This window comes from Nanorana parkeri, unplaced genomic scaffold (genome assembly GCF_000935625.1).
Source record: "Nanorana parkeri isolate BGI_ZX_2015 unplaced genomic scaffold, ASM93562v1 scaffold849, whole genome shotgun sequence".
NCBI classification, from domain to species: domain Eukaryota; kingdom Metazoa; phylum Chordata; class Amphibia; order Anura; family Dicroglossidae; genus Nanorana; species Nanorana parkeri.
Genome location: NW_017307117.1, coordinates 452,259 through 513,574, shown reverse-complemented (window position 1 = coordinate 513,574; position 61,316 = coordinate 452,259). Strand labels below are relative to the sequence as shown.

At 43.6% G+C, this 61,316-nt stretch overlaps 2 protein-coding genes across 3 annotated transcripts in view; both read left to right on the top strand.

The window, feature by feature from the left end:
- Positions 1-6,397: 6,397 nt before the first annotated feature.
- ACADL (acyl-CoA dehydrogenase, long chain) lies at positions 6,398-31,085 on the top strand. 2 transcript variants are annotated; one of them, XM_018565455.1, is made up of 11 exons: positions 6,398-6,507; positions 12,410-12,580; positions 15,191-15,328; positions 15,411-15,575; positions 15,655-15,721; positions 18,888-19,052; positions 21,146-21,247; positions 22,499-22,612; positions 25,045-25,172; positions 27,349-27,435; positions 30,907-31,085. In XM_018565455.1, exons 1-11 carry the CDS (start codon positions 6,416-6,418, stop codon positions 30,998-31,000), a joined length of 1,323 nt encoding a protein of 440 aa, XP_018420957.1. In that variant the 5' UTR covers positions 6,398-6,415; the 3' UTR covers positions 31,001-31,085. The 2 variants fall into 2 exon arrangements, with proteins under 2 accessions (XP_018420957.1, XP_018420958.1); XM_018565456.1 differs by having other exon boundaries at positions 6,398-6,510; positions 12,413-12,580.
- A 17,916-nt stretch (positions 31,086-49,001) lies between these two features.
- The window catches only part of KANSL1L (KAT8 regulatory NSL complex subunit 1 like), a 51,939-nt gene continuing 39,624 nt past the window's right edge, over positions 49,002-61,316 (top strand). Inside the window, exon 1 of the mRNA XM_018565451.1 lies at positions 49,002-50,038. Within this exon, the coding sequence (XP_018420953.1) occupies positions 49,002-50,038 (1,037 nt within the window). The remainder of the gene's footprint in view (positions 50,039-61,316) is intronic.

The following is a 61,316-nucleotide window of genomic DNA, read 5'->3' as shown; positions in this document are numbered from 1 at the left end:
GGGGGGTGTGGGGGGGGGGGGGGTGGGGTGGAGGGCGGAGGAGGGAGTCCTGTCACTTCAGGATAGCCAAGTGGTGAGGAGAGAGAGAGTCGCCGGCTCTCATCAGATCCCCACTGCCTCTGCCCATACAGGCGGGGAGAGCAGCGGGGATCCAAGGAGAAGCTGGAGCCTGTGTCGCCCCTCTTCTCCCTGCCGAGCTGCAGCGGTGCCCGCCTGGTGCCCCTGTTGCCATGGCGCCCTGTGCTCGATGTGATAGACAGTTATTAAATAGAGAGATAGATTCATATCAGTTAGATAGAAACTGTAGATAGATTGATTGATTGATTGATTGATTGATTGATATTAGATAAAGGGTTTGAAAAATTACTCTTGTCACAGATGTAATTAATAGATAGATAGCTCTATTAGATAGATAAAAAGATTATATCAAGGATTAGATACAGTTACATTCCATTATGAAGTCATTTTGCGCCCTCTTGTGGTCAATGGTTACATAAAGCCTCATCTGTTTGATCCATTTTCTATCTCTCATTCTCATCACTCTAAATCTAGTGCAGCAATTACTATGCATTATATTACATATAAAGAGTTTGAAGCCTTTAGCCTCCTTTTTTATGTCCTATGATCCTCAGCTCCATCTAAATGCTGTATTGCGGTATTTTCCAGATTTACTACTGTCCAAAGAATTTTAAGAACATATAAATAAACCTCATAGTATTATTTTAGACTGATATTTGAATATGCTCATGTATTTTTGTTTTTTACAGAGGGATAATAGTTTATTGAATGGCCTACTGTGCATTAAGAAATATATGGGCTCTCCACTTAATAAAAAAAAAAAATAGCTTGAAATGTGGGAACCTAAAAGAAAAGTAATACAATTAGTATTCTAAAGGTTTTCTACTATTATCTTTATATAATATTGATCTTCTTTAACAAACATTAAACACCTAATTCTTATCAGCTAATATTACATAGCTGGCTTTCCAAGGTTACATTTCCTCAAGTATTTACGTTTATTGACAGCACAGTATTGTGGTTATTCTTCTGTCACCTACCAATCTTTTTTGTTGCTGATTTCCAAAATAGATCTTGGTGTACAGAGACTATAGTTAACACTGATAAACAGAATGTGCAGAACTTGGGGGAACTGGTTGCAAAGTAGACATCTGAGCTTTAATTAAAAAAAGTCACATTGTATTACTTTTGCGCTAATATTCAGCCTCTACAGCAGCAATGCTACATTTTTAATACAGGGCTCTATAGGGTCTCACCAGGGCTTTGTAGGGTCCCAATAGGGCTCTGTGGGGTTTAACTAGGGCTGGTGAGACCCTACAGAGCCCTGGTTAGACCTCACAGAGGCTTGGTTAAACCAGGGCTCTGTAGGGTCTCACCAGCACCAGGGTTCTGTAGGATCTCACCAGGGCTATGTGGGGTCTCAACGGCCTGGTTAGACTCCTCAGAGCCGTAGTGAGACCCCACAGGGCCCTGGTTAAACCAGCGCTCTCCACAGCGCTGTCCTCAGGGCTCTCCAGGCCGCCACTCACCAGTACTGTGCTGGCCGTGTCTCGGGGGCGGGAGCTGTCAGGAGCGTGCCGACATAGTCTCCATCTGCTGCTGAAGATATCCACCAGCTACATGCTGCTACTGTGCTGGTGCAGAATCAGCACAGTAGCAGCAAGCAGGTGGTGCCAAAGGCTGAATAGGGGTCCGACGCTGGGGTGGGGGCGAGGGAGGCCTTTGCAGAGAACAGCTGCTGTCCTCTGCAAAGGCTTGCTCTACCCTCACCCCAGGGTCGGGCCCCTATTCAATCTTGGACACCAGGCCAGCTGCTTGCTTTTACTGTGGTGATCTCTGCAGAAAGCCCCTCCCCCACGTCGACCATATAAACCAAGCTGCTGTGCTGTCCCCACCAGCCCCAGGCCAGACACCAAGCCTCAATTGCTGCTATGCCCCCACCCAGCCCCAGATTCATCTCACTCAGCAGCTGCTGCTGTTCCCTTCCCCCCCAGCACCAGATCATTGCTAGCTTACCTTACCAGTGCAGTGACTTGACTACACACAGGCTCTGGCGCTCAGCCTCCAGCTGTGAGAGCTCCGCGGCTGCCCCTGAGGAAAAAACACCCTTCCTGTATGTGGGCAGTAAGGTACCAAAACATCACATTGGATGGGGGGGGTTGGGATGTACCAACTGTTCCGTACGAGTCGTACGGAACAGTTGGTACGTCCCAACCCCCCCATCTAATGTGATGTTTTGGTACCTTCCTGCCCACATGCAGGAAGGGTTTTTTTTTCTGTGCTGATTCTACGGTACGACCGCGGCGGGCAGCGGGCTCAAGGGGCAGCTGCTTTGGGCCCCACAACCATGACAGGGCCCGGGGTAAGTGCCCTCTGTGCCCTGCGTTAAATACGGCCCTGACGCTATGACACCTAATAGACCAGCCTATTTAAACCTGCCTGCCTGATTAAAAGTTGCTGGATTGTCCTTAAGCTAGTTCCTGTGAATCTGTTGGATTTGCTTACCTTTTACCTGGATTGCTCCTGACCACTTTGATTGCGGCCTGTCCATTGACCTCCTGCTTGTTCACTGGATCTGCCTCTGTCTCCTGCCTTTGTACCTCGCTGCCCGACTGGTGTGACCCCTGGCTTGTTTGACCACGATCTTGGATTCCGTTTCTGTACCTTGCTGCCCGCTTAGTTTGACTTCGGCCCTGTCTGACCCGATCCTGTCTCTGGACTCCAGCTTGCACGGTGGCACCCACTGGCACCTGTGCCACTCGCTGTGCACTCAGATTTTGTTCCCAACTCCAGTCTTTGGGACACAAGGTGCAAAGGAAGCCTCCTCACCCAACCAGGTACATGATAAATACAAGCCTTGGTCAGTTTTATTGCTAAAACTATTTTTGCATTCTATCCTGTAAGAGTCTATGAAAACCCATGCATATAGTACAACACCCATCCTATTAGTTTAATGAACAGTATTAGAATGACCAATATCTACAACATTACAACAACTTTCAGTTGATGAAAATAATTTATTGCAATATTCTAGTTTGTGTCCTCCCGTTACCCTAAGGAGAACTATGGGGAAAAACACTGACCCCATAGTTCTCCTTTAAAAACAGATTTATACAGTATTCGACAAAACTATACAAAGTATAGTTTTGCCGAATGTCACTTTGCTACAGCGAATTGTCGTCCGGAAACGAATATTCGTACAGACTACCGCTAACGAATTTCTTCCGAATCCACATCCCGAAACTAATTGACTTTCAGACCCGAGTCTCGAAAAATGAGCTAACGGAAAATCTGAATGAAAACGAAACGAAACAAAACTAATTTTTGGCCTGTGCACATGTCTTATAGCTGCCAGGCTCCATCTGTCCATCCATTGTCTCCCACACATCTCCCCAAGGCTTCTCCTGGCCACTGTGCTATGCTCCCAGCCTCATCTGGGGTAATGGCATGAGTGGAAGCAGCAGGAGAGGGGATGCTTTAGAGTTACAGGTTTACAGGATACCTTAAAGCTGAACCTGGTGTTTTCGGGTAGCTTTAGCATTAAGTAGTAGTGATGGGCTGCCTGCTCGAATCGAACGTAAGTTCGATTCGAACATAGGCCGTTCGCTGAACGCTGAACTTTGCGGGATGTTCGCAGTCTGCTCGGCCGCAAAACATTCCACAATGCACTGCGCCCTCTGAAACTGTAATTAGCTACAGTGGTCAGGTGCAAGACTGTGCCAATCAGGGCTCAGTACACATTTAGAGCCATGATTGGGCAAAGTCATGATGACTTTGCCCAATCATGTCTCACAGCTAAGTCCCTGCAGCACACTATTTAAGGAACAGAGTTCTATTTAAGTTAGTGATAGCAAATTTATTGAGAGTTATAGAGAGTTATAGCAGAGTCGACTACCAGGTCAGCTACAAGAGGGCGCTGTAATGTCTACGTCTACCAGGTCGGCTACTAGAGGACGCTGTAATGTCTACGTCTACCAGGTCGGCTACTAGAGGGCGCTGTAATGTCTACGTCTAACAGGTCGGCTACGAGAGGGCGCTGTAATATCTACGTCTACCAGGTCGGCTACTAGAGGGCGCTTTAATGCCTACGTCTACCAGGTCAGCTACTAGAGAGGCTGAATGTCTACGTCTACCAGGTCGGCTACTGGATGGCGCTTTAATGTCTACGTCTGCCAGGTCGGCTATGAGAGGGCGCTGTAATGTCTACGTCTACAAGGTCGGCTACTAGAGGGCGCTGTAATGTCTACGTCTACAAGGTTGGCTACTGGAGGGCGCTGTAATGTCTACGTCTGCTGGCTCTGCCTCTAGATAGGCAGAGCCAGCTGTCACTCACGCAGCTGGGCGGATCCCGACATCCACGTCGGGATCCGCTCCGGCGTCTCAGTATACCGCGAGCTGTAGCTTGCGGTATACTGAGCTTAGGGTAACGGGAGGACGCTAGTTTGTGTCCTCCCGTTACCCTAAGGAGAACTATGGGGAAAAACACTGACCCCATAGTTCTCCTTTAAAAACAGATTTATACAGTATTCGACAAAACTATACAAAGTATAGTTTTGCCGAATGTCACTTTGCTACAGCGAATTGTCGTCCGGAAACGAATATTCGTACAGACTACCGCTAACGAATTTCTTCCGAATCCACATCCCGAAACTAATTGACTTTCAGACCCGAGTCTCGAAAAATGAGCTAACGGAAAATCTGAATGAAAACGAAACGAAACAAAACTAATTTTTGGCCTGTGCACATGTCTTATAGCTGCCAGGCTCCATCTGTCCATCCATTGTCTCCCACACATCTCCCCAAGGCTTCTCCTGGCCACTGTGCTATGCTCCCAGCCTCATCTGGGGTAATGGCATGAGTGGAAGCAGCAGGAGAGGGGATGCTTTAGAGTTACAGGTTTACAGGATACCTTAAAGCTGAACCTGGTGTTTTCGGGTAGCTTTAGCATTAAGTAGTAGTGATGGGCTGCCTGCTCGAATCGAACGTAAGTTCGATTCGAACATAGGCCGTTCGCTGAACGCTGAACTTTGCGGGATGTTCGCAGTCTGCTCGGCCGCAAAACATTCCACAATGCACTGCGCCCTCTGAAACTGTAATTAGCTACAGTGGTCAGGTGCAAGACTGTGCCAATCAGGGCTCAGTACACATTTAGAGCCATGATTGGGCAAAGTCATGATGACTTTGCCCAATCATGTCTCACAGCTAAGTCCCTGCAGCACACTATTTAAGGAACAGAGTTCTATTTAAGTTAGTGATAGCAAATTTATTGAGAGTTATAGAGAGTTATAGCAGAGTCGACTACCAGGTCAGCTACAAGAGGGCGCTGTAATGTCTACGTCTACCAGGTCGGCTACTAGAGGACGCTGTAATGTCTACGTCTACCAGGTCGGCTACTAGAGGGCGCTGTAATGTCTACGTCTAACAGGTCGGCTACGAGAGGGCGCTGTAATATCTACGTCTACCAGGTCGGCTACTAGAGGGCGCTTTAATGCCTACGTCTACCAGGTCAGCTACTAGAGAGGCTGAATGTCTACGTCTACCAGGTCGGCTACTGGATGGCGCTTTAATGTCTACGTCTGCCAGGTCGGCTATGAGAGGGCGCTGTAATGTCTACGTCTACAAGGTCGGCTACTAGAGGGCGCTGTAATGTCTACGTCTACAAGGTTGGCTACTGGAGGGCGCTGTAATGTCTACGTCTACCAGGTCGGCTACAAGAGGGCGCTGTAATGTCTACAACTACCAGGTCGGCTACAAGAGGGCGCTGTAATGTCTACGTCTACCAGGTCGGCTACTAGAGGGCACTGTAATGTCTACGTCTACCAGGTCGGCTACTGGAGGGCGCTGTAATGTCTACATCTACTAGGTCGGCTACTGGAGGGCGCTGGTCTACCAGGTCGGCTACTAGAGGGCGCTGTAATGTCTACGTCTACCAGGTTGGCTACTGGAGGGCGCTGTAATGTCTACGTCTACCAGGTCGGCTACTGGAGGGCGCTGTAATGTCTACGTCTACCAGGTCGGCTACTAGAGGGCACTGTAATGTCTACAACTACCAGGTCAGCTACAAGAGGGCGCTGTAATGTCTATGCTTACAAGGTCAGCTACTAGAGGGCGATGTACTCTCTGCATCTACCAATTCAGCCACAAGAGGGTGCTGTAATATTTGTTTACCAGGTCAACTACGGTACTAGAGGGCGATGTACTCTCTGCATCTACCAATTCAGCCACAAGAGCGCGCTTTAATATGTACGTCTACAAAATCAACCACAAGAGGGCGCTGCCGCTGTCATCCATGTAAACACCAGCTCGGACTCCTCCCATCTCCCTCTTCTATGTCCTGCCTATATTACGTCCTGTCATAGTCACTCCGGCGCTGTGATCATACAACTAACACTCAGCAATGGCTGCCCGGCTCAGACTTCTAGGGAGATCGCTGCAGCAGTTGAACAGCTCAGCCAAGCTTGCTTCCAGAGCCCCGGGCTGTGCTGCCGTGCGGTAAGTCATAGATATGTACTAATACTATATACTTGGTGATGTGCTGGACGGTGTCTATGTCCAGGCTGCTCCTGTGCGGTGTCATAGATCATCATCCTCTAATTGGCTTCATCCCCTAATTGTATTAAGCCCCCGGTGGCGATCATACTGCGGCTCCGACACATAAGCCGATTGCAGGGGAGGACAGATTGCCGCTGTCACTGCGGTGACCTTTGTCCCACTTCTGTCATAGCTGACTGTAATGGGAAGAGCCGGAATCTCTGCTTAACCCCTTCACTGCCAGCAGCTGATCCATGGCACCCCATATACCATCACCCCTTCTGCTAATCATTCACTATGACAAGATGGAAAATGTTTTATACCGAGGCATTGTAGTCCAGGCGAGCTAGATTAATATTATTTGCCCCCTTCACACTGACCTTGACAAATATGCATTTATAACCTATTTGCACCAATCGCACAATATTGTGTGATTAACACATGTTATTGCACAATGCACCCAGCATGTTACTGTGCAGTAGGAAAAGTGCACTACCACCCGGATGCTGTGTGCTGCGACAACGTGCGGTACCTCAATGCTGTGCTTTGCAATGAAGAAAAGTAGTGCACAGCGGTCCGGTGCAATTGAAATTCTGTAAGCACTATTTTGATCGGACCGCAGGCATAATGTGCCTTGCGATTCCGTGCGGCCGATCGCATTGCGGCCGGAGGGTGTGGCTACGGTGCCATTCATTTCAATGGACCGCCTCGCCCCCTGGCCGCAATGCGAGGCAGTAGATCTGGCCAGAATCGATTTCACTGCAACTGGTGTGGACGGGCCCTAACGCTGGCCATACACCTATAGATTGTCTGCAGATTTTCTATGGTCATATCGAAAAAGTGCAACAGATTCCTCCATCTATGCTAAACTGTGTGGATGGAGGAATCTCCCACTGGGCCAAGCTTCAGTATCTTGCTAGTCGGCCCCGCTGGCTCTCACAATTTCTTAAACAGTGCCTCCATCCAATCAGATTGTTCAGGTGTTATGAGAGGCAGCGGGGCCGGCTAGCAAGATACTGAAGCTTGGCCAAGTGGGAGATTCCTCCATCCACACAGTTTAGCGTAGATGGAGGAATCTGTTGCACTTTTTCCATCTGACCACAGAAAATCTGCAGATAATTGTAAGGTGTATGGCCAGCTTTAGGTGTAAACGGGCCCATGAGGCATTGCAAAAATGACAGTTACAGATCGGACTCCCAGAGGCATTTGGGACGTTGGGATTTGTAGTTAAAGCACAGCTGGAGGGCCGGAGTTGCCCATCCCTGGCTTAACTGAACAAACTGAAGAGAGAAGCTAAATGGTTGCTATGGGCAACTGCTCAATTTCTGACAAATGCCCCCAATGTTTAGAATACATGAGCAGAGGGTACCTCCAATAATTGTCACAAGTCAAAAAGAGAATTTACCGTATATGCCGGCGTATAAGATGGATTTTTAGACCCAAAAACACTGCCCAAAAATCGGGGGTCGTCTTATATGCCGGGTATACTGTATGTAGCTTTCGCTACATACAGTATACCGCGCTGAGCCAATCACGGCAGGCTTTGTATTGATTAAGGCCCCATTCACACCTAGGCGTATTGTAATATGCACGTCTGTCGCGCGACCGTCACGTGTTTTTTTTTACCGCGATTCGCGGTAAAAAAAGTTGCGCGATTCCAAAGGCTACTTGGCTGTATCCCAATGGAAAACGCCCTACAAAACGGCCCAAAGTAGTCCCGGGACCTTTTCAGGCGTGGGCCGTTTTGTAGGGCGTTAGGGACGGGCGGAAATACGCCTAGGTGGGAACGAGGGCATTGACTACAATGCAATTTATATTTTTGACCGTTTTGTAGAGCGTTCGTCGAGCGTAGAACGCGCTACAAAACGGTCAGGTGTGAACGAGGCCTTATACAAAGCCTGTATTAATGGGATACAAAGCCTGCCGTGATTGGCTCAGCACGGTATACTATATGTAGCTGAAGGACTGAACCCGGAAGATGGAGGACGCTGCGGGGATCGTGGACAAGGTAAGAGACTGTAATCCCGAGTGTGGCTCAGGGTTCCACTTATGGTACTGAAAATTAACCCCGAGCCACACTCGGGAATACCGCCATGGATGTTAGTGGGTGCATTTAAACATTATTGTGGGCTATACTCGTCTTATACGACGAGTATAGCCCAAAACCTATATTTTAAACACAAAAAGTAGGGGGGTCGTCTTATACGCCGGCAAATACGATATATATAACTTTACATCTGCTCTCTGAGTATATCTTTCCTTTGCCTTGTACACTGATTACAGCACCAGAGGAACAGGCTCCAGAAATACTTTGTATTCACAATCTGACACAACAGGAACAGAGAAACAAAATATTTTCTTCAATGTGGAGTTTTCCTTTAAATGTTTACTCTCAGTTTCCCTCAGCTGTGTTCTTGCAGAGGGACCATGTGATGTTGAAAGCTGGCACCCTGCCCACACTGGGGAATAAGCAGGCCTGACCTGACTTCGTGTGACGGTGACCTTGGGAATGCCTTGCACCGGTATTAGCCACAATAATAGTCCCATTGCTTTCATCATTTAAAGTCAAATCAAAACCACCTTTTTTTTTTATGTAGATAGTCTTCTTAAAAGCCTGCCAGGTGTCTACTGCTATCTCTGTGTTTTGGATGGCATGATTCACTCTTTTTTTTTTTTTTGTGTGTGTTCTGGTGACAGCTGTGATGAAGTGTAGTATCTGTTCTTAAGAAACCCTGTCATCCCCAGCACCAGGAGAATAAAGGGAGGGGGTATTCCGGGAGTAATAGGTGGGTACTGGAGGTGTCCTTTACTCCTTGGTTGAGTCTTACCTGGTGCACCTTGTGTGTCCCCGATGTAGGCAGGAGCACCCACTGCTATTGTCTTCTGGTAGGGACAGAGCTACCTTGTCTGGCCATGGTCTGGAAAGACAGAAGCCTGCAGTAGTCTTACCCCCAAAATAGCAGTCCAGGGGTGCCAGAAAATTGTACTGGGGGTATGGGAAGCCTACTGCCATTTTAATATGGCCCAATGGTCACAGCACATTCATGCATTTTTTTTCACACCTGCCTCCTGGGCTGGGCCTTTTGGTTCTGGACCCAGAGGAATGTTTGTACTGGTCCATAGCTCAGCCTTTGTCTTATACACTGAGTGGCCAGATTATTATGACCACCTGACGTTTGTAGGCAAATTAGCTATACTTTGGCGCTGAAGTTGCTAGAGGGCCAGACCATGATAAATAGGGAAGCAGGTTGTTTACCACGACAGTAGAAGTGATTTTTTTCTGAAGATATGGGTAAACAACGCCATTTAACAGCCTTTGAACGTCGGATGATTGTTGGCGTTTGGAGCCATGGAGCGAGTATCAGCAAAACAGCAGAATTCGTTAAATGTTCAAGAGCAGCTGTTGTTAAAGCGTTTAAAGACTGGACTGTCAGCTGAAAATCTGGGTCTGAACGTGCGAATTGTGGCCGTCAGCGACTAGTCAATGTTAGGGCAGAACGGAGAGTGGCAAGACTGGTACAAGACAACAGAAGGGCAACAGTGCAGTGTCAGATTCCTCGCATCACCTTTCAACATCTCGTGGAGTCACGAGGTGGCCCAACGAAGTGCTGATGGGGTGGTCATAATAATCTGGCCACTCAGTGTACATTCATACCCTAAAACACTTGTAGGGTGTAGGTCCATGGGTCTGCCCTGAAAGTCTAGGGGGACGGCACAGAGTCTTGTACCTGGGTAGTTTAGAGTTCAAGACCCTTCATTTCTGGAGATTGGACCAGTCCATGCACCCTGTTCACTTTTTTTGTATGCTCGCCTTTTTATTGCACTGGCTGTTTTGTTTCATTTGGGAAATGCAGCTTGCCTTTCACGTCAGTTTCACCTGCATTTGATCGGTTTTAGTGGCTTTGCATTGCCATAGACTTGTACAGAGAGAGAAACAGTTGTGAAGGGAACAAAGGCCCTAAGAGTGGATTCTTCACATTTTGAGAGATTCCCACTCACTTCCTGTTGAGTCTTCAGGACAGGAAGTGAAACCTCTCTAACTCTAATCTATGAGAGCCTCCATCTTGGAGCATACAAAGCAAAGGATGAATTTGGTGCAGGTACACAAGGAGGTAGCCCAACCTCCTTAAAGGCACAGGGACACATTAGAAGACCCGCACATCACAATGGCAACTGTAGCCCTCAGTGTGTCCCCACACCAAATCCAACAAATGGCAAACACACTCATCAATTCATAACTAGCTTTAAAGCAAGGTGTGATTTATTTGTAGGCAGGCTGGTGAGTATGCTGGGAAATTTTTGTTTTTTTGTAGTGTGGAAAGCCTTTCCATGTGCACCTTACTTCAAAGCTAGTTATGAATTGCTATTTGTTTCACTTGTTGGATTTGGTGTGGGGGCACACTGGGGGCTTCAGCTGCCATTGTGAAGTGCCGGGCCTCTGGTGTGTCCCTGTGAATTTATGGAGGTTGGGCTACCTCCTGGTGAACCTGCACCCAACTCATCCTTTGCTATATATGCTCCAAGATGGAGGCTCTCATAGATTAGAGTTAGGGCCACACTACACAGAGAATCATAAGGGTGAGACATCCCTCACAGTTGCCAAAATACAAAGGTTGAACATCTGTTCTATGGTCTACCATTGTTTCACTATTTATCATCTGTTATTATAGCACATCTCATTAATACAATGAGCTGCACCCTCTCTTCTTTTGTTTTTTTTCTACTTTGCTGTCAGGAGGAAAGCACACAGAGAGGTAAGTGTGCCATAAGGTGCAAGTATATTGTGTATATTATAGCAAGTGCTCACATGCACATTATAATTTAGTTCCACTTTAAGGGCTCAGGTTGATGGCTGTTTAAGGGGTTCAGCTACATCTGATCATTACAATGTTCCTTCCTTAGTTGAAACTCTATAGGACTTGTTGCTGCAATGTCCATATGTACTTACCTGTTGTTGTGTGGATTGCACAATAGCCTAGTGCAGCCTGAAACAGGTGGGACTCAGGCTTCCTTAAGGTCCCATTCACACTAAGCAACATACCATTTGCAGCGGATCCGCGTGGCCGGGATAGCGGGACATTCGGGGCAACGATCCATCGACGGTAGCGTGACCTTCACCTTCGAGTTCCATTAAAAAAATAGAAAAATCGTGCAAAATCCGCCGAAAAAAGGGTCCTGCTGGAGCGAGAGCGACGGGCGACATGGAGCTAAGACAGCTCCATTGAATAGCATTGGCCGGCGACTGCGCGATATCGCGGTGGAAATCGCGCGATAAATCGCTTAGTGGGAATGGGGCCTTTAAAGTGTCTTTAAAACAAAAACCAAACAAAAAAGTGTTTCAGGGGACTTTCATTTGTAGTGTCCCCTAATTTGTGTTCTATTTAAATATTAAAGGCTAAATGTGGCTTAGATGGGGAAAATATTCATTGGGGCATATTCAAAACTGGGGCAAACAGATTCTGGAGCAGTTGCCCATGGCAACCAATCAGCATCTCTCTTCAGTTTGCTCAGGTAAAATTTAGAAATGAGACAGAGAAGCTGCACATCTGCTCTAGTTTTTGTCTTCTCCAGTTTTGAGAAATTCCCCCCCCAATGTGCTTCATGGCAGACCTGAGATCCCAGACTTTGGCCTTTCAGTGCCTCAGCCAAGAAGGATTCTGGTATGGCATTGCAGCCAGTGTTCACCTATTCCCCCCCGCCCCGCTCTCATTACTGTACCTGCTCACCCACATCTCCCTCATGCGTCCCTCTTCCTGCTAGTTGTATATAAAATGTATGTTGTCCAGCTGTGTCCTTAGTGTTTGGAAATCCACGTATAAAAAAAAACAGTTTTTATATTTTACATTCTTGATTGATTTTGTAGATGCCAGCACACTGAGACCAGCCACGATGAAGAGCTGCGACCAGAGGCATCTCAGGCCAAGACGTTGATGGATATTGGCACTAGACGTGTCTTCACTGCTGATCATGACATTTTCAGAGAAAGTGTTAGAAAGTTCTTCCAGCAGGAGGTGGCACCCTACCATGCTGAGTAAGTTATGTGTATGCTCTGTGCCCCATTATTGTGCCCTTATACTAGGAGGGAGACACAACTGGGTATCTCACTTTGTTATCCAATTGGAAACGTTAATGTTTGGTAACTCATACCAAGAATAAAGGGGCCAATTAAACACTTCAAGTATGTGCTGGCGCACTGGGTTGCCTACATGCTTCTTGCACCTTTCTGAATATCTAGTCCTGTGTCAGAGTTCCAATATGCTCTTTTTGTGGACTTCATGGGGTCTCTTTTACTTTAAATTTTCTCTTATTGCTAAGTGTATAGAATTCAGTTTAAGTGAGTGTCTGCTGTGGGGAGTAACGGAGCCTGGACACGGGGCTTGGGTGGGGGAGAGGGTCAGGGATTGATATCTGGTGCCCAGTCATGGGAAAGGCTGAGCACATGAGATAAACAACTCGGCTTATGAATTGCAAATCTTTGGGTTCACCTAAGTGTAGAGCTGCAGCTAACGATTATTTTCAAAATCGATTAGTTAGCCGATTATTAAGTTCGATTAATCGGTCAATCGGATAAAAAATAAAATACATTTTAAAAAATGGCTCCAGTGATGGACTACTAGTTTGTATTGAGATTGTAGTCCATCACAGGAGCAAGCTTGGAGCGGTGGAAGTAAAAAAGAAAAAAAAAAAGTGTGGTGTGCAATATAGTGAAATGGTAAGTGTAAAATTATACAGCAATGAATGCAGAAAGGCATCGGCTATAGAGGACTACAAATCACAGCAATACTACATTATACAGCGCAATGCAGAATACCCCCAGCTATAGAGGAATACAACAAATCCTAGCAATAGTACATTATAGCTGGCGGTACTGCATTGCGCTGTATAATGTATTGCTGGGATTTGTTGTACTCCTCTATAGCTGGTGGTATTCTGCATTGTGCTGTATAATGTACTATTGCTGGGATTTGTAGTCCTCTATACAGTGTAATGCAAAACACCACCAGCTATAGTGGGGGGGGGGTGGGGGGGGAGTGCAGGCTTACCTGAGCAGTCTTCCAGCAACTTGCTCCTGAGATCGGGCCTGTCTATCGGCGGCTGTCATCCGCCCACACCTGCTCCTCCTTACTTCTTCTCCCTGTGCCGATCGTGGATTTGGGCGGGTGGTGAGCGTGAGGCGGGGAGGAGGTGTGGCGTGTGGAGCGTGGATGCGGTCTGGCAGCAGCGAGCGTGAGGTGGGGAGGAGGTGCAGTGCGGAGTGTGTGTGGAGCCGTGAACAGGGCAAACCAATCGGAAGCCGATTAATCGATGATTGAAAAAGTTGACAACTTTTTCAATCATCAATTATAATCGATTATGTTGATTAGTTGTTGCAGCCCTACCTAAGTGTGTATGCGTTGGAGACAATATTGGAATATAATGCATATGCTGGGAATTACAGAATGGGCGAAGCACTAAAGCACTTTTACAAACATTTAGTAATAATAGGCTGATGCAATATATTTGGAGTAAGACGGAATTAGATAAAAGCATATAAAATATAGACATAAGAGCCAATAATGGAATAGTCGGCAAAGAGATAAGGCAAGCATTGTAGAGACAAGAAAACATTGATGAGTAATAAATGGAGATAGCTGGTGAAATCACGCTACAGACAGGAGCGAATTCAGTGGGAAAGAATTGTGAACAATTCTAGGAACAACAATAGAGAACCAAGTAAAGGTAGCAAATTAGTAAATGAAGATAATTGTAAAAAAGTGTATGTATCAAGCTGCAAGGGAGTAATAGAAAGCACACAGAACACCAACATAGTACTGCCATCTTCTGGGCTTCATCAGTACAAGCTGCTGGTTCTTGACACAAGCCATAAAATTTCAGCACTTTTGAAAGTTTTAAAAAGCAAGTTTTTCTCCATCGTGAGCACAACATACAAAAAAAATATATAACTTCAGGCTGGACTGGCCATCTGGCATACCGTGCACTTGCCCAGTGGACGGGCCTATCACAGGTCAGCCTGTCCCTCAGCTCCCCCCACACAGCCCACCACACCACCGGTGGAGTGAAAGGCTGCCAGCTCCCCTGCACCCACAGGTAGGGGGTGTGAAGTGGGGAGACCTATGTGCTGGGTGCCGGGCAATCTAGTCACCCTGCTGTGCCTGCATGTTGCAGGCCAGCCTGTCACCTCAGCGAGTGCCATGCTGTCCCAGTGGTTGTGACATGACCCTGCTTCCCATGCAGCTTTCCTGCTGGGAAAAAGACAGCGCTCTAAGCTGTGGCCGAGCTGAAATGGAGGGGAGCTTGTATATATACATTTTTGTAGGGTTAAAAATGAATATAAAAGTACCCAGCATGTCTGTCAGGATTACATTGGATAAGGAACAGTGCTGTAAGGTAGCAAGGGTGATGAGTTTGCATTTGTTTATATTCAAAGCCTTTCTGCATTTGACCAGTAAACCACTGTTTTTGGCTTGTTAATTTACTACAATAAAAATGATTTTAATTCATAATATGCAGACCTCGGGTGCAGTGTTCCAAAGTCCAGTCTTTACCGTTTAAAGGGTCACCCCACCCTATTATTTTGATGGTCTCCAGTCCAGCCCGAATTGTACTGCAGAATGATCATTTTGTATTCCCTTCCTCTTAGATGGGAGAAGGCTGGACAAGTGAGCCGAGAATTGTGGGAGAAGGCTGGACTGCAGGGGCTTCTTGGTGCTGCTATCCCAGAAGAGCATGGTGGCATTGGCGGTGATATCCTGTCATCTGCCGTTGTATGGGAAGAACAGTAAGTCACTCACTCCTCAATCATTCATATGTGCTTTGTCAATGTCCATCTCCATGTTAAATCTCTGCACGTTCTTTCCCAGGATGTATGTGAATTGTACAGGACCTGGCTTCAGTCTTCACTCTGATATCGTCATGCCTTATATCTCAAGATACGGCAGCAAGAGCCAGATAGAGAAATATATTCCACAGATGGCGGCTGGTAAATGTATAGGTGCCATAGCAATGACAGAGCCAGGAGCTGGAAGGTATGTTACACTTTTTTTTAGAATTATAATTTGAAGTTTCTCTAACTACTGTTTCTGATTAACTTCATTTTAATTTTAGTGATCTTCAGGGTGTGCGCACTAATGCTAAGAAGGATGGAAGCGATTGGATTTTAAATGGTAGCAAGGTGAGTTATTTATTTATTTATTTATTTTAAGAAATATAACTTCTGTATGGAACTAAAAACTAGGCCTGCTGTGTTCTTTATGTGTTTTATGTTGCAAAGTGACAGAGGAGCGCTTTTTTAAATGCACTATAAAAAAATTAAGAGCTAAAATTATTTTTAATGTTCTAATATTAGAAAATTTGTATTTTAGTTACAGTATTCTTAACAAACCCATGTATTCTCCTCAGGTGATACAGAATAAATGCTGTAGTTGTACAGCAGATACCCAAGGTGCTATATTGTAATTCAGTTCTGATTCCACTCCAGGGCCCCCCACAAAATCTGAACCTCAAAGACTCTCTGGCTTCAATACCTTCCAAATCACTGACACAAAACAGTTATGTAGATCAGGAAAAGTCCTTATCTACTTGTTTTAGATCATTAGGTGTATCGATGCCAGAGGTTTGCTGTGACAGCCAGACGGCTACCATCTTTGGAAGAAGTCGGCCACGGCAACCTTCATGGTTCCCTCACTTCAAGTTTCCTTTTAATAAAGTAGTGTGAAGGAGCTCGATGTTTGGTGAATCCTAGCTGCTAGTTACAGATCAAAGTTTCGCTGCCTTAATAGCTTTTGCTATTGATTGACATGGGTCACAACACATCATTGCTCTTTGAGCTGATATCATGAACGATCTGCGTCTTCAAGGTAATTGCATAATGTGCTTTCATTATTGCACTTGTGCAGTGCAACATCTTAGCTATTTTTTCTTCGTGTCATGATAACACATGTTTATTTACAGATTGGTGTTTACTGCGGGTAATGAATTCCATATTGTAGGTATTTGCACTGCACAAAAGCATTGCCGGGATTCACCTTCACGTTATTCCCCCCAATGCTAGACCACTATTCAGGTAACCAAGTCCGTGTCACGCACCACCTGCTACGCTCCTGTGGCTGCTTAGTGTACCACGTGTCCCTCCTTCTACTGGATCCTGTGGGAAACTGTATGAATGCTCAGATAGTTGAGAGGCACTACCTGCAGTAAACCCCAATCAGTGATGCAACTTGTGTACACTAATTTTCCTCTGAACAGATCATCATCTGCATAGTGGGCTATGGATTGGGCATATGTTCCTGTTGCTCAACTCCATATTAAAGACACACAGCAGAAAAATGTCCAAACAAAGCCCAACGTTTCATGGCAAGCACTGGCATTGTCAAAAGCAGACATTTAATAAAAGAATACATTTGTATTGTAGCCCTAAAGCTGGAGACCATTGACTTAAATAAATACTTCCTAACCTATAATAGACATTTTCCCAGGAGGAGGCCTGTCAATGCCTAGGGGAGCCACTGATGGCAGGAAGAGTGACTGTGCCACCCCAGTTCAGTGCTGCCTCTATGTTATTTTTTTTTTTACACCTTTTTTATATTATTTTGAGACCATTTTTGTGTTGCAGATGCATTTAATTTATATTTACAATAACAAAAAGTGCAAGCTGTAACATAGACCGTCTCATGATATAATAATCAGTGTTTAGTTTACAGTATTATAGTGAGCAGGGATCTGTACACAGTAGTATCTATTCCTATAGCTGCATTTATAAAGCCTTTTCCCGGTTGGTAACGGAGGAGCCAACCAGTGTGGTTTTTGGGGGACAAGGTCTATCTGTGGCAAATTTTTATTTTACATTTTTGGGGCGACCTCTAGCTTGGTATGTTAATTTGTAGATGGGCAGCTGGAACCACTGTGACAGTTTTCCAGCACAATAAAATGCTTTTTGTTTATGCGAGCAAATTAAATCTTAAAAAAAAATGATTTAGGTGTTCATTTGGAGATCACTAGAAGGCCCAGCAACCACAATTTAGGACAACAAATACTCGGATATGCAGAATTATTTGCAATGAAAGGAATATTCTGGGAAACTAGAGCCAAAGGCATTGTGTGTGTTGAAACAACATCAATAAATTTGTTGGTTGACGTTTCAACAAGGCACTGCTTGTCTTTTTTTCTTAAAACATCAGAAAGTCTTGAGAAAGTTAAATAGTGGCTTTTCAAAAGGTCGCCCAATACGTTTATTTATGTTTCATTACAAGGCCAGTAAGCTCCTAGTCCACTAGACTGTTTGTACCTACATGCCTTGAGTGCACCTGGGCAGTTCTTTTACTCTTATTTGAGTGGGGCCCCCATCATTTATATACAGATAGTCTCAGTGTCACTGAAAATCCACCTGAGTGCACTGTAGTCAAAGACTCAGTAGACAACAGGTTGAGGCTTTTACAGGTCTTGCAGCAGGGGAATTAAATACAATCGGCAAACATTTTATCATGTCCAAAGTTTTGCTTTCAAACTTAAAAGAAATCTTGTGCGGAGTAGCATTTAGTCCACTAAGACATGCATGCAATGGCTGATGCACAAAAACCTTGATTTTTCTAAGGTTTTAAAGAAAAATGGAAGAAAAACCATTAGAATATTTTAGCAGATCCTCCCTAAATTGTCAGGTTGAAATAGTTTGGTTTTGTAGCTCAGACAGTGATAATAACTTGACAGCAGAAAGGGAATCTGCTGCAGTTATTCTTGTGGCAGTGACTTCTCTCTTACTCCTGAGCTGCCATCTTGGGCCATCATGTCACTCTTAGTGAAGCCAAACAGATTGGACTTTATAGGAAGTACATAGTCGGCATGAATTTTTCTGTTAATGGCTGGAAGCTGCTTTAAACACAGCTATTGATATTTGCAATCCATTATTTTACGCTATATGGCCACATTTACATCTAATAGGAAAATACTTTTTGTTACCCAACTTGACTTTCTGATCAGAAGGACAGTATTGAATAAATGGTTTGTGTTGTATTCTTTATTTTGAGGTAATTGAAGCAAATGTTCATAGTGTTGTATGCTGATAAATGTCACTGTAACAGCCATGTGCTGGTGTTTCTCATGTACAGTAGGTGGTGCTGTTGATGTTTATGAAGAAGTTCCTGACAGTTTCAAATTGTGGTCAATCCACGACAAATGTTTTTCTGAATATTTTTTTACAGAGCAGAGAGAGTAATATAAAATGGACCTTATTGTGGTAACAAGAAACTGACCCATGATGTTCTTGAACATAGATAGATAGATAGATACAGTTTGTGTTTTTGTTTTTCTCCTTTTTAACAAAACATGTCTTGTCCTATCTGCAGGTATTTATTACAAATGGATGGATGAGTGATGTGGTTATCGTTGTTGCTGTCACAAACCGTGAGGTTCGTACTCCTGCTCATGGCATCAGCCTCTTCCTCGTGGACAATGGCACTAAAGGCTTTGTTAAAGGACGTAAACTGGAAAAAATTGGCCTGAAGGCACAGGTAAAATAATTTCATTGAAAGACCAGCACTGATCTTGCATATATTGAGAAAATCAAGAAAATGATGATAAAATGAAGTTGCAAACCAGAAACAAACCTGTAGCAAAAAAAAAAAAAACAGCCATTTTTGGTTATTTCGAATCTCTACAGAACAGGAAAAGGAAATGTATATGAGGAGGGAGACTTCCACTGGCTGATCTCCTCCTCTCTGATCACTGAATCCAGAAGCGATGTGTATTACATCACTTCTGGTGTCACTCTGTCATTTCTCCAGCTGCTGTAGCTGGAAAAGAAGCTGATGAAGTAGATCTCTGCTTCATCAGCTTCTTTAGGTTCCATAGGGAACATTAGGAGTCTAGTAGACCCCTGATATTTCCATAAAGAGGACTTGTCACATCCTCTTTGCTATCACATAGGGGGTTTCTTAGTCCCCTATGTGATCACAATAAAGTTATGTGTAAAAAAAAAAAAGCTTAAACAATGGACACATTAAACACACACATACAAAAAAACCCACAAAACTTTATTTCAAAGCCCCACGTACAGGTACATACAAACACACATCAGGTGTGCCTACATGCAAAAATGATTGTGCCACACATGTTACATATCACTGGAAATACCAGAGTGAGAGCAATAATTCTAGGGCCACTGTTAACACACACTGATGAGCGGTAAAAGCTCTTAAAGCGTTGCCTATGGGGAGTTTTGGATATTGTACTTTTTTGCGATTTCACAGATGCACGCAAATTTAGGGCGTGACCCCGTCTTTTATATTTTATTAAAAAAACAGGTATTCTGTTTCTGTGCACTAAAATACATTTTAGTGTATTTTATCCAAAAAAATATTGCTTTGACAAATATTTGCGCATTTGAGAACCACATGCGACATGAAAAATTGCAACTAGCATTTTTTTATGCTACAGGGCCTCTGTTTATAGAAAATAAATTTGTATAAATATGTATGTTTGGGGGGGGGGGGGTTTAGGCTGTTTTCTAGCCAAAAATTCAGATTTTATCACGTGTGTAGCAAAAATTATGAAATTGCTCCGGACGGCAAGTGATTAAATACAGTTAATTCAATTGATTTTAACAATATTTGTGTATTGAGTAATGTGTTTTGGTGTAGTAAGCATATTTTTTTCCTGCATTCCCTCCATGTGTGCTGTATTGTTGTAGTCACATAAGAAGGTTTTGGGATGGGTACCAGATGTCTTCAGAAGATACAGAATTCAGAAGTTCCTCGAAGATACTTTTTCTTCAGGTTGTGGCAGGGTTTGCAATTTACAAATGGGTTTTTATTCCTCTGAATTTGTGCATGCATATCTGTAGAGAATCCTAAACTTCTATACAAATCGTATAGTCTTAATTAATCAAGGTTCCTAAATTGTATGATTCTCATGAGAACAAATGGATATTAACATATAGTTACTTACGTATACAAAAGGTGTGTGTGTGTGTGTGTGTGTGTTTGTAACAGCTTCCACTGTTTTGGGAAGGCTTCCTACCAGATTTGTGAGTGGTTCTGTGGGAATTCTTGCCCATTAAGTCAAATGAGCATTTTTGAGGTCGGGTTCATTGGACCAAAAGATCTGACGGATAGTTGATGAGTCAAACCATGACAATAGACCTATCTTTGTGCACAGGGGTATTGTGTTTCTGCAACAGAAAAGAACATTTCCTAAACTATTGCCACAAAGTTGGAATACACAATTGTCTAAAATGTATTTGTATGCGGTAACAGTAACAGTAATCCTTCTCTGGAAATGCCTGAATCCAATAATTTTGAGGGACGTTTGCATACTTTTGGCCATACAATGTAGCAGTATATCAGCAACTTCTTAACTATGCTCTTTGTGTAGCAGCAAAATACTGAAAAGCTGTGATGAGACTAGTGTCCCAAAGTTCTCAGTTGTATACAATGCTTTATAGTGCTGACCTGATCAGCCTTCGAGTGTAGGATGATGCATGTTGCTCTGTCCCCATGTGACTTTCTTGTTCCTTTCACATAATTGAAGATACTTACTGCTTACAGAGTTGAGCTTTCTTGTCCAGAGAACTGTTTATTTCATTTCAAATGACCTCTGTTTTCAGGACACGGCGGAATTGTTCTTCGAAGATGTCCGGCTTCCTGCTGATGCCTTATTGGGAGAAGAAAATAAAGGTTTCTACTACTTAATGGCAGAGCTTCCTCAGGTGTGTCTGTACTATATGTATTTCAGTAACAAACAATATTTCTGAAGGAGACTAAGACTGGCCATACACTGATCTATTTTTCTCATTCAACCTGCGTGCTGAACCAGAAAAATAGAGCAGATTTCTCCATCAACACTACCATCTCGTCGATCGAGGAATCTCACTGTTTGCATTGTATTTTTTCTCAGTGTCCGCTTTCATAATACCCAAACTGAGCCGGCGGCTCATTGGCTGCCGGCTCTGACCGTACAAAGATTTTTCCCACCAGCTCCTTCGATCAGCTGATGCAGGGATGCCGACCGAAAGGGTGCCGACAGTGGCACACACTATGTGAATTTCGAATAGTGTATGGGCACCCTAAAGGGCCTAAAATGTAAAAGGGCTGAACATAGACATCCGTGAATAGATTCACAAGACAAAATACAACAATATCGCAGAAAATGAGATTACGTTTAAATATACTGTATACATACAAGTGGCTGGACATACTGCCACTTTGCAGCAGGGTTCCCCAAACTTATTAAACAAAGGGCCTGTTCACTGTCTGTCAGACTGTAGGCAGTAGGAGTAAAAAACTTGTCCTATCGTCTGAGATCATTGGAAGTTAAAATGCTCCAGTGTCACTTGGTAGTAAAAAATGCCCCAGCGTCTGTTGTCAGTGGGAGAAAAACATGCTCTGGTGTTGCTAGTCAGAGGGAGTAAAAAATACCCCAGTGGCAGTGATCAGGGGGTGTAAAACATGCCTGGCAGTGGTGGTCAGAGGAAGTAAAAAATGCCCTGCATCTGATTCATTAATAATGTTCTTTTTAGTTTGTCAGAAAAGTTTTTAAAGGGTATGATCAAAACTACAGTATATAAAGAATTAGAAGCCATCACATATGTCTACAATAGAGATGAAAGCCTGCTTTAGATCTTTCAATTGACTGTGTAGTGAAGAGGATCCTTCCTTTCACTGATTTTTAGGTGGGGTGCCATGATTACCTTGAAAGTATCAATTTATATGGACCACTTCGGGGGGCATAGGAAATGCAAAAGTCGCCGGGAGTCTGTTTAAACAGCCCCGATGCTGGCGACGTACACTGTACGTCGTCAGTCACGAAGGGGTTAATAGCAGCCATTTAGACTGGCAGCCATTTAGACTGACAACAGTTGGACGTGCCTCTGTCAATGACTATGGTTACGCTATTTATCAATTTGAATTTTGAGATCCAAATCCGTCGCTAACCCTGCTGACCTCCCTATACATTGTAGGAACGGTTATTGATTGCGGATATGGCCATCGCTAGCTGTGAATTCATGTTTGAGGAAACCCGGAACTATGTCAGACAAAGGAAGGCTTTTGGAAAGACTGTGGCACACTTACAGGTATTTATTTTATCAACACTAATAATACAAATTGATACTACATCATATTTTCAATGGATTATGTCCACTTTTAGAACAATTGACCATGCTAATTATTTTATATGGTATTGGTAAGTTCTCACCACCTTCAACCATTCCTTGTAATATGAAGGTGCCCCCACCTCCTGCATCCAGATCAAAGTGATGGTGGTAACCATAATCCCTCGTTTACATCAGTCAGTAGACTTCCATCCACTAAGAACTCTGAGAGCAAACAATTGCATTTTTTAATGTATCTTTTTGAAAAGATTAAAGTGTATCTCTAGGCAACATTTTATGTGATAGAGCTGGAATGCGTTACACCCTCTGTCAAGTTTTATTTGCTGTCTGTGCCCATTGGGAAAATTACTCCTGTTTGTACTGGTGACAATTTCAGAAAGAACAGGGAGATAACAAACGTTACATTTGTCCCTAGAACAAGAGGTAAGGAAAACTCTTCCAATGGGGGCACCTGTTCTGAGGACAACTGTCTTAAGAGGGGAAATTCCCCTCACTTTTTTATTATTATTATTATACAGGATTTATATAGCGCCAACAGTTTGCACAGCACTTTACAATATACAGAAGAAGCTACAGGTGCAATGCGAATCAAGACATAAGGGCCCTGGGAGATTTCCTATAACTTTCTTTTGTGTCTCTATGACAGAAAGTGAATGGGAATTTTACCAATGGTATGCAGCAAAAATAAACAGGTAGGGGCCTAAACTCTCTTCTCTAATCTATTTTTAAATCTAAAAAAAAAGCATAGTTTAACTTGCAGTGGAGAACTAGTGTACATATTTTCTTGAAAAAATGACAGGGCATGACATAACATATTGTGAACAGTTGCTTGAGGTAATTCAACAAATAACGTTTTGTTTTTTAAATAAGTGCACTTTCAGAAAAAGTTCACTTATTCTTTTTGCCCCCCTCACCTGACCTTGCAGATGCCACCCTCACCCTTTTTGCAGATGCATACTTACCAAGATCCAATGACAGCAGCCCCTTGTGTTTTGACTCACATCCTCCCTCTCTTGGCTGGGCATGAGCAGTAGAGCCCCTTAGAAGTCTATGGGGCTTATCTTCCAGAGAGGCGATGGTATTAGACAAGCCCCATAGAAGTTTATGGTGCTTTACTGCGCAGGTGTAACCAAAAGAGGATTTGCTAAGAGGGATGTAAACAATCTCAGGAGGCCATTATTGTATGTGGACAGTTAATGTTAACCTTGATTTTCCTGTCTTCCTGCCCATATTGGTCTTCTTTCTCTATTTTAACTAGGGATGCACCAATACCGGTTTTTGGGTATCGAGTAAGAGTACCGATATTTTCTTTCGGTACTCACCGATGCCGAATACCGATACCGGAAGTCCCATTAAGGAAGCCGGCGGCGTGTAATGACGTGGCGCCCGGCTTTTTGATGGCCTGGAAGCTGGCTCCATGCTCCCTTGTCACGAGGTGATGAGGGAGCATGAAGCTGGCTTCCCGGCCAAACAAAGCCGGGCGCCACGTCATTGCACGGCGCCCGACTTCCTGATTGGCCAGCTTCCCAACCTGTCAGGAAGCCGGGCAGCGAGTCATCACGCTGCTCGGCTTCCTGATTGGCAGGGAAGCTGGCTCAATGCTCCCTCGTTACTTGTGACTTGGGTTATCATCCTTGTACTTCACAACACAGTGAGTTACCAAACCACAAACGGGCAGGATGGAAGTTCAAATAATTTTAATACTTCACTTGCTACATGCTTGTTCCTGGCCGCTGACTGACAGGCCACATATCTCTCGGCATGGTTTTTGTGTGTGTTTTTTTTTGTTGTTGTTGTTTTTTTTCCCCCACAAATAAGCTAAATTTTTGTTTTAGTATTCCAATACCTTTTAACTATTAAGAGTAACTCCTGTGTTTTAGTGTCACTTTAAGCGAGCCTGCAGTGTGATTGCCATGCCATACACACAAATGTTGTCCTACTAGTGAGAAGCCAACCTCGGTCTCTCATTGAGGGCCTAAACCTCTGAAGACTGGCACAGCTAACGTTATTTTTCTCAACTCTAAGAGCAGAAAAATGCACTTTACTTGAGAACAATAAATACAATTCTTTTCCTAATGGTCTCATTCACACAGTGTATAAACACGCTAAAAAAAATCCATACAGCCCTTCTGGCTATTAGCCTTCGCTTTCCGATTGAAGTCATTTGAGGGAGGTCTTCTAAAGCACATCTAAAATGCACATTTGGTAAAGCATACTTGGCAATCATGTAAGGTGTGAACGCAAAAAAAAAATGGAAAAGATTCTCTGAATTAGTTATGCAGCATTATCATCGTACTGGCAATGTTTCTAAAATTAAACCGTCTCTACTATTTTATGAGTTTACAATAGCTGGAAACGAATGACTAAATACTTTCCTTGTCTTGTCTCTGAAGACTGTGCAGCACAAGCTGGCAGAGATGAAAACGCAGATCTGCGTGGGTCGCTCCTTCTTAGACAGCTGTCTCCAGCTTCACGTGGAAAAACGCCTGGACTCTGCCACTGCTTCCATGGCAAAATACTGGTATGCATGAGAAAATGAGAGGCCCTTGCCGTATAACAGGAACAAATACTCAACCCTCTGATTCATCTATAACAATTGTTTTTGTACGGCAGTATTCTGGGATGGCATATAGATTGGCGCACTGCTGAAAACTTTAAATTAGTGTGTTTTGTGGAATTGGTTTCCCAGCATCGCTGAGTAAGCTTATAACCAGTTGAAAGAGTTAAACTGGTTGACCATGATGCTGGTCTCCATGGTGCTGCCCTTTTGAGTTCCTTCACAAACTTGGAACTTGTTTCTACTTGATCTTTTCACAGCATTGTCTGGCTATGTAAAAGTGGGCATAAAATTCTCCTGTTTACAAGCACATAAAGTACAGGTCTGTTAACCCAGAGCTATGCGAGCTGACACATTGGTCTACATACTGTATCCCGACTGCATTCTTACATTTTATGATTCGTTTTGTAGACTTCTCAATAGCCTCCAAAAAGCTTTTTAGTGTCTTACGTAAAGACTGCGCACAGGCTCCCTATGTGTTGTCTCATTCTCAGACCGCCTGCATCGTTTCAGCTGTAATAGAAATACAGATTCCAGCAGTCTGACAGTTCAGGGTTGCCTAGCACTCCACTAGGAAAAATATGATGATCAAGGTATATAGATAGAGCAGTGTTTGCACTGGTTTTCATAACCAGGTTATAGTAAACAGGGCCTTGATTTATGTTGACCTTTTTACTTGTCCATTATCCCAAGCAACAGGCTGGGAGAGCTGCAAAGGATTTGTAATTCTGTGCAGCCAGTCCTACATTTACACAGTCCTGCCAGGTTGGTGGGTCTGCTTTTCTCTACTGCTGTCAAGCATTATAGCTAGTTCACCTCCCTGCCCCCAGCTTGTGATTTAGACAATGAAGGCGCAGCAGGCTGACAAAGACTTCTCTTTCCTCATGTCAGCATGGTCCTTGTTTGCACATGTGCATGCAGCAGAATCTGAGGGTCTGATTGGCCCTCCGGGTCCTAGTTCTACTTTACAGGGGATTGCAAGCGGCTAATAAAACAAATTCAGGAACTTCAACTAGTATTTGCAAATCTCTGCTTCAGCTTTAAATTGAACCCATAATTTGTCCGTGCCAGGCCTTCGTCCTCTCTCTCATCACTCTGTTCACACACAAAAGTGAGAAGCATTTTAAAACTCCAAATTGGACCTTTGAGCTTACACAGGGCTGGGGAGGAGGGGCAAGTGATGCAGAAGGTAATAACTGCGAGGGCTGAGCTGATGGAGGAAGGAGAAGTAGAGTTTTTAGGGGAAGGTGGGATAGTGGACACAGTAGGAGATATCGGGACAGATTGGGGTAGGGAGTTGAGCGAAAACCTCTGGCTTATCTTCTTTTATTGAACTGCGTATAGGTACGAATGCAGTGGCGTAACAATCGCCATAGCGACCCAGGCGGCCGCTATGGGGCCCGGGCACAGGGGGGCCCGGCCAGGGCCGCCTGGGTTGCTATGGCATGTGGGGGTGCTGGCTGTTACAGACGCATTTCCCCTCATAGCCGCTGCGGAGCTGTGTCAGTGACAGCCAGCCGCTGCGGCAGATGAGGGCGGTGTTCGGAATGAAGGAGGCGGGCCCGTCGATAGCAGAGGAGGCGGGGGCCCGGGGACGGAACAGGAATCGGGGCCCGGCGACCACAGAGGCGCTGACAGATAAGAGATCTCAGACCCTGCAGAGCCCACTATAGAGAGTCTATGGCGGGCTCTGCAGGGTCACTCTCCGCTGGGGCTCTGCAAGTGGCATAACTAGCAATCACGGGGCCCCATACAGAATTCTGCTATGGGGCCCTGTGATTTCTAGTTACGCCCCTGCCCAAATGTATTCCATCTTTACCCTGAACAGACATGTATGCATCCAGAGCTATGAATTTTCTGCTTGTTTTATCTTATCTGTCATCTTCTTGCTGCCTGTACATTTACAAAGCCTGATGATCACATCCGTATTATTTTGCACACAAGACGAACCCTGTCAACCCACGCAAAATTCTGGTGGATGTTATCTGTAATTCTTGATGAACTGCGCTTTTTTTTTTTTTTTTTTTTTCTCGTTTTTGATTACATGACTTCACTATGAGTCACAAGTCATTCTGTATGAATCTTGATAAGCCTCATGCTGAAATTGTACGATTTTGATGGTAAAAATCTTCTCTTACAGGGCATCTGACCTCCAAAATATCATAGCCACACAAGGTGTTCAGCTCCATGGAGGCTGGGGCTACATGTGGGAATACCCTATTGCAAAGTAAGTTCTTCTTTCTTTTTTTTCCCATTGAGCAACAGAATTGTAGAATCTTGCATTTTTTCTAAATGTTAAAGTGACCCTGTCAGTTGCTGCTGGACTTTGCAGTAACCCTGTAAAAGAAGAGGATGACTTCAGTCTTCATTTTTCTTCATGAGCTACGTCTGCTGCTTCTATCCTATACTTCCAGATATGTTGGATTCCTAGTACCCCCCACTGTATGCTGTGGATTCTCTTACTAAACACTGTTCTATTTTTTCGTTCATCCCGTGAGCTTACGAGAATTGACTGAGGAATCTCACTGTGTCTTCATTGTATTCTGGCAGAGGCTGCTGGCCGCTGTAAGAATACTTGAAAAGAGCTGCCAGTTTCTTGCCTGTCCACTCTGTTTATTCGAACATTTTCCGACCAGCTCCTTCAATCGGCTGATCGAGGGCTGCGGCCAAAAGGGTGCCAACAGCAGCACCCACTGAGGGAATTGTTCATGAGGAACTGTCTGAGATTTGCATAGTATATGGCAACTTACACTTTGCCTGGCCACTTTGGAGAGTCAATGGGACGTTAGTTAGTCAATGATGGATCATCTTTACTTGGATAAAGCTACTAATGAAATATAATGTAAAAAGGCCACTTTACTATTTGCTAGCAACAGACCTGTGACTGGTGTGAAGGGAAACCGGTGTAGCATGAAGAAAGGATATTCTAGGAGCTCAGCTCACCTGCTAAATATTGGTTTTTCATCCAAGTTTTGTTGTACTACCACTCCATCCCAGTCCTTTCTACTGATATTTTGGTGATGGAGGAATGCCCCTCTTACTGCTTCATACACTGAGAATGAGAAGAAAAAAAAAATGGTACTATGATTTCTCACCGCTACCAGTCACTGTGGGTAGGGGGGCCTGTGGCACTACTCTTCTGCCATTGGGTGGCATGGACGCATTCACCATGCAGTATACATTATTAAATAAAGATTGCAAGTACCATGGGGTTTGGGTTTTTTTTTTTTTCTTCTCCTTTTTACCTGCTCTTATCTGGACATGTATCCTCTCAGGTTCACCCTGAGAGGATACAGTAGGGTGTAGTGTTGGTTGGAAGGTTTATACTCCTTAAATCCAATTGCAGCTCTCCTTTTAAAGGCACAAAAGGGATGCTTTGAAAGAGAAAAGGAGGCACAGTGAAAAAAATACATGTTGATACTGCTAGAAAGCTTGTAAGCTGCTAACCTCCAGTGCTTTCTCCTGACTATTGTCAGCATTGTTCCCAGCTATCTCTCTGGGCTACAAAACACCTCCCATTTCACTACCAGAAGAAGTGAGGGTGTCCTGTCCTGGGGTGACAACACTACTTCTCCATAGATGCAGTACAGGGTGTGAGCATGGTCACCCTAGGACAGAAAGTATGTTAATGACAGAATCACCAGGTGAAAATTTAAGGAAACATCCTGAAAAAAAGAAAAACTAATGCATCCACCACATCTAAGGACTGGTAAGCTGCAGCATATTCGGTTGTTCCCAGGTTTAGATGCTCGTCTGAATTTAAAGTTAATTTGTCTTGAAACAAGTGACACGTTTCATAGACAAATGTCACTGGAAGAATCAATCTGCAGAAAAGATTTTGCACAAGCCTCATAAATGCTAACATTGATTTTATACATTATTGGATCACTTTTATAATTGAAATGTGAGAAATCTTGGATAGAAAGCATAAAGGACATTCCAGACCTCAGATACAGACATACAAATGTCTTAGTTGGCTACCCTACCCCAGGCAGACCTAATGCCTTGCTGTAGCCTTGCGCCTTCTCCTCCAATCCCCTCTCCCCTCTCCTTTTTGTTGTCCATGTTCCATCCAGCACACATGCACCAGTTCTGGACATGCAGAATAATGGCCATCCTGGATGCATGTACCAGGTTAGGTCAGGGCCTTATGCCACCTGCGTGCTGGCTAGAATATGACTTCAAGAAGACAAGTTGGAAACTGTGCCTTGCACTGGGTTGGCTGGGCAGCCTAGAAGCATTTCAGCATTATTGAATTTAACGTCCAGCCATTGTGTAGAGCTAAAGAATTTGAGCTATTTCAGAAATGATTTTTAACATTAAACATAAATTACCTGATCTTAACCCCTTCGTGACTGGCGACGTACAGTGTACGTCGCCAGCATCGGGGCTGTTTAAACAGACTCCCGGCGACTTTTGCCGCCGGGAGTCTATTTAAACTTGTAGAGCCGACTGTCGGCTTTACAACAGAAGCGATCCTGGCGACTTACCTGTCGCCAGATCGCTTCTGCGTCCCGAAGAAGGGGCGATCTTTGTGTAATATAACATGGGTGCAAAAAATGAAAAAAGGGCCTCAGTCATGAAGGGGTTAAAAATATAATCTGGATTGTTTTGTGTTTTTTGTTTGTTTTGAGAGTGTAGAATGTTTAGAACCTCTGCTAGGTTTTTTAACACTGTTCTGTGTCCCCTTTGGCGATATTTTTACCTTTCTTTCTCTTGTGTCACTGAGGTAAGAAGAAATTTAGACCGCAATAAAATCCAATAGGTTCTAGATTTTTTTTCTTTAAATGAGAACTATGGGGTTAAGGCTTTTCCCCATAGTTCTCCTTAGGGTAACGGGAGGACACAAACTAGCGTCCTCCCATCACCCTTGGCTCAGTATACCGCGAGCTACAGCTCGCGATATACTGAGACGCCGCAGCTGAAGCGGATCCTGACAATTATGTTTGGATCCGCCCAGCTGCGTGACTGACAGCTGGCTCTGCTTATCTAGAGGCAGAGCCAGCTGTACCCTCCCCCGTCCGTTCCGCCATTCAACGCTGGCAGGTCGGAGCAGGGAGAGGGGAATCCAGCCCCTCCCCTATCACGGCAGAGAGCTGTGACAAGATCGAGAGGTGAGCGAACGCCGGTATGTGTTCACTCACCTCCCGATCTACTGAGCCGACCTGTGACAGTCTCATTGTCACAGGTCGGCTAGAACTATGAGGTGAGTGAAAAGCACTCATCTCATAGTTCTCCTTTTTAATGCAAAAATCACAAAAACATTAGTTTGGCATACTAAATGATGGAAGTGGCACCCCAGATAAATCATTTTATTAGACATGTATTTCAATTATTCTGAATGATACTGAAGTTTCCATTTCACCAGTTTGATATATCTCCTAACTAATGAAAGATAAAAGAAAAGATGGCCGTGCCCCATTAAACTGACATTCTGCGGTAGGGGTGTCCTGCATTCTTTCAGCTGGGGGATTCATGCAGGGCACTGTCAGTCTCCATAGAGAAAGCTGGGGCTACACCCTCTTTAACCCATAGCCTCCATGGTTCAGTTAGAGACGTGAGGATCAGAATTTCAGTTCCCAGCATTGAACCTCTTGCATGCAAATGCTGCTTAGTGTTGTTTTCCAGGAAAGTCAGCCATTTATTATTTGAAAGTTGATTAATACTAATAGGACCACTTGCATTCTTTCTTTTGCAGAGCCTATGTGGATTCTCGAGTACAGCCAATCTATGGTGGCACCAATGAGATTATGAAGGAACTCATTGCAAGAGATATTGTGAAGGACAAATGAGCTTTCTGTGTAGAGAACACCCGATGCCTGTAACATGATGTAAAATGTTTTGTCTAACTGCTAATTTTTGATACTGATTTGAAAAATGTAAGTGACACTAAGCTCAGGAGTTAAACTTGAAGTTACCTGTATGAAAAAAAATAAAGTAATACAAAAAAGGGGATTTTTTTTTTTTACGTTAATTAATACTTTATTATCGTTGTCCTTTTATTTAATTCCCACCCCCCACCCCTCTGACTGCAGCCTATCTGTACTTGCTTACCCTCCTATGATTCCAGTGCAAATCACACTGCAGCCCTGCCTAGCAGCACACTCTCTTTACAATGAAAACATCCCCGCGACGTCCTCTTCCTACTGTGCACGCATGCCATGGCCCCATTCATTCCTAAGGATAAGCCATACACCACTAGACATCTGTAGGCCACAAGGAGTATAGCTCATCCATAGCAATGACTGGGGCCACAGTGTGCTTACTCTGGCCCTCCAGCTGTGGTGAAACAACAAATCCCATGAAGCATCTCTCTCCGGGAGTCATGTCTGTGGCTGTGAGAATCTTGCAAAGCCTCATGGGATTCGTAGTTCCACAGCTGGAGGGCCGCAGTTTGGCCATCCCTGCAGTAGGAAGAAGACTCAGCAGAGACACTTTTGTTGCGAATACTTCTGCCACTAGGCTGAGCCGCTGAGTGAATATGGTTAAAAAAATGAAAAGTAAGTATTTTACCACACAAGCTGCACTCGGGGGATGAGGGAATTAAATAAAAAGTTTACTAAAATGACAGTTGTCCTTTTTAATGGGTTGAGGACGTTAGACATGCAACGTATGGCCAAAACTTCACTAAAGTACACAGGGAATATGCAGCACGCCCTGTCCTTCTCCACTACTGACACTAACCCCCACCCCTCGCCCTGCTGGGAAGATTCTCGGAGAATGCAATTTACAGCATGAGCATCATCTCAAAAGATCTAGGCTGCTCTGTTTCCCAAAATCTCACCAGTGATGTCACTCCTTCTGGCACCACTGGCGGGATATGGGGAAAAGGCAAGTTCAAAATCTAACCCTTTTTTTTTTTTTTCCTTTTGCAGGTAACTTTTAAACCGACTATCACTAGGGAATTTAGACAAGGGGAGGGCGCCCAGACAGTAAAAGCAGACCTTGCATTGCACTACAAGGTCCACTTTAAGCAGACCTGATACCAATGGCCAACTAAAGAAGCTAGCGGCAGGCTGAGAACACTGCTGCTGATTGAGAGACCGTTGCTTAGCGTCAGCCTGCAAGAGACAGTGCTGGTACTGGCAGGTAAAAAAGTTTGCAACAGATATACAAAAACTGTGTACACTGAGGCGTGACATCAAATGTACTCAAAAATAGGTCTTAGGTTTACATTCGCTTTTTCATTTCTCCAGGGGTGATAATTGCCAAAAGCATGACATATAGGGAACTAGTTCACTCGGTGGCCATTGCTGGGCATACAACAACTTATACCATATTTGTCATTGTACCATGGATTGTGGGCTACCTACCATATATCCACGTACCATGGATTGTGGGCTACCTACCATATATCCACGTACCATGGAATGTGGGCTACCTACCATATAGCCACGCACCATGGAATGTGGGCTACCTATCATATTTAGTTAGCCCACATTCAACTAAAGAACCGGTTCTCTGCTCCTTGCTGCCAGTGTGGATCATTTGTTTATGTGGGAAGGATTATGGGGCAACCCCCTTCCTCCATGATGTAATAACCTACTCTATTTATTTATAGTGAGATAGCTGTAGGGTACAATCCTAGACAGTAGCGAATGATGTTGGGGAAAAAAAATAAATGTTTTGATTGCTTATGCTGGAAGCGGGTTTCTAGTTTATATCTTTTTAGCTTTTCCCACATGTTCACTTTTTTCATGTTTTTATTTTATTATGTTGCTTTATGGATAATGCATGGGTCATGGTCAAAGTAGAACTGAAGCCAAAACTTTTCTTTTTTGTTTTGGATAGAGCTAGCTCCCGTTGATAGTTGGCACACCTCCAGCATGTGTGACCATGCGTAGGTGTTGCCACGCATCAGCGTATTCATGTCAATGGGCTGCAGCACCCACGACAAACGCAGCAAAGAAACTCATGCAACGTTTACAGCTGTAAGCTTCACACATTTTTGACCACATGTTTGTGCGCGTTTAACATGCGTTAACATGCAGGCAAACTAGGAATGTAGAGGTCTCCAGCACGACAGCGACACCTGAGTCAGTGAAAATCCATTTTATTTGATAAATGTCACTCAGAATAACAAGCGCTTTTCGGGGCCGCACAGGGTCCCATTCATCAGACTCAGAGTAGACAGGGTTGTAACCCCTGTCAGATTTTTTTCCCCCCCCATCTAAGTCCCATTGAGGAGATTTCTCTACTTCCTGTACCACAGCCACAACAGGGAGTGAGAGGAAATACCTCCAAAGAGAGGGCAATCCCTGGTGGTCAGCAGGGTCACCAGAACCAGAATCCCCATTGGAAGATTTCTCATCTATTCCTGTCCTGATGACAAGCCAAAATGTGGGATTTTCTTTTACTTTCAGTGATATCGGTCACCGAGATTAACAGAGAGGGTAAATCTCCTTAACAGGGACACCTGGCAGGTGTTCTAATCCTTCTCCAAAACTAAAAAAGTTGCACTTTAAGGCTGGCCATACACCTATCAATTTTCTTTTCCCCGTTCAACTCGCAGGCTGAATGAAAAAAAAAAATGACCCGATTCCTCCATCAACAGTGTGTCGATCAAGGAATCGCCATTGTTCACATGGTATTCTGACAGGCGCGGGCTCATTGGCCGCCGGCTCTGATCGTACGAAGATTTTCCAGACGACTCTTTCGACACTGTGCGAATTTCGGTCGGTACATTTAAAACCGTTCGAAATTCGGCCAGTAAAGACAAGTAACGGTGATGCTAATATCATGTGACACAGCTGCCACCATTTTATTGTCCACGGTCCCTGCTTTCAGACACCATAGTTTGGGTGGTTCAAATTATCTTGAGGCCCAAAATGTGCATTTTAAAATGTGTGAAAAAAAACTGTAATAAAAAACAAACAAAAAACAAACGTTTTAGTGGGTTAAATGACAATGGGGTTTTTCTGTTAAAACTGGGGCAGTTGCCCATAGCAACCAATCAGCGTCTATCTTTCATTTTCAAGCTTTACTGAACAAACTGACGAGAGAAGCTGTTTGGTTGCCTTGGGCAATTGCTCCACATTCTGTCTGCTCCAGTTTTGATACCTCCCCCCCAGTGATTGTGTTGTTTTTCCTAGTTTTATGCTTTACACGCCCTGGTGCCGTGATATGATGCAGAGGGGTTTGGAGTGAACACATCTGGTAGTGTCCTTGCTCACACACAGCTCAGCCCTGGCATTCCGCCACCAATCTCATTCATAATATTTACACCATGACGGAGACTTGTTGCTCTGTTTCCCGCCCCAATGCTATGCATGTCTCTCAGCATGAAGCACACGCACAGCTCAGCTTTCATTGGCTAATCATTCCCGTTAATTCACTTAAACACGCCCATCCTTCTTGCTATTGGACGCCAGTGAATTGAGCCTTCTTAGCCAGCGATTGGCTCCCACTTGACGTTTCTTGCCCACTTTTGCATGTTGGGTATCGTTTTACTCGTTGTAACCTCATCTTTTATATTTCATTAAAAAAATGGGTAATTTGTTGTGTTTTGGGGCATTTAATTAAATTTGTCACTAAATTTTGGGGTTTAATAAGGAGTTGCGCTAATATTGCGCAACATAAAAATTTTCAACTACCACCATTTTATTCTAATAGGGTCTTGGCATTCAGAAAATATATAATGTTGGGGGGTTTTACATCATTTTCAGGCCTAAAATGTGTAATATAACATGGGTGCAAAAAATGAAAAAAGGGCCTCAGTCATGAAGGGGTTAAAAATATAATCTGGATTGTTTTGTGTTTTTTGTTTGTTTTGAGAGTGTAGAATGTTTAGAACCTCTGCTAGGTTTTTTAACACTGTTCTGTGTCCCCTTTGGCGATATTTTTACCTTTCTTTCTCTTGTGTCACTGAGGTAAGAAGAAATTTAGACCGCAATAAAATCCAATAGGTTCTAGATTTTTTTTCTTTAAATGAGAACTATGGGGTTAAGGCTTTTCCCCATAGTTCTCCTTAGGGTAACGGGAGGACACAAACTAGCGTCCTCCCATCACCCTTGGCTCAGTATACCGCGAGCTACAGCTCGCGATATACTGAGACGCCGCAGCTGAAGCGGATCCTGACAATTATGTTTGGATCCGCCCAGCTGCGTGACTGACAGCTGGCTCTGCTTATCTAGAGGCAGAGCCAGCTGTACCCTCCCCCGTCCGTTCCGCCATTCAACGCTGGCAGGTCGGAGCAGGGAGAGGGGAATCCAGCCCCTCCCCTATCACGGCAGAGAGCTGTGACAAGATCGAGAGGTGAGCGAACGCCGGTATGTGTTCACTCACCTCCCGATCTACTGAGCCGACCTGTGACAGTCTCATTGTCACAGGTCGGCTAGAACTATGAGGTGAGTGAAAAGCACTCATCTCATAGTTCTCCTTTTTAATGCAAAAATCACAAAAACATTAGTTTGGCATACTAAATGATGGAAGTGGCACCCCAGATAAATCATTTTATTAGACATGTATTTCAATTATTCTGAATGATACTGAAGTTTCCATTTCACCAGTTTGATATATCTCCTAACTAATGAAAGATAAAAGAAAAGATGGCCGTGCCCCATTAAACTGACATTCTGCGGTAGGGGTGTCCTGCATTCTTTCAGCTGGGGGATTCATGCAGGGCACTGTCAGTCTCCATAGAGAAAGCTGGGGCTACACCCTCTTTAACCCATAGCCTCCATGGTTCAGTTAGAGACGTGAGGATCAGAATTTCAGTTCCCAGCATTGAACCTCTTGCATGCAAATGCTGCTTAGTGTTGTTTTCCAGGAAAGTCAGCCATTTATTATTTGAAAGTTGATTAATACTAATAGGACCACTTGCATTCTTTCTTTTGCAGAGCCTATGTGGATTCTCGAGTACAGCCAATCTATGGTGGCACCAATGAGATTATGAAGGAACTCATTGCAAGAGATATTGTGAAGGACAAATGAGCTTTCTGTGTAGAGAACACCCGATGCCTGTAACATGATGTAAAATGTTTTGTCTAACTGCTAATTTTTGATACTGATTTGAAAAATGTAAGTGACACTAAGCTCAGGAGTTAAACTTGAAGTTACCTGTATGAAAAAAAATAAAGTAATACAAAAAAGGGGATTTTTTTTTTTTACGTTAATTAATACTTTATTATCGTTGTCCTTTTATTTAATTCCCACCCCCCACCCCTCTGACTGCAGCCTATCTGTACTTGCTTACCCTCCTATGATTCCAGTGCAAATCACACTGCAGCCCTGCCTAGCAGCACACTCTCTTTACAATGAAAACATCCCCGCGACGTCCTCTTCCTACTGTGCACGCATGCCATGGCCCCATTCATTCCTAAGGATAAGCCATACACCACTAGACATCTGTAGGCCACAAGGAGTATAGCTCATCCATAGCAATGACTGGGGCCACAGTGTGCTTACTCTGGCCCTCCAGCTGTGGTGAAACAACAAATCCCATGAAGCATCTCTCTCCGGGAGTCATGTCTGTGGCTGTGAGAATCTTGCAAAGCCTCATGGGATTCGTAGTTCCACAGCTGGAGGGCCGCAGTTTGGCCATCCCTGCAGTAGGAAGAAGACTCAGCAGAGACACTTTTGTTGCGAATACTTCTGCCACTAGGCTGAGCCGCTGAGTGAATATGGTTAAAAAAATGAAAAGTAAGTATTTTACCACACAAGCTGCACTCGGGGGATGAGGGAATTAAATAAAAAGTTTACTAAAATGACAGTTGTCCTTTTTAATGGGTTGAGGACGTTAGACATGCAACGTATGGCCAAAACTTCACTAAAGTACACAGGGAATATGCAGCACGCCCTGTCCTTCTCCACTACTGACACTAACCCCCACCCCTCGCCCTGCTGGGAAGATTCTCGGAGAATGCAATTTACAGCATGAGCATCATCTCAAAAGATCTAGGCTGCTCTGTTTCCCAAAATCTCACCAGTGATGTCACTCCTTCTGGCACCACTGGCGGGATATGGGGAAAAGGCAAGTTCAAAATCTAACCCTTTTTTTTTTTTTTCCTTTTGCAGGTAACTTTTAAACCGACTATCACTAGGGAATTTAGACAAGGGGAGGGCGCCCAGACAGTAAAAGCAGACCTTGCATTGCACTACAAGGTCCACTTTAAGCAGACCTGATACCAATGGCCAACTAAAGAAGCTAGCGGCAGGCTGAGAACACTGCTGCTGATTGAGAGACCGTTGCTTAGCGTCAGCCTGCAAGAGACAGTGCTGGTACTGGCAGGTAAAAAAGTTTGCAACAGATATACAAAAACTGTGTACACTGAGGCGTGACATCAAATGTACTCAAAAATAGGTCTTAGGTTTACATTCGCTTTTTCATTTCTCCAGGGGTGATAATTGCCAAAAGCATGACATATAGGGAACTAGTTCACTCGGTGGCCATTGCTGGGCATACAACAACTTATACCATATTTGTCATTGTACCATGGATTGTGGGCTACCTACCATATATCCACGTACCATGGATTGTGGGCTACCTACCATATATCCACGTACCATGGAATGTGGGCTACCTACCATATATCCACGTACCATGGAATGTGGGCTACCTACCATATAGCCACGCACCATGGAATGTGGGCTACCTATCATATTTAGTTAGCCCACATTCAACTAAAGAACCGGTTCTCTGCTCCTTGCTGCCAGTGTGGATCATTTGTTTATGTGGGAAGGATTATGGGGCAACCCCCTTCCTCCATGATGTAATAACCTACTCTATTTATTTATAGTGAGATAGCTGTAGGGTACAATCCTAGACAGTAGCGAATGATGTTGGGGAAAAAAAATAAATGTTTTGATTGCTTATGCTGGAAGCGGGTTTCTAGTTTATATCTTTTTAGCTTTTCCCACATGTTCACTTTTTTCATGTTTTTATTTTATTATGTTGCTTTATGGATAATGCATGGGTCATGGTCAAAGTAGAACTGAAGCCAAAACTTTTCTTTTTTGTTTTGGATAGAGCTAGCTCCCGTTGATAGTTGGCACACCTCCAGCATGTGTGACCATGCGTAGGTGTTGCCACGCATCAGCGTATTCATGTCAATGGGCTGCAGCACCCACGACAAACGCAGCAAAGAAACTCATGCAACGTTTACAGCTGTAAGCTTCACACATTTTTGACCACATGTTTGTGCGCGTTTAACATGCGTTAACATGCAGGCAAACTAGGAATGTAGAGGTCTCCAGCACGACAGCGACACCTGAGTCAGTGAAAATCCATTTTATTTGATAAATGTCACTCAGAATAACAAGCGCTTTTCGGGGCCGCACAGGGTCCCATTCATCAGACTCAGAGTAGACAGGGTTGTAACCCCTGTCAGATTTTTTTCCCCCCCCATCTAAGTCCCATTGAGGAGATTTCTCTACTTCCTGTACCACAGCCACAACAGGGAGTGAGAGGAAATACCTCCAAAGAGAGGGCAATCCCTGGTGGTCAGCAGGGTCACCAGAACCAGAATCCCCATTGGAAGATTTCTCATCTATTCCTGTCCTGATGACAAGCCAAAATGTGGGATTTTCTTTTACTTTCAGTGATATCGGTCACCGAGATTAACAGAGAGGGTAAATCTCCTTAACAGGGACACCTGGCAGGTGTTCTAATCCTTCTCCAAAACTAAAAAAGTTGCACTTTAAGGCTGGCCATACACCTATCAATTTTCTTTTCCCCGTTCAACTCGCAGGCTGAATGAAAAAAAAAAATGACCCGATTCCTCCATCAACAGTGTGTCGATCAAGGAATCGCCATTGTTCACATGGTATTCTGACAGGCGCGGGCTCATTGGCCGCCGGCTCTGATCGTACGAAGATTTTCCAGACGACTCTTTCGACACTGTGCGAATTTCGGTCGGTACATTTAAAACCGTTCGAAATTCGGCCAGTAAAGACAAGTAACGGTGATGCTAATATCATGTGACACAGCTGCCACCATTTTATTGTCCACGGTCCCTGCTTTCAGACACCATAGTTTGGGTGGTTCAAATTATCTTGAGGCCCAAAATGTGCATTTTAAAATGTGTGAAAAAAAACTGTAATAAAAAACAAACAAAAAACAAACGTTTTAGTGGGTTAAATGACAATGGGGTTTTTCTGTTAAAACTGGGGCAGTTGCCCATAGCAACCAATCAGCGTCTATCTTTCATTTTCAAGCTTTACTGAACAAACTGACGAGAGAAGCTGTTTGGTTGCCTTGGGCAATTGCTCCACATTCTGTCTGCTCCAGTTTTGATACCTCCCCCCCAGTGATTGTGTTGTTTTTCCTAGTTTTATGCTTTACACGCCCTGGTGCCGTGATATGATGCAGAGGGGTTTGGAGTGAACACATCTGGTAGTGTCCTTGCTCACACACAGCTCAGCCCTGGCATTCCGCCACCAATCTCATTCATAATATTTACACCATGACGGAGACTTGTTGCTCTGTTTCCCGCCCCAATGCTATGCATGTCTCTCAGCATGAAGCACACGCACAGCTCAGCTTTCATTGGCTAATCATTCCCGTTAATTCACTTAAACACGCCCATCCTTCTTGCTATTGGACGCCAGTGAATTGAGCCTTCTTAGCCAGCGATTGGCTCCCACTTGACGTTTCTTGCCCACTTTTTAACACAAAGCAGCTGATTGGTGTAGCGGGCTGCGCTCGGCTCCAGTGTAATGTCTGATGTACTCCTGTCATGTAAGTGGGAGCTCGCGCTGGCGGCTCGGCAGTGTACATGGTGACGGAGGAGGAAAGGCGCTCATCTAACTGATCCGCGGCCATCAGAACGTAGTGAGCTCCGTGCCTTACCGCCTCTCCGGGACGCCGCAAGCAGAGTGACTTGTTCGGTGCGCGTACTGGATCCATCGCGGCACTTTTCACAGGTAGGAGTTGCGATGTTATTTTATAGATCGCGAAGTTCGCGGGCCGTGAATGACGAAATGTCATCGTCTTGCGCGAGGGCGGGGCTTAGAGAAAGTGATGGGGTGATGTTATGTGACTTAAAATGTCCTGTATAAGTGCCATCCAGTGCTGAACGATCACAGCGGGGAAGGTCGGATTATTTGGGAAGGAAAGAGAAGTGTGTGACACCCCCTTCTCAAAATGCCAGTCACCTGGCTTTCACGATCACCAGACAGATTATGTAGTGACATTAGAACACATGCAGAATATAAAGCCAAACTGTTTTCTGTTTTGGATATAGGTATTTGTTTAATTATTATTATTATTATTATATTTTTAGCTATCTGTGACACCCAAAGAAGATTTTTTTTACTGTGCACTTCCTGACCCAGAGACACAGCAGGAACTAAGAAGTGAGGGGATATTCCCTGTTAGCAAAAGAAAATTCCCATCACTATCCCCCCCCCCAGACAATGGTCGCCCGGACCAATAGGGAGGGGACACATTGGAAACCTGACAGAGGTCCTGACCCTTCCACATTCTATCCAAAACTAAAGAAAAAAGGTTTGGCTTTACATAAACTTTTACATTACACCACTAGATGGCAAAGTGCACACCAGTGTCAATAAAGTCCCTTTTGCTGTATTTACCAACCCACCGGCATTCACAGGGTTAACCAGTGCTGGGGTCACCAGTGCTGTAGACACCAACCCACCAGCACCCACAGGGTTAACCAGTGCTGTATTCACTAACCCACCAGCATCCACAGGGTTAACCAGTGCTGTATTCACCGCCCCACCAGCATCCACAGGGTTAACCAGTGATGTATTCAACAACCAACCAGCACCCACAGGGTTAACCAGTGCGGTATTCACCAACCTACCAGCACCCACAGGGTTAACCAGTGCTGTATTCACCACCCCACCAGCACCCACAGGGTTAACCAATGCTGTAGACACCAACCCACCAGCATCCACAGGGTTAACCAGTGCTGTATTCACCACCCCACCAGCATCCACAGGGTTAACCAGTGCTGTATTCACCACCCCACCAGCATCCACAGGGTTAACTAGTGATGTATTCAACAACCAACCAGCACCCACAGGGTTAACCAGTGCTCTATTCACTAACCCACCAGCACCCACAGGGTTAACCAGTGCTCTATTCACCAGCACCCACAGGGTTAACCATTGCTGTATTCACTAACCCACCAGCACCCACACGGTTAACCAGTGCTGTATTCACTAACCCACCAGCACCTACAGGGTTAACCAGTGCTGTATTCACTAACCCACCAGCACCTACAGGGTTAACCAGTGCTGTATTCACTAACCCCGCAGCACCCACAGGGTTAACCAGTGATGTATTCACTAACCCCCCAGCACCCACAGGGTTAACCAGTGCTGTATTCACTAACCCACCAGCACCCACAGGGTTAACCAGTGCTGTATTCACTAACCCACCAGCACCCACAGGGTTAACCAGTGCTGTATTCACTAACCCACCAGCACCCACAGGGTTAACCAGTGCTGTATTCACTAACCCCGCAGCACCCACAGGGTTAACCAGTGATGTAGTCACTAACCCCCCCAGCACCCACAGGGTTAACCAGTGCTGTATTTACTAACCCCCCTACACCCACAGGGTTAACCAGTGCTATAGTCACCAACCCCACCCCACACCCACATTTTTTTTACTACAGGATAGTTGCCAACTGCTCTGGATTTGCTGGGACAGTCCTGCCTTCTGTCATCCTATCCCTCCCGTTCTGTCCGCACACTGCGTCCGCACACTGGATGGAAGGGACAGGATGACAGAAGGTTGGTAACTAGGACCATATGACAGCATGATGATCGTAGCCGCGAGCTACCAAAATCTCTGCGTGTGTGGCTTGGTATTGTGAATCACACAGGAGAGGAGGGGTGAGCAGAGCACAGCGGTGAGGTGTGGTGTCGGGATCAGAAGCGGAGGTAAGGTAAGGTACCGCTTCCTGCTGGACTGGAACACTTTGTGCCCCCTGCAGATGTAATGTAAGAGGAAAATGAATCCCACCCACCCACAGTTCTCTCCAACCAAAGACACTGATGGAGAATCAGATCGTCTATAGGGGACGGCCATATATACTCCATATGCTGTGTGAGTCTGGGGAAGGGACAGCCTTGGGAATGCAGGGTGTGCTGTGTGGAAAGAAAGGACTTGATGCTCTCTGTACTATGGCTATTTATTCATTTGGTTGCTATGGGTAACCACAGTTTTTTGTAGGGGATCTCTGCCTCGGCTTGTATAGAAGGCTTCCAGCTGCAGAAATAACATTTGGATTTGTCTTTTCCCAAAGTCACAATAAAAGCAGCCTCTCGTTTCCTTTTCATGTCATACCTTGGGAATGTGCACTCATTTTTCACCCATGACAGAAAATGTTTGAACCCGGTGATAAGAGCCATCAGGTCCTCATCTCTAGCAGAGGTACACGTCACAGCCAGCGCTTTAGCTGACCTTAGGCTGGCAGAGTCTGTTGTGACTTGTACTAGCAGCAGTGTATTCCCTCTCTACCCCAACCCGAAATAGGAATCAGCCTCTTACATCATCAAATCATTAATCGTTTTCTCTGCATACAAACCAACACGATAGTGTGTTCGTATAAAGAGCATTAAAGCTGAACTCCGGGATCAGCAAATGTCTGAATATAAGAGCCATGTGTATTCTTACTTGAATCTTTGTGTGATTTGTGTATATCTTCCAGATCTTTCCAGTAACACGATGTAAAACTTTGCCTCTGTGCAAGAGCTTCTTATAATAAAGACCGGTCACTGCTGCTCTCTCCTTGTGCAGGGTGACTGGTCTTGTATCCGCCCCCTCCTGTAGTCTTCTGCAGATAGTCTATTGTGTGCTGAGTCTGCTGGGTGCCTCCCACAGCTCCGCTCTCTGCATAGGACATGTGCAGCACAGTGATGATGTCTCTGATGCTTTTTAGAAGATACAATCTGGATTTATAAAGGCATTTGGCTCACATAAAGTAGATTTATATCCTTTGTGGCTATTGAGTATTATATTTAAATACAAGTTTGTGTCCCCGCAGTTAAAGGAGAACTATGAGGTGAATAAAAAACACTCATCCTCATAGTTCAAGCCAACGTGTGACAATGAAGCTGTCACACGTCGGCTCAATAGATCGGGAAGTGAGCGAACACATACCGCCACTCGCTCACTTCTCGATCATGTCTCTGCAGAGAGCCGTGACAGTCTCCACTCCCCGCAGGGATTCCCCCCCCTTCCCTTTCCGATCCTCCAGCGCTGAGTGGAGGAATGGACATGTGAGGGGCGGGTACAGCTGGCTCTGCCTCTAGATAGGCAGAGCCAGCTGTCACTTACAAAGCTGGGTGGATCCAAACAGTATTGTCTGGATTTGTCCTGGCTGCGGCACTCTCAGTATATAGCAAGCTGTAACTCGCTATATACTGAGCTTTGGGTCGCGGGAGGACGCTAGTATATGTCCTCCCGTGACTCTAAAGAGAACTATGGGGGAAAAAAAGGTTACCCCATAGTCCTCTTTTAAGCTTTAATAACGGACACAACATGAGGTCTCCTTTTAAGTGTAACTGCAGCAAACGTATTCTGTAGTTCCTCCCTCACAATCTCATACTTGCCTGTATCCAATATTGGCGGTGTGGTCTTGTCAATGTCACTTGTAAAATATTCCCATCCCGGCCCACTCTCTCTTTCATTACTGTGGAGATTTAGTCTGGAGTGTGAACTGGATCTCTCTGGATCGGGTACAGGTGAGTGCAGTTACATTTGAATGCAGTAAAAGGGAAATGGACCAGTATGCTAGAAGCAGGATCGGAGCCGGGTCCTGAAAGGGCCAGAGGTCCGGTATCTGCATTTGTTGCTGGCATTCTTTGTTGTACTACTGCAGCTATCAGTGCTGCCAATAAAGCAACATCTGTTTATAAACAACTTGTTTATTTGTTTATGGTGGTAGCTGCTAGCTTAGGGAAGCAATTGGAACATTTAGCAGAAAAGGATCTCAGCCGAGATTTTATTTATAAACCTAACAACACAAATGTAACACTGCTGCTTTCATGTATACAGATGTGATGACTAAATTCATTTCATTTTATTAAGCTTTCTCCTTTATTTCCACCTGGTGATCCTGCCAGTAATACACTTCCTGTCTCAGGCCCCGTTCACACCAGGGCGGTTCGGTCGTGTGGATTAGTCCGCGCTGAACCGCCAACATGAACAATCCCATATATTCCTATGGGGACCTGTCATGATCAACAGGCATTTTTCCCATTATTTGAACAGATATGCCAAAACACTTTCAATCGAATATTTAGCAGACTAAAAGGGAGGAAATAAGATAAGTTATTTGGTAAGGATTAAATATAGTATGGCAATCAGCCATAACATTATGACCACTTGCTGAATATTGAATAGCCACCTATTGGCCTGACCCATGGAGACATGGACCCCACTAGACCTCTGAAGCTATGCTGTGGTATCTGGCACCAAGCTGTCAGTAGCAGATCCTTTAAGTCCTGTAAGCTGTGAGGGTGGGCCTCCATGAATCAGACTTGCTTTTCAAGCACACCCCACAGATGCTCATTTAGATTGACATTTGGAGGCCAAGTCAACACTTCAAACTCGTTGTTGTATTTCTAAAACCATTCTTGAACTATTTTTGCAGTGTGGCAGAGCGCAGAGACCACTGCCATCACAGAATACCATTTCCATGAAGGGGTATACTTGGTCAGCAACAATGTTTAGGTAGGAGGTGCGTGTGAAAAAGTAACATACACATGAACCCAAGGTTTACCAGCAGAACATTGCCCAAAGCATCACACTGCCTCTGATGGCTTGCCTTCTTCCCATAGAGCGTCCTGGTGCCATCTCTTCCCCAGGTAAGCAACACTTAAGCACCAGCTATCTACATGATGTAAAAGAAAATGTGATTCACCAGACCAGGCCATCTTCTACCATTGCTCCGTGGTCCAGCTCTGACGCTCACGTGCCCATTGTAGGTGCTTTTTGCGGTGGACATAGGTCAGCATGGGCACCCTGACCGGTCTGCTGCTACACAGCCCGACGCACAACAAACTGCAATGCACTGTGTGTTCAGACATCTGTCTATCAGAACCAACTTTAACATTTTCAGCAGTTTGAGCTCTTCCATTGGATCGGACAACATGTGCCAGCCTTTACTCCCCACATGCATCAATGATCCGGTTCATCAGTTTTCCTTCCTCGGACCACTTTCGGGAGATCCAGACCCCTGCAAACCAGGAACATCCCACAAGAGCTGCAATTTTGGAGTTGCTCTCACCCTATCATCCAGCCATCACAATTTGGCCCTTGTGAAAGACGCTTACATTTTTACGCCCATTTTTTCTGCTGCTAAAACATAAACTACTGGGACAAAATGTTCACTTGCTGCCAAATATATCCCACCCACTTCCAGGTGCCATTGTAACCAGATAAAAAAATGTTATTCACCTCTCAGTTGTCAAAATGTTATGGCTGATCAGTGCACACTTTACAGCCATATTACCATTTTTTAGATTCCAGCTATCATTTTGAGTTTGCTCAGATTAGATGCTTGCCATGATATGTACAAGACACTGTGTCTGGAAAACACTAAACCACTAGCACTAAGCCATAAGCACAGTCTTGCTTAACTGGAAAACCAGTTAATCCAGGTTCTGTAATCTTGACATTTAAAGGGTGTCAAGACACACAGGAACACCATTTCTAAGGTATTGTAATCCCCATGGGCTCAGAGCTGGATTTACTCTCTCTGCTGCCCCAAAGCCAGGTTCCTCTATGCCCCCCAATGGAGAATGGCAACCAGATGGTGGGGGCAGCAGGGTTAGTTTTAATTTTTTTTTCCTTTTATTTTTTAAATTTTCTATTTATTTCTTTTACTTTTTTAAATTTTTTATTTATCTTATCTTTTACTTTTTTTTGTAATTTTTTAATCTTATTTATAATTTTTTCATCACCTTTTTTTATATTTTAATTATTTATTTTCTTAATTTTTATTTATTTTATTATTTTTATTTTTTTAATTCAATTTTTTATTTTCTTTCACAACTTTATTGCTATCACACATGAGCTAACAAGCCCCTGTGTGATAGCATTTGGAGGCGGCAGGTTCTCTTTATTGAACCTGTCACCTCCAATACAGGCGTTCTAGTACAGCACTGTGCTGGAACTCCTGTGACAGCTGAGATGGGAAGGCTGTGAGTGGAGCTCTCCCGTCTCAGTGTTCACACAGAGTGGAGAACGGACATCCTCCGCTCTGCTACCCGCTCTCCATCCTGAAGAGAGGATCTCCGGCCGGTGGGGCCGAGGCCCGGCTGCCGGAACTTCATGTCCCGGGTGTCGGGCCGATAGAAGTCCCTGCCGCCCGGTTGGCTTTGTGACAAATCCAGCCTTGCTTGGGCTTTTATATTTGTAACCACTAAGCACATGATTTTGCATAGCCAGTACATTGAAATGCAATTTAACTTTCAAAGACAAATTGCTAGTGGGCACAGTGTTTTTTTACTGGACACTGCCTGCTATTCAATCACAGTGTAGTGCACATTCTTGGAGTGGAGTCTAGTGCCAGAATAATGCACCTCCATTGCAAAAGCGTGAGAGTTGAATCCTCTCCGGCCACCCTATGCTGGTAAATAACTTAGAATGGATGCTGCTCTTTGATGTTTAAAAGTTTTAGTTTCCTGCAGTATAAGCTGGTTGCCTGAGCTCTGGCATTTTAGGGTGGCTCCTTTCCCATGCAGGTCTCATGGAGCTACCATTGTGTGTGCTAGTAAGCTGTGTGTGTCTCCGCATACAGGCACAGCAAGGCATTCCATTCCCTTTTCCCCCTACTTGCCTCCCTTCCTTCTTCCTTTGGTGGACATCTGTTGGAGGTTGTGCTCTCCCTTGTGATTTTGTACTGGACAGGAAGTTCAGGGAAGCTGAGCGGAGAGAGTTGGAGCTGTTTGGAAACATTATGATTGTAAGTGCTTGGGCAAAAATGTAAAGAAATACTTTCCTGAATGATGTATATTTGGTTGATCTGATTTCGTTATTGAGAGTTTAATACTACTTTAAGTGGTGGTAAATGTAGGGGGTGTCCTTTCTTTTTCCATATGACAAATCTGCCCTTTCCTTTATTTTGATTAGGAGAATAAGAATATATAATGTCAATTTTATTTGTCATTTGTTCACGTATATCACCTTTTATCTGTAGGCCCTGACTGAATGAAAATCTAATGTTTGCCTATTCAAATATGTTATACAATTCAACAATTCCCATGTAGTGTACTTACTTTTTCTCATGACTATGAGTATCTACAAATCCTTCTGCACAACAGCGCTTTTTCTTTATCCGTAGCAACTACCTAGATTCTTTTTATATGCTCCAAGAAAAGCAACAGCTGGATTGGTTCTTATTGGCAACACAATCACTTGGTTTCTTGAATTCATAAGTCAGCCTTATTGTGATTTCATCTAACACATTCTTTTCCTTTTCAGCTAGGCTGCTACAGTATACAACAACGGATTCTTCCACTTTTAATGAATAGCCAATTGTTTGAACATTTTGTATGTGGTATGATGTTCGGTTGACCGTGCTGTTAATAATCAGCCACAAGTGTATGTGATTTACTCTGCCAAATGACTAGGCTGCAGAACAATGTAATGATGGGTTCACAGTATTAAAAGACGAGTACTGTTCTTTAGCTTTTAAAAAGAACAAGGGATAGGAATAACTTTCATCAAGTAACTCTAACATTTATAAATATATTTTTAAAGTGACATTAAAGTCAAAAGTCCCCCCCACAATGCTAATGTAAAGATTTACCTTAAATGATGTTTCTTAATCCTATCTTCTTCTTCTTTCCTGTACTTTTCAGCTGTCCCTCCAGCGCTGGTGCGGGTCTCAGATCCAGCGCTGACTCCTCTGTCCTCCTCTTCTCTGCTGTCCCACTGTCTCTGTGCGGATGCACTCTGCTCCATAGGCTTACCTTGTGTCTCCCCTCGTCTCCTGGCCGAACATCTGAACTGCGCATGCGCCCGCCCCAAGATCCTTTGCAGCCACCCGAGACTCTTTAGATGTTCGGACGGGAGCGCGCGGCGAAGACACAGGTAAGTTTAAACCTGTTTGAAAAGGTGTTTTTAAAAAAAACGTTTTTGCATATATCTACTGCTTGCTATCAGTAGATATATGCAATAAAACTTGAGTGTTTTAATAACCTTTTAACATATTTCCTTACCTTTCTGCTGTGCCTATATTAGGTCAGGGGTATTGTAATCTCTACACCCGAAGTCCACCTAAAACTGTTGTCTAGTTTTCAGTGACTTCAGCTGATTGAATAACCTACTTACCATTTTGTTCTTTAAGATCTCAGCCACAAGAGCTCCTTTTGTACCCATGGCCATCAAATATTGCTCACCCTTAAAGTGTAACTGAAGTCACAACTTTTTTTTTTTTACTTTGAGTAGAGTGGAGAGGGATTAGAAGACTTGTCAGTTTTTTATTGCTGTTTGTGTCCCAGTTAGAGAGATTCACCCTCTCTATTTATCCTTGTGACCCTTATCACTATAAGTGAAAGGAAATTCCAAATTTTGGGTTGTCATCAGGACAGGAATAGATTAGAAATCTTCCAATGGGGACACTAGTTCTGGTGACTCTTTGAGGGAATTTCCTCTCACTTTAGTTGTGGCTATCTGACAGGAAGTGAAGGAAAATCTTCTTCTCCCCAGCTGAAGGAAAATGTCCTAATTTATATTGCAGAATTGCAATTGGAAACTTGACTGGTTGCTATGGCTGGAAGACTTTGCTTTAGAACACTTTCATATCTGAATAATATCTGATTATTTATCTTTATTTACAGAACTGCCTAAAATTAATTGTGGAAGCAACAATGTCCCCAGCTCCTACAGAAACAGCGACTGAAAAGACAAGGGTTCACTTCTCTCCTCGTCTCGGTTTAAAGAGCCTGGGCGCTAGTGCTGATTTGTGCTTGACTGATCTGAAACCCATGGAGCAAACCAATGTATGTAAAGGCAATAACTCAATTGTATTGCATACCGGCACTGAACGCTACCTTCAGAAAAACTTTATAAATCCACAAGCTGATTGTCCTTCCTCGCCACCATATAAATCGTATTTTTTTCTATCAGATTCTGGATTGAATGTTCAAAATAAGGACAGTTCCAAGAATACGATAGAGAAAGACAACTGCAGACAGATGTTTTATACAAATGCAGACACTCGCCCACTCTACGCTAAAAAGAAAGTTAAGAGGGCACTTTTCCCAGGAACCGTAAGCCAGGTTTTAGCAGATGTGAACAAACTTTGGGACCTGTCTGTGATTGAGGCTGAAGACATGCATGGATTGTGTGGTCCAAAATATAGGTTGAATGGAAGAATAGAGGGGGAATGTCTTTCCATACCACTTGCTAGCAATTATACTTTACCAGATTTAACAGACCTGGAAAAGAGACCACGGACGCTACTAAATAAGGAATGTAATGCCAAATCATCTTTTATGAGATGTCTAAATCGACAGCAAGTCCTTGCAAATCGTGCAAAAAGAAATAAGAAGCGTTTGCAGCTGTTGTTGACAAGCCATGTTGCAGAACATTGCAAACAACAGATAAGTAACTTTGTGAGTTATCAGACCAGAAAAGCAAATGTGAGCAGTACTCCTAAAGATCAGCTAAGTAATGATACTAAGATAAATCACAATGCTGGAGACCAATCAAACATCACCAGTGATACATGCATCCATCGGAAAAAACAAGACCTTGAGAGTCTTCAAAGTCCATCTGAAGTGGGGACATTTTCTGCATTTATGCCAGGGATTTTAACTTCTTTTGAGCGGCAGTTGGATTCCGATGCTACAGAAAGCAGTTCTGATGAAGACTGGGATGAGAAGGCTGACCAAATATATAACTGGTGAGTAAGAGGTAAAATGTTTTAATACAATAAAGAAAATTATGCACAAGCAACATTATAAATTCATTCAAATTCATTATAAAAAAAAGGTATAACATATCTGCTTTGAAGTTTTAGACTTTAATACAGCTTTTAACCCGCGGGGGCACGGTAGGCGATATGCGAGGTTGCAAAATTTAGTTCCAGTGAAAGAAGGGTTGCGGGAGGAGCCTCAGGCTGGAAATATTTAAAGGAAATCTCCACGTTTGTTAAATGTTTAAATTTACTTAGATGGGCCATTTTATACCATAATCTTATAAATATTACCTTTCTACTTCAATCTGTAACCATTTGATGTTTCTACAATTAGTTACATATATCAACAAATATATGAAGAAGATGCATGCATCTTTGCTGAAAAAAATAGCAGTTGCTGAGCATCCTTCTACAAATGCTAGTTGCTTGGCTGTCTTGCTAATTGGATGGCTTCAGTACCTTTTGAGGCACTGATCCAGGAAAAGTGAGTGCAGAAGTCATTGTTTAGATTGGCGACTTAGGTAAATATTAAAACAACTGGATCGGCATGATAGCCTCACAACTAGAATTTTCAGAAGTTGGGGTCAGGAATGGCAGCTGACGTATAGGGGCAGTGATCTGATAGGAACCTCACCACTAAGGGTCAGAGACGTTTTAGCTGCACAGTTTAGTCAAATTGTATGGATTCAATAGCATTTAACTAGCCAACTGACACTTGCAAAGTGTAGGTTTAGAAAGTATTACACTCTGTAAGAAGACTAGAGGAACTCCCATAAGCTAACATAGGGTGGTGCCCTCTCTAGCAATGCCTTCTTGAAGCATCTACTCTCAAACAAAATGTGTACTAGAATTCCAGCTTCAAAAGGCCCTGTTTAAAGTGTCAAACTCCAGCACCCCCTGTTCCCAGCAGCTACACTATTACCATAACTGATTTTGTGAATATCTATCGCCCTTTTGCTCAGATCATACAGTCTGTAGTGGCTAGTGTCCTGAATATCAGGATGGTTCCATGATGCAAAGGCTGCTTGTTTTTGCTTGGGCCATTGCTAGAATGACTGAATCAAAAAACATTTGAAATGTGTCATGTTGACCTACCCTTCCTAACATCTCTGTCCCCATTGTTCCCCACCATCTCCCCTCTGTGACCTACATAACGTTTTTAAAAGCTGCCCACTACTGGCAGTAGATTACGGTGCACCAGGTGTCTGGATTCTATGCTTATGTTCCACTCAAATTCAATGCATAGACTTTTACTCAAGGAATGTGACTAATCAATGCCCGCTTCTAATTGGCTGAGAGAGCAGACCAATCAGGGGTTGGTATTAATCAGCCACATGCCTTGAAGAGGGGTCTGTGCCTTGAACTTCAGAGCCAGAAAGAAGGCTAGAACAGAGATACTTGTTCCATCATAAGTTGGCAATATATAGGAGGGGGCTAGGGTACAGAGATGGGATGTTTCTTCTAAATGTGTTGTTTCTTCAGTCATAGGGGATCCAGTGATTCAGTACCTTTTATTCTTTTTGCTGCATTCATAAAAAAACAATATGCTATTACAAACCTTAAATGCAGCCAATATCTGCTTCCTATGGCCTCAATCTCTACTTGGTGTTTCATCCTGTGTCGAAATAGGTGCCTCTGGCAGATTACACAGGTAGAGTGCAGTATACCTGTACTTTAAGGAGACTTGTCAGGTCTCTAAAGAAATGAAAATAGCAGTTCCCAGTAATAGATGAGGTAGTATATTCGCCTCTCTGGCCCCTCCATATTCAGCAGTGCATCCTCTGTCATTTCCAAGTGTGCCAGAAGCCTATGTCTCAGTCTGTCAATTGTGGTTCCATTCTCTGACCCCCTAGGTCACTACTGAGTACTGTAGTAACTTAGAGGTGGGGCGAAGGAACCACAGCAAGCTGATGGGGACATAGGCATCCAAAACTTCCAGAAATGTTGAATGCTGAAGAGACTGGTGGAAGCTACAGGGTTGTACGGAGCAGAGATAGGACACACAGGCTCCTGTACTACCTCTTCACCCTCTTCACTTACCCCAGGAATGTTAAACTCAGATTAAAGTTGCCAAATTGAGAGGACTATATCTTTAAGGGGGCTGCAGTGGCGTAACCAGAGTTATGGGCGCCCGGGGCACATTTTTTTCCCCGCCCCCTTCCCATTATATAAACATCCACTGGAACTGTACCCCGCACACCACACACCCACATGTTTTAATTTTATTGTTTTAAATTCATATTTTATTTTTATTTTTTATAAACTTTATTTTTTTATATGATTGAGAACACAGAGTCCTCAATTTCTTTTTCTGTGTCCCCTTTTATCAATGAACAGGAATACTTTGAGTGTTCCTGTTCATTGATAACATAGTATGTTTACTATAACCACAACTATGGATGAATAGGAGGTGATGTAGCTCACTCCCATTCATTCATAATTGAGGATATAGTAAACATGCCATGTCCTCAATTATCTACAAACACTCAGCGATCACTGCTCGCTGAGTATTTGTATCTTGCTCTCCTCTCTGACACGCTGTCACAGGAGGCTGAGCCAGCAGAGCAGGGAGGAGAGCCCAGCCTCCTGTGACAGTGTGGGCTGTCTCCGCCCCACACGGCTCTCCTGCACTGTGATAGGCGGCTGAGTAAAAAGACTACGGCACTTTCTAAGTTACCAATATAGTAAATAATGCAATTTACCATATTTCATCCCAGATGTAAAGCTGTGTAGGGAAGTTTAACTTCTCAACCAGAGATCAGCTGGGGTAATTTTTTTTTTAAAATCCTTAAACCACTGAGGGCCACAGAGAAGGAGCAATAGGAACACATGTGGCCCACAGAACAGTATGACATGCCCGTTCTACAATTTAAAAAAAAAACCTGATAGGGGTCTTTTAATGCATTTTCAATATACTTTTCTATTTTTAGATATGCAGCTTAATAAAAAATGGAATTGTATATGTAGCATCTATACATTTTTCCAGGCTATCTGTATGTTTGTATGTTTTGATGGCATTATATCCATTCACCCCGGTTCTGTTTTATTGAAATAAATAGAAAGTAAGCAGACAAAGCGCTTTTGGTGTTTTTAATGGAGACGTGTACAGACTCATTTCAGCCGGGCAAAGAATGCAGAGATCCAGGGAATGTGGCGTTGGATGAAAGGGTTTCCATGTTATGCAGAATCAGTAATAACTGTATCTTTCCAAAAGTACAACCCCATGCCTGATAAATCCAGTTCTAGCATGCTGTAGTTAAATAAGGAGTATTGATTTATTTTTGAACAGTACATTCTCACTCTATTTGGGTGTAGGTGAAGGAATACAGATGGGAAATAATAAAACCTGTAAAAAAAAAAATGCTGCTTTCTAATTTCAGTTAAACTAGAAGAGTGTTTGGCACAGCTTGTGCCAGTTTCTGCAGCTCAGTCCTATTTATAGCATTTTGTTTACCATTCTTGCCACCTGTTGATTTTCTGTGATAATTGAATGGAAACCCGTACCAAGGAAGTATGAAAGCTACCTTTTGTGGTCTTGTCCTTTTGTAAATATCAGATACCTTCCTGTCATGCCGATCCAGTGCTTTTAGTAGATTCTGGATCTCCAGCCTGGAACAGGTTTGCAGATCCCCTTTGAAGACTTTACTTGGACTTTTATGATTTCTCTGCTTTTTCCAGTTGAGTGCTTCAGAAAATATTGACAACAGAAGCTCCAGGCAACTAGAGGAATAAATAGGCACTCACTATTTTCTTCTGAAAATACTAAGTACAGGTTTCCTTTAAAGCGACCCCATCAGGTCTTTAAAAAATTCCCAGCTTTGGGTCCCTGTAATAGAGGTATATAGATCATAGCAGTATAAACTCTAGGTTTTTCATGAGTGTTGGATACCTGTGTCACCCACTGCTTGCAAAGGTTCCTTCCTCCTCCATCCTTCCACCCCTAATGACTCTACAGGGCCCAGCAGTTGCATATGGGTAGGAGGATGGAGTTGTGGTGCACAGCAGATCACACTCTTCAATGGTGAAGAGTCTTATGAAGGCTGTGGTGCTGGAACAGAGGGAATGTAGGAGTCACACTGGCTCTGAGAAAGGTGCAAATCATACCACTTCTATTACTATTTCATAGTTAGATCTACTATACTACTGTATTTTTGTGAGTAGGCTAATTCAACGTAGGATTTTTCGAGCAGTCTGCTTTGCAAGTTTCATAATGGTAAGGAACCAGGGGAAGAGATATTTATGACAAGGTACGACAAGGTTCTTGGTTTCCAGCTACTTCAATGTAATCATGGCTGCAAATGCACATGCATGTGCAAACATGTGTGTACAATTCTAAAAAGTGTACAATTAATAAATTATAGCTACACTCCAGACAGTCTGCTTGATTACAGCTGAAACATGTATACGTCCTGTCTTTCCTGGGGAAGAATTTGTGATCCAGATAGTCTTAAACCTATTGCAGACTCAACTGCACTAAAATTAGCCTACTCCAAGACTCACCCCATGTGTGTAATATCAGACAATTAAAGTGACACTAAACTCGAGAGTTTAATCTTAAAAATGCATGCAGGTACCTCAACTAGTTATAAAAATGTATCTTATTTATATACGACTTGGCTGTAGATCCTCAAATCATCTCTAAATTGGTGCTGATACTGTCCTTCCTTATGTAGCCACAGCTCCAAGCTCGTTCTATTGGTGGCCTACAATCTCGTGTTTAGTTCACTAATTTGTATTGAGTTTGTAGTTCATCATGAAAGCGAGCTTGGAGTGGTGGCTACTTTATAACACACACAGGGACCATGGGGAAGAAAAGTAGCCACCACTCCAGAAGGAAGGACAGTGTCAGCACCAATCCGAAGATGATTTGAGAATCTACAGCTGAGTGATACACAAAAAAGATACATTTCTGTTAATAGTTAAGGTACCTGAATTCATTTTTAAGATTTAACTCCTGAGTTTAGTGTTACTTTAAGGAGCAACAGCACAATTATTAGGTCATCACTCAGATCTCTTCTCTTGTCAGGGGGCCTCCAGTGTTATTCAGTAAAGTCTGTTTAGCCCACTGTGCTGTCTTTTCCTTTTTCAATCCTATTCCTGTAGTTCAGGGAATTAGAGAAGGATAATATCAAGAGGGATTCGGGTACTTATGCTTGCTAAATGTAAAAATATTTGTAATGCTTGTAAATAGCCCATATCTGGGTTGAATGGTGATCTTTTTAATTTTTCTGAACATTTAATGGGCTGATCCTTTTTCAGTATGTTTATTAGAGAGGTAATAACATTAGTTGCAACAAGTAAGTTACAATCAAATCAAACTCTTCCTACGCTCCTCCTCAATACATACTCATTGCACATGGCCCAGTATTGTTGGGGGCAATTGCGTTGTAGTAATAGATTATGTAAATGATGCTGAAATCTGAGGTTCAGGGTGTACTAGAGAAGGAAGAGAGTGCATGAAGAAAAGAGGGGAGCAATGAAGGAGCTGAAGAAAGTGCAGTTTTGTGGACTAATACATTGCTTGCCCTGTCAACAGTCTTCAATCCTGAAGTCCTAAAAGTCTGCACCAATGTAGAAATAATAACTGATGAGTAACTCTCAAGTTGTTCCTCCTTTTTGGTCTGATACACTGTGTAGTCCTCTATAAAATATGCAGTATTTACACTAAGCTCACCCAACCACTAAATGATTGAATTTCTTATTTTGAAAGTCCAGTATAAAAGAAACGCAGTGGTTAAAAAAAACAATTGTGGGTTTATCTAATCAATTTTTGCGTATTCATACATAGTCCATGTAATTAAAGGCGAAGCATGGGTGTGTCCTTTGCCTATATACTTTGTGCTATAATGTGTCCCAAATTTCCATCTTAGAAAGTTGGGTGGTATGGTGATGCATTGATATAAAGCATGACTGCTGTGCAGCTCACCCATCACTATGTATTCAGCACTGCTTTCAAGTGTGTTCAATTAAACCATCATGGCAAGTCTTAGCCTGCATAAAGTCATGGTTTATTAAATAAAGTTCACTTAGCAAAGCAGAATCTATTAAGCAAACAGCCACCCGCATGCCTAAGCTGCCTCAAAGGCCCAGTGTTGTGATAGAGCATATCTTATGTAATGAGTTACTGGCTCATTCAGCAGGAGGCCTTGAACCCTGCCTTAACTCCTTGTAGTTAGATATGGTGCTCAAGGAAACTAATAAAGCAGTAGTCTTGCATTTTTAGAAAAAAGTGAAAATGAATTGTCTATACACATCACTGTCCAATAGCAGGCTTTGGGTGGGGAGATAACACCATTATATTCCGTAAAGTGTAACTAATGTGGCATAAAGTAAATAACATGCCCCTCCCACCCCATCCCAACTGATAAGCAATATAATGCTTGCTTTACAAAGTGATGATCATAGTGATGATAGATAAATACTTACCTTACCCTACAGTCCCACAGCATCTGGTGCTCCAGTCCTCTTCTCTCCAGTGTCAAAATGTGGGTAGGCACTTTTACATCATCATGTACAATGCAGGACTAGCAGTGCAAGCTGGTCCAGCATTGTAAATGATGCTACATCATGAGGGGCAGTGAGAACGGTTTGAGTTCAATAAGAACAGTGGTTTCAGCAGGCCAGTCATCTGAACCAGAACCATCAAGGAGGAAGACATTGGAAGTATGGATTAAGGTTGGTGTTCCTCGGTATTAGATCATCCCCCCGGTAAAAAGAGCACTATATTTTTAATCAGCTGGAGTTGGAGACATTGCAATTACTTTTATTTATGCCTGTGTTAGGCTTTTACTCTAGCAGGGAAAGTGGTGCCACCCTTCCAGCTGTCTGCTAGAGGTGAATTAATCACAAAAGTGCCCAGACAGAAATACAAATGATAAATTCACCTATGTATACATCGAGTGTGCATTTGGCTGATCGCTTGTATTTCAGCCTAAAAGGGTCAGATAACTAATTCTAATATTTCTGCTCTGGTGGTTAGCCTCACCACTACTTGTATATCTTAAAGTGACATTAAAGGCAAAAAAATGTTTCCCTCCCCCCAATGTTAATGTCAGCACTTACCATAAATGATGTCTCTTAATCCGATCTTCTTCTTTCCTGGTGTTTTCATCTGTCTCTCCAGCCGTGCGGCCGCTCTCTGATCCAGCGCTGATTCCTCTGTGCTTGCAGGCACTGCCAAACCCGCTGTGTTCAAGGGGATTACACATATTTTATTGCATGCAATAAATAATGAATGTTTAAATGTAATGTATGGAAAAATTCCAGTGAACTAAAAGTTTTGGGTGAACTTATCTTCTTGACCAGTGGGTTTGTTAGGCCTCATTCACACTGGGTGATTTTGGATTCCTGCAGCAGGAATCCCAGATGTCACTTTTAGATGCAGCCGCTGTACTCGTTCAAGAAAATGTGGAAGTGGAGTCCATATATGTCAACAAATGCAGACACTTTGATCCATTGCCGAACCAGTGCAAAAACACGCCATCCTACTTTGAAAAGCAGCCCACCATATGTTTTTCACCCTGAGGTATCCAAATGGAGATCCAGAATGAGGCACTAAACTATTAATAAAGTTGTGGAAAATCATATGTCCCTCTCTTCAGTCACACACATCCATTGATTATACCAACAAGGAGCAAATAGGTTTGCAAGAGTGAAATACCACCAGTAAACAATTAACTATTAAACAAATTTGCATTGTGCAAAATGGCACTATTAACAGCACATTAGAAATAATCCACGGTGTGCAGAAAACAGAGCAGCACCGCCAGACAGGAACAAACTGCAGACCTGGCAAAACGTGATAAAGTCATTTACAACTGCCCTATGCGTTTGGTCTTTGGACTTTTATAGTCATTATTATTATTATTTATGCACGTTGTAACACTATATTGCTTCTTTTTTACTGTTGTTTTGGAGTCAGCTGCTCTTGATGTATAATTTTGAGGAGGTAGCATTGTATTTCTGGTGTTTTATTACACATAGAATGCAATGGAAATAAACGTCATTGCTGACCTGAGAGTTCCAGACAAACGGGTCAATGAAGCATTGCATTTACAGAGGTTGTTAAAAAAATAAGAAAAGGGCTTATTTGTAAACCTTGATACAACAATTTCTCAGTACTCTATGAAGTCAACACAGTATTAGCATATTAGGGCGATTTCACATTGATGACTTCTTACTTAAACATTGACAAGTGTTGACTTTTTTCTTTTTTTTTTGTCCATGAACATTGGATCTATTGGCATGCTGAAGAGAAGCATTTTAGCCGATTGAGGTCTGGAATGATGCTGTAGGCAGCATCTTAGCCGAACTTTAGTCATGGTAACAGATGGTAAATGCTCTAATCAAGTTATACAAGCATGTAATGTTCTACCTTGCTACACCACTAGGCAATCTCAGCATGTATTATGGTCTTTTTAACTGTGTAATAATGCTTGTGCTTTTTTAGATTATTCTTGCTGACAAAAAGCAAGTCAATTGCATAGAAAATGTTGCTTGCATTATGTTTGTGTTTATAAATACACAGCCCGGCCAAAAAAAGTCACCACCTGAATTTAGCTAAGCAAAGAGGTAAGAGCGTTCCATTGCATAATTCGCCTAGGATTAGCAAGATTATTGTCACCCCTCCAATGGTGTCACCCAGGTGCGGGCCGCACCCCCCTTGTGACGCCACTGACATTATGTACCCAAGAAATGAGGTCAGCAGGCTACCAGAATATACTGAATGACCAGGTTTTTTGCAAATGATTACAATTCCAGGATTGATCCTGCTCATATTGTAAAAGAGTGGTTCGGGGAGCATGAGACATTATTTTCACACAACTCTCCCATCGTCACTACAAGCTCCTTGTTAAAAATGAATGCAACTCTGGATGGTAATAAATGTTGTGACTTTGCATAAGCTTATCAAAACGATGTCAGGGTGAATGCGTGCCATAGTGAAAGCTAAAGGTAGTCTAATGAAATATGAGAGTGTGTGACCTTTTTTTGGCCAGGCAGAGTATAAATGCATGCTTTTTCTGCATTCAATTTCTATAAGTTCTATCCCACTCCTAATAACCATATTGATGTAGAAGTTTGTAAACTTACTTATTGAAGATGCCCACAGGATGTACTTCCTCAATACACAGGCACAATTCCACTCAGCCCTGTGAATATGAACTTCCTTGTGTCACCACTGTAGCTAGGCCTGGTGTATGAACTACAGTTCAATGTCTGAACTTCCCATGATGTAACATCATCATTGCTTGCTGGAAACATTGCTGGATAGGACATGTAGTCTTAAAAAAAAATTGAGATTGCATCACATTAAGCGTCAGGGAAAGAGACGCAAAGCACACTGGGAATTCAGGAAGGTGACAAAGTGATGGGCAGCATTCAATCTTTTCAATCATTTGCATGCACATCTATCTCCGTATAGACTCGAGTATAAGCCGAGATTTTCAGCCCATTTTTTTGCTAAAAAGTGCCCCCCTCGGCTTATACTCGAGTCAGCGTCAGGTTTTTTCTTACTTACCTCGCCAAGCTTTGGTATCTATCTACCAGTAGCTGCCTCATTTCCCATTCGGGGCGGCTTATACTCGAGTATATACGGTATTTTAATGCATTCCTTAAAATGTAAATAGCAGTTCAAAAGCTGTATTTATGAAGAGTTAAAGTTATGGTCAAAGAGTTAAAGTGTATGTAAAGGCAAACTTTTTTGTTTTGTTTTGCATAGCGTGGGGAAGGTGTAGTTATACCCTCTGGTTTTTTTGGGGTGCGGGGTTTGCGCAATCTATATTTCCGCTGGGGAGATTCACCCCTATATTTGTCTAGTTGATCATTATCACAAAAAGTAAGCGGAAATCCAACATTTTTTAGTTTTCACCAGGGATTAGAAAAAAAATAATTCAGCAGATACAGATTTTTAAAGAGGGGAATTTTCTGCACTTTTGTGGAGATTTCCTCCTACTTCCTTTTTCGGCTCCAGGACAGGTAGTGAAGGGAAATCTGCCTATAGGGACAAAGGCAACAAAGAAACTGTAAGGAGTTAATCTTTCCCTACTCAACGTTTTTGCTATACATCTACTTTAAAGCAGTGCTAAAAATGTAAAGTCCTGAGCTACTAGCCAGGCCCTAAAAGTTACTCGACACCAGTTGCCCCACCTTACCTTTACCCTACCCCGGCCTTAACTCCGCCAGGTCAGCGGTGTGACACAGAGATCAGTAACAACGCACAGTACAAAAGCCAGCGGTGTGACGCACAGTACAGAGGCCAGCAGTATAGAGGTCAGTAATGTAACGCAGTGTGCAGAAGTCAGCAGTGTAACACAGAAAAAATGGGGGACTAAAGCTGGCCATACACCTTACAATTATCTGCAGATTTTCTGTGGTCAGATGGAAAAGGTGCAACAGATTCCTCCATCTACACTTAACTGTGTGGATGGAGTAATCTCCACCTGGGCCAATCTGTTGCACTTTTTCCATCTGACCACAGAAAATCTGCAGATAATTGTAAGGTGTATGGGCACCTTTTAGAGTGCACAGTTGATCTGATTCAGGTGCTCTCTTCCTCTCCTGGTAGTGGTGGGCTGCAGCGATGTTGCCTCCATGATGTACCATGGTGAAGCCTCCAGCAGCCTTGTTGAGCCTCCTTTCAGGTCCCCAATTGTAGCTCTGCAGTTTTCCTCCTAGCCTATGGCAGCTAACGTGGACAGAGGAAGCTGAGGGTGGCCAGAGGAGCCGGAGTGACGGGCAGACAGCTGAACTGATTCTCCCTCCCTTCTCTTCTCCTCTTTGGCCGCTGCAGCTACAGAGCAGGTGAGGAGGAGAAGAGAGGGGAGGGAGAACTGAACAGGTGATCGCCGCTGCTGAAGCGGCGGCAGTTTCCTTTCCACCCGCCTCCATGCAATTTTCACATGCCAATTGCGAGGGGGCGAGTGGAAATTTTTAGCCCTGCTTTCTAGGAATCGTTATGGCTCCTTTCCTTGTCATTCCTTGACATGTAGGAATGCTTGGAAAACATTCCACTCCAATGCTTTCAGTGCATTAGCAGTCCATTCATTCATCCGATTTAGCTTGTCACACTGCTGAATAGATTAGTATTCTAGCCAATTACTAAAGACATGCTGGAAGTTTAATTGACACCTGTCAAAACTGGCCCTAGCATGTGTGGGCTATAGGGACCTTAGATTGTAATTTCCTTGAGGGCAGGGACTGATGTGAATGTGCAGTATGTAAAGCGCTGCGTAAATTGTCGGCGCCCTATTCTGAGTTGCCCTAA

Excerpts from the sequence above, each read along its gene's own strand:
- ACADL (XM_018565455.1), top strand. The coding sequence starts at position 6,416 with ATGGCTGCCCGGCTCAGACTTCTAGGGAGATCGCTGCAGCAGTTGAAC. Across the intron at positions 12,581-15,190 it reads GTGGCACCCTACCATGCTGA|ATGGGAGAAGGCTGGACAAG; the intron begins GTAAGTTATGTG and ends CCTTCCTCTTAG. Across the intron at positions 15,722-18,887 it reads GGATTTTAAATGGTAGCAAG|GTATTTATTACAAATGGATG; the intron begins GTGAGTTATTTA and ends TCCTATCTGCAG.